The sequence below is a fragment of the Chanodichthys erythropterus genome, chromosome 11 (genome assembly GCF_024489055.1).
Source record: "Chanodichthys erythropterus isolate Z2021 chromosome 11, ASM2448905v1, whole genome shotgun sequence".
NCBI classification, from domain to species: Eukaryota; Metazoa; Chordata; class Actinopteri; order Cypriniformes; family Xenocyprididae; genus Chanodichthys; species Chanodichthys erythropterus.
Genome location: NC_090231.1, coordinates 6363051 through 6435139, shown reverse-complemented (window position 1 = coordinate 6435139; position 72089 = coordinate 6363051). Strand labels below are relative to the sequence as shown.

At 36.6% G+C, this 72089-nt stretch overlaps 1 protein-coding gene and 2 non-coding genes across 4 annotated transcripts; 2 read left to right on the top strand and 1 right to left on the bottom strand.

Annotated features, from left to right (window-relative positions):
* Positions 1–16933: 16933 nt before the first annotated feature.
* kif7 (kinesin family member 7) lies at positions 16934–53412 on the top strand. Of its 2 annotated transcripts, none has more exons than XM_067400401.1 (19): positions 16934–16982; positions 21573–21963; positions 23251–23451; positions 25078–25465; positions 27209–27749; positions 27916–28071; positions 32154–32351; positions 34438–34586; positions 35384–35508; positions 35642–35803; positions 39227–39429; positions 40991–41188; positions 43511–43636; positions 44955–45131; positions 45220–45435; positions 46529–46735; positions 47188–47386; positions 47630–47791; positions 52759–53412. In XM_067400401.1, exons 2-19 carry the CDS (start codon positions 21636–21638, stop codon positions 53136–53138), a joined length of 4116 nt encoding a protein of 1371 aa, XP_067256502.1. In that variant the 5' UTR covers positions 16934–16982; positions 21573–21635; the 3' UTR covers positions 53139–53412. The 2 variants fall into 2 exon arrangements, with proteins under 2 accessions (XP_067256502.1, XP_067256503.1); XM_067400402.1 differs by lacking the exon at positions 16934–16982 and adding an exon at positions 17005–17114.
* Positions 53413–53542: 130 nt separating this feature from the next.
* trnar-acg (transfer RNA arginine (anticodon ACG)) lies at positions 53543–53615 on the bottom strand. The gene has a single exon. It is a non-coding gene; the product is annotated as a tRNA-Arg (tRNA).
* Positions 53616–54061: 446 nt separating this feature from the next.
* On the top strand, positions 54062–54134 carry trnar-ucg (transfer RNA arginine (anticodon UCG)). The gene has a single exon. It is a non-coding gene; the product is annotated as a tRNA-Arg (tRNA).
* The last annotated feature ends 17955 nt before the right edge of the window (positions 54135–72089 follow it).

Genomic DNA, 72089 nt, shown 5'->3' with positions numbered 1-72089 from the left:
TACAGTAGCTACCAACCTTCAGGCTTGGCCATGTTGCGCCAAATGCGAGTAAAAATCTGTGTTGGCGAGTATATGAAACGGTGTCAATCGCCAGTTGGCCAGTAACATTTTTATGAATTCTAGCAATGCAAAATTATACCCTCATTCACCATTCCCCTCATTAGTCCACTAATATAGTCCACTTGAAGGAGTGAATGGAAGCGAGTGAGTGAATTCGGACACTTGCCGGAGTGTGCCGGAAGGGCTGCCACTTTTGTATAGTTTGTGCTTGCAGTTTAATAATCATTTAAAACTTAGCAAACTGGCAGCTCCAGTAGAAATTAAAAGATTTATCTTGAACTCTGTCATGGAAACTAGCATGTATAAAACAATTTAATAATCAATTAAAAAAGAATTTATACCTGTATGGTGTCAAAGTCCCTTTAAGACAAGTCATTTCACTCGGCGGCCATCTTTGAAACACCTCTCGGGCATCCTGGGCATCATGCAGCTCTTTGAATGGGGAAACATCAAATTCTCCAAAGCTGTTTGCCAAGCTTTCGATTAAATTTCCTATTTGTAATCACAAATCAAATCTAACAACAACTGTCTCATAATTTTTTTCTTCAAACGCTCGAATAATGACAAAAAAACTGTATTTTTTTGGCTGGATCAAGCTAATGCGCATGCACAGACGTAAATGCGCGTCTCCTGTGCCTCATTTCTGAGGCGTGCGTCTGGCTGTTTCTATAGAAACTGGTGATTCTAACGGCCGCTGCAGTGACGCGATGACTGCAGTTGGCGATTGGCTATTATTTAGAAGGCGGGACCTATTCCGCCATATTGCGTGTTTCACTTTCTCCCATTCAAAACAGTACGAGTGACACGTCTTGTGTTATTCTATAGTCTTTGATGGTATTACACTCTACCCACATTGGACCAGCAGTTTGGAAAATGGATGGATGGATGGATGGTTCAGCTGTGGCTCCATCTTCTGGTCAGACGTGGGAATTCATTCTGTCCAAGACTCTCACTGTGCATTATGGGTATTCTCTCACTCGTTATTGCAGTGCGGTGTGGGATTGAATGAGTGCACTTGATAACATCCACAATGGTTTCGGACACCACTACAAATGGCTGTTCCCTCAAATAGTTCCCTGTTTAGGGGTATAGGGGTGATTTTGGCTGTTTTCACAGCCATAGTTAGAAAACCGCATGTGTAACAGTATATTGGATCCGTGCATTAGCTCATAAAGTGACAGCAGCCTAACAAAAAGCAAAGGGTGTGTTTCATTCAGCTCCCTAGTTTAGTAGTCAGGGCACTGATCAGAGAGTCGACCATTTTAAGGGCTGTCTCAATCGCAAAAACCTTCCAGGGCTGCGTTCCACTCCACTTTAAGACATGTAGTCGCAAACTTCCCTAAACACTTCCCCTAGGGGGAATCCCCACCGCCATTTTGAAGTGCGTTTCACTTCATAAAGTGGACGAGGGAAGTTTATATGGACATATATCATCCCCTCGATTTTGACAGAGGGAGCGAGTCTACTCTGATGTACACCTCAAGCAGCTCTATATCCCACAATTCAACTTGATTGTGACATCACAGCAGATCGCGCTTAACTGAAGTGTATGATATATTAATTATTTTGAGAATTAATCGCAAATACTTGTAGCTACCTTAAGTTCACAGTCAAAGTTTATACTATTTATATTTTTTTCGTTTGTGTTATTTTATTTTTCTCCAAAAGCTAATATACCTATAGGATTGCATATATGCATATAGTGTATTCCAAGTGATTAAGGGCTTGGTGCGTTCCATTTAAACCTTGTGCACGAGTTCCTCCAGTAGTGGGCACTCATGCAACAGAAGCAATGACGCACATCCGAGTACATGAGACTGAGGGAAGTTAGCAAGTGAAGGGAATTTGAAGTGGAATGCAGCCAAGGTTACTGAGATGTTTGCTCCCTAAAAAGTCCCACAATCCACCGTGAAATCCAGGGTGCATCGATGCTCCCTATGTTTCCTTAACAGAAGTTCTGAAACTCGATACGTAAATCACATGAGCCAAGTCACTACACATAATGACACACACGGTGAGTTCCAATCGGGATATATCTCCCTCCGAAGGGAACTTCGGAGTGAAAACAATCATTGCCGCCATATTGAGGGTCATTCCAAACCGAAGTGCTCAAAACTGGCCACTTCAAAGGGCCCTTCAGAATGAAGGATTTCGAAGGGTTCAACTGATGGTTCACTTCGGGCCCCCATGATCCTTTGCACAGGGAAGTTGTTTGACGTCACAGGATGGGTACAGGAGGCTCGGAGTTCGATTTTACCTATAAATGTATGTATAGTATTATACGAGTTAGATTTGGTATGTTATTATGGTCAAAATTATATTGTACTTCAACAAAAATACTTAACAGCTACCTTTGTCAGTCCATTCAAATGTTTCAAATACATAGACAAAATATACATTATATTTAACGTAAATAAATAAATAAACTAACGTTAACCTTTTTTGGGGGGTTAACCAAATGTGCAACAAATGCACTTCCTTTATTGTCTCGTTAAGATGACGCAGAAATGCATTCCAAAAGAAGAGGATTTTTTGACCCCTACACCTTTCATCCCTTCGAAGCTCTTACTCCAGTAAACCCTTTGAAGGGATTAGGGCATAGGGATGAGCCCTTCCGAATGGAACGCAGTGTCAGTAGATGTTTTTTTGGTAACACTTTATTTTACAGTGCCGTAGTTACACGTTACTACATGTACTTACTATAGTAATAACAATAAATTATGCATAATTACAAGTAACTAACCCTAATCCAAACCCTAACCCTAAATGTAACTCTATAGTAAGTACATGTAGTTAATTAATAGTAATCAGTACTTATCTGAGTAATTACAATGTAACTACGGCACTGTAAAATAAAGTATAACCGTTTTTTTTAATTTATTTTTTATATTTAATAATATTTCGCCATAACAAATACATTGCTAGACAGCTAATAAACATAATCAAGCTATTTATTTACTGCTGAAATGTTGCACAAATGTAAATGTAACAAGTACAGTATTTATCATAATGTACTTTAAATAACATTTAAAAATATTGACAGAAAGATATCAGTTCGTCACTGATTGAGACACACCCAAAGAACAATCACTCATTTGTGAATTTAATAAGGATTAATCTAAGTTTCATGGCTGGTAAAAAATATTTATATCTGGTAAATTTTCTTAAGTAACTGGCAGGTGTGGCAAAAAGTTGCTTGCTTTTACAAATACTGCATTATTCCATTTATATTTATTTATATACAGTTTTAAAAGGAGGGTTGAAAGAACCTTCACTGTGCGCAGATTAAGTTATGGAATATGAGTGAAAACCTTTGGGGGCATAAAGGTAATTAGTGAATCGCAGCGGTAGAAGTGGTCTTGCTTATTTCAGAGCAAGAATACTTGAGTGAACTTACCTCTTGAAATACTTCATAGAATTAATGGTATTAAAATTAACAAGCAACAATACAAACCTGATTGCTTAATTAGTACTTTGCTGGTAAGTGTTTTTTGCACACAGTCGGACTATGTTAAATGTCTTCAATGTAATTTTAGATAAGGGTTTTCATCTTTATAAGTGCTTCAAGGGTCAGGGTCTGTGAAAAGGGTTTTCTATACAAATATGAATGAATATATTTTATATTTTTCTATACATAAGTGGTAATGGTATTATAAATACTGATACAGAAGTTAATAATGTTTGTTAATGTTTCAATCTTATTAAAGGATTAGTTCACTTTCAAATGAAAATTTGCCCAAGCTTTACTCACCCTCAATCCATCATAGGTGTATATGACTTTCTTCTTTCTGATGAACACAATCAGAGTTATATTAATAAATAACCGGATGCATAAAGTAAAATATCAAGCTTCCGCCAGACCGCCTTCCATATTCAAATTACAGAAAAAAATGGAACTGGCGTTACGTCAGTTAAGCTTTTTCCGTAAGTTGAATAAGGAAGGCGTAGGATGTAGCTTTTTGAACTGCGAGAGTTTAACACTTTCTTTGTAAGTTGAATACGGAAGGCGGTCTGGCGGAAGCTAGATATTTTACTTCATAACTTGTTAAATATGGATATTTTTTTACACAAACACATCACTTCCTTTCAGAAGGCCTATATTAACCCCCCAGAGCCATGCGGAGTAAGTTTATAATGGATGGATCTGGATGGAGACACTTTCTTTAGTTTCTTTACTCGTTGATCCTGTACTCACTGACATGATAAAGCTCGGAATCGTCAGGATATTTATTAATATATCTCTGATTGTGTTCATCAGAAAGAACAGAGTCATAGGATGGCTTGAGGGTGAGTAAAGCTTGGGCTAATTTTCATTTGATAGTGAGCTAATCCGTTAATAAAAGTTATTATAAAATATTACAGGGGGGAAAAAGTAATAATTCAAAAGAAAGCATAATTCACTTGCACACCAAGTTCTCTTATTATAAAGTATATTATTATTGACTATATATATATATATATATATATACAGTCAAATCAAAATGTATTCAGACACCTTGAATATTTAATTCATTATTACAGTTTATTCACTATAGTAAAAAAAAAAAAATTGTAATAAAATATGACAAGATCTCAGAGTTAAACTGTCAGAAAAAAATAATCATATGTCAGAAAACACTTAAGCAAAACATGGTCAGGTCAAAGTGTCTGAATAATTTTTGGTTCTAATTTTTTATCAGTTTTACTGGTAGTCCACTTTATGAAGAATTTTTGGGTATAATATGTCACAGTTTATTTTATGTTGCTATCCTCACTTACATAAATGAATTATAGTGTCCTGCACCCACTAGAAAAAATATGTAAAAAAATGTCTGAATGATTTTTGGTTTGATGTATAGGCTATACATACATAAATTATATATATATATATATATATATATATATATATATATATATATATATATATATATATATATATATATATATATATGTGTGTGTGTGTGTGTGTGTGTGTGTGTGTGTGTGTGTGTGTGTGTGTGTGTGTATTGCATGTCATATATAAATATTTGTTATTTAATTCCGGTGACGTTATGGGCGTTCGATTTTACCCTCGTTCCAATCGCGGTGACGTCATCGGCGTTCGTGAAATTGCCGGGCCACCTGTCGGTGGAATGGACCTCGCCTTTAAGAAGCTTCTGCAGGATGAAAACTGGAGCTGTTCACAGCACATGGTGCTGAACGACGCCAAACACGCCGAGACATTATCGAGAGCGAAGACACGGAACGGCACAGAAACACTGTTTATGCTGGAGAACATGCGAACAGTTTGAAGAGCCGCTGCTGGGAAGCGGATTTGATGAAGCCAGACATCATTTTCACAGTGTGTAGCTTTCACATGTTCTCAGTTTTAATAACCATGTTGATAAAATGTCATCTGTGTGTATTGGCGTGGGAGTGAGTGCCACAGACATCACTGGACGAAGCAACAGGTAGCTTCATTCGTTAATAACATCATTTTTTTGAGGCTTGATTTGTTTTTGTTGTTTTTTCATGTTGTCAGGAGAAACTGGAATATTGCACGGCAGGTAGGGAGTAAATCGAGAGCTATAGCTCTTCCTCCTATTCTTTATTTGCCTCTTTCATTTTAGGAACTTTTCAATGTAACTATTTAGACCTGTTGATTACAAATAAGTGTTTATGATTTCAACGCTTATCGTCCTGTCAACGCCTGTTACGCACGTACTGAGTGATTCTGTCCTTTCGTGTATTTAAATATTGCCTGTTATAAAACATACATTGAATTTTGAAATCCTTTATTATTATTATTTTATAAACTTGTGCTAGTGTTTTTATTTTGATCATTTGCATAAGATTCTTTTTTTTTTCTCAAGTGTTTTTAATTTTTCCCCTTTCTGTGAAGGAGTGTTGTACAGTTTTGTGTACAGTCTTTGTGCATGAGCAGCTTCATTTTAAGCTGGATTTTGCTTCTTTTTTCCCCCCTGAGCTCTAGGTTTAAAATGCTAGTTTGGCTTGTGAAGGCCCATTTTAGTGATTTTTAATTTGTAGGATATTTAATCTCTGAGAACTGACCTCAAGTTCATAGTCCAATATTAGATCAAACCTAATTACAATGCATAAATATGCAATGTTAATATGTAATGTTTTCTAATTTATAAGATGGCACATTTTAAAATGTCTATGTCATGCAAATCACCTGTTCAGATTACATTGAACTGTTGCATTTAAACAACACAAAATATGTTTGGATGTTATCATAGCTTGCAAATTCGTCAAATAGCCTATACCTGATGGCCAAAATTGCCTACTTATGTTTTTTTTTTTTGTTAAATCTATTTTTATCTATGCACATCGATCATCTGACATCACTACGTGCATGTATAACCTCATGCATTTCTGTTATCGTCACATCAGATGTTGTGCAGTATACATTTAGCATGCCATTCAGCCAGCATGACAGCAACTGGACAGATAAGTGATTAGAAAATAGGTGGGTTCGCATACTGGCACGAATGTACACACAACTTTGAAGGGGACCTGCTTTTGAAGGAGCAGACCTTTTGAAGCCCCACATGGCCTTAGAAAAAAAAAAAGATCAAAACTTGACAGAATGTGCACAAACAGGGCCCGTTCAGGAAAACATTTGATGTGCCATTACAATCAGGCCTGGAGGAGAACCTAAGCTTGCCCTATAGTCCCTACAGGCATCGGGGAGCAAGGACAGTATTTGATCTAACGTTTCATAGACCCAGGTGCTGGTAGCACTTCTTTTGTAAAAAATGTCATGCTCACAAAGGCATGTAATGAATGCTATAAGTCCTTGGTCCCTTGTGCTAGAAACTGTTATTGGATTAAAATGGCAACATTTTTGCTTCAAGGAAAAAATGAAGACAATACAGGATATAAATCTTTATCTGTGACTGTAACCAGTCCAAATAAATCATCATTAAAAGGCTCTGTGTGGAACCTTAAAGCATTCTGTTAGATGCTTCATACAGAACCTTTTAGGGGCTCAGATTTAGTTAATTAATGCTTTTTATTGTCATTAATAGAATAGAATAACCTGTTAAACTTAAAAGTATTATGCAATTATTTAAGACATTTCACATTAAGTTGACCCTGGACCACAAAACCAGTCATAAGGGTCTATTTTTTTTAAATTGAGATTTATACAAATTTCAAAATATTGATAAAATCACCTTTAAAGTTGTCCAAATGTCCTTAGCAATGCATATCTACTCACAAAATAAATTTTTGATATATTTACAGTAGGAAATTTACAAAATATCTTCATGGAACATGATTTTTACTTAATATCCTAATGAATTTTGGCATAAAAGAAAAATCGATAATTTTGACCCATACAATGTATTCTTGGCTATTGCTACACATATACCTCTGCAACTTATGTCTGGTTTTGTGGAACAGGGTCACATATAGAAACTTTTTGACATAAAGGGATTTTTAAAATTTAATCAACAACCCTAGGGTTCTATGCAGAACCCTATTGAACCCTTTGTTTTTCTAAGAGTGTAGACTAAATTTTGGTGATGTTTGTAATCAAATGACCAAAGATGGACCGGTCAATTTCCTGCCATGTCTGACTTGCGCCTTCCTGAGTTTTATCTCAGTGTAAAAGGCAAATGAAAAACTATGCTACATAAACAGGGTTAGAATGCTAAATAAGGTTAACTCAGAAAATTGTCATATAATGTGATCATGCTGGTGTCACAGGGTTTATTTCAGGGTCAGATCTGGCGTGTTACACAGCAAGAGGCCTTAATGAGGACCCATGTCATAAGAACTCGCTGCTCCACTCCAGTCTTGTAGCAAACGTGACACCCGGATGAGGAGAAGCGTTTCCACCTTTCCTCAGTCAGATGAAGGTATACAATATGACTCATGCAATACGACTCAAAATCAGTGCGTTTGTAGAATTCACCTGAGAAAAAAAAGAGGAAACTATGAGATATAAAGCCAAAACATATACAGTACATTGCAGTGTTGTAATTCATGCAATTGAAATAATTGCTGTGAAACAGATGCTGTGGAAGAACACAGCATCTGTCCTTTTTGCTTTTTTATAGACATCTTTTGCTGCATGATATATTTGGGATGATTGCATGCAATTCTTATCTGTTTTTTGAAAACATAACCAAACTGTTTTAGGTATAGATACTGTTAAAATAAGCATTGCATGACAAATATTAAAGTTTAGAAGTTAAACAGCAATCTTATCCCCAATATTTCCCCTTTATGAACATTTGCAGGATCTGTTCAGGCTGTAGTAACTGGGAAGGCAAATAACTATATATGATTTATCAAAACCAAAAAAAATGATTTCCAACTTCTGTCACTCTACTGTTATAAAATGATCATTTTTAAAGTAGATAGTTAAATTAATCTGTCAGTCAGTACAGAATATTGCATGCTAGGTAAGCACATTACAGGCCTGTTCACACCAAGGATGATATATATTAACATCCACACCAACAAATGATAATGCTCTGTTGTTCTAAGCACGCTTCAGGTTTGTCGTCTGCCACTTTAAATTGTTAGTTCTGTCATCATTTACTCACTTTCATGTCATTTCAAACCTTTAAGACTTTCATTCATCTCTGGAACAGAAATGAAGACATTTTTATGAAATCTGAGAGATTTTTGTCCCTCCATTGACAGCCTATGCAACTACCATTTTGACGCTTCAAAACGTTCATAAAAAAGATTGTAAAACTAATCTATATGAATAGAGTGGTTTAATCCAAATTTTTTGAAGAGACTTGATCACTTTATATGAGGAACAGATTTAATGTAGGTTTTTATTCACATATAAACATTGATCAGCGAACATACTGTAAAGAGAAGCTCAACCCAACCTGCGTAACATGACAATGAACCTCATTGGTTCTTGAGAAGCTCAAACATGCTGCGTAACACAAGAATGAACCTCATTGGTTCTTGTGTAACACACGAGAAAAAACCTCATTGGTTCTCGCGAAGCTCAAACGTGCTGCGTAACACGAGAATGAACCTAATTGGTTCTTGCTGAAGCTCAAACATGCTGCGTAACATGGGAATGAACCTCATTGGTTCTCGCGTAACATGGGAATGAACCTCATTGGTTCTTGCGTAACACACCAGAATGAACCTCATTGGTTCTTGCTGAAGCTCAAATGTGCTGCGTAACACGAGAATGAACCTAGTTGGTTCTTGCTGAAGCTCAAACGTGCTGCGTAACATGAGAATGAACCTCATTGGTTCTTGCTGAAGCTCAAACGTGCTGCGTAACACGAGAATGAACCACATTGGTTCTTGCTGAAGCTCAAACGTGCTGCGTAACACGAGAATGAACCACATTGGTTCTTGCTGAAGCTCAAACGTGCTGCGTAACACGAGAATGAACCTTATTGGTTCTTGCTGAAGCTCAAACGTGCTGCGTAACACGAGAATGAACCTCATTGGTTCTTGCGTAACACACCAGAATGAACCTCATTGCTTCTTGCTGAAGCTCAAACGTGCTGCGTAACATGGGAATGAACCTCATTGGTTCTCGCGTAACACAAGAATGAACCTCATTGGTTCTTGCTGAAGCTCAAACGTGCTGCGTAACACGAGAATGAACCTCATTGGTTCTAGCGGAAGCTCAAACGTGCTGCGTAACACGAGAATGAACCTCATTGGTTCTTGCTGAAGCTCAAACGTGCTGCGTAACACAAGAATGAACCTCATTGGTTCTTGCTGAAGCTCAAACATGCTGCGTAACACGAGAATGAACCTCATTGGTTCTAGCGGAAGCTCAAACGTGCTGCGTAACACAAGAATGAACCTCATTGGTTCTTGCGTAACACAAGAATGAACCTCATTGGTTCTTGCTGAAGCTAAAACGTGCTGCGTAACACGAGAATGAACCTCATTGGTTCTTGCTGAAGCTCAAACGTGCTGCGTAACACAAGAATGAACCTCATTGGTTCTTGCTGAAGCTCAAACGTGCTGCGTAACACAAAAATGAACCTCATTGGTTCTTGCTGAAGCTCAAATGTGCTGCGTAACACAAAAATGAACCTCATTGGTTCTTGCTGAAGCTCAAATGTGCTGCGTAACACGAGAATGAACCTAGTTGGTTCTTGCTGAAGCTCAAACGTGCTGCGTAACATGAGAATGAACCTCATTGGTTCTTGCTGAAGCTCAAACGTGCTGCGTAACACGAGAATGAACCACATTGGTTCTTGCTGAAGCTCAAACGTGCTGCGTAACACGAGAATGAACCACATTGGTTCTTGCTGAAGCTCAAACGTGCTGCGTAACACGAGAATGAACCTTATTGGTTCTTGCTGAAGCTCAAACGTGCTGCGTAACACGAGAATGAACCTCATTGGTTCTTGCGTAACACACCAGAATGAACCTCATTGCTTCTTGCTGAAGCTCAAACGTGCTGCGTAACATGGGAATGAACCTCATTGGTTCTCGCGTAACACAAGAATGAACCTCATTGGTTCTTGCTGAAGCTCAAACGTGCTGCGTAACACGAGAATGAACCTCATTGGTTCTTGCTGAAGCTCAAACGTGCTGCGTAACACAAGAATGAACCTCATTGGTTCTTGCTGAAGCTCAAACATGCTGCGTAACACGAGAATGAACCTCATTGGTTCTAGCGGAAGCTCAAACGTGCTGCGTAACACAAGAATGAACCTCATTGGTTCTTGCGTAACACAAGAATGAACCTCATTGGTTCTTGCTGAAGCTAAAACGTGCTGCGTAACACGAGAATGAACCTCATTGGTTCTTGCTGAAGCTCAAACGTGCTGCGTAACACAAGAATGAACCTCATTGGTTCTTGCTGAAGCTCAAACGTGCTGCGTAACACAAAAATGAACCTCATTGGTTCTTGCTGAAGCTCAAATGTGCTGCGTAACACAAAAATGAACCTCATTGGTTCTTGCTGAAGCTCAAACGTGCTGCGTAACACAAGAATGAACCTCAATGGTTCTTGCTGAAGCTCAAATGTGCTGCATAACACAAAAATGAACCTCATTGGTTCTTGCTGAAGCTCAAACGTGCTGCGTAACACGAGAATGAACCTCATTGGTTCTTGCTGAAGCTCAAACGTGCTGCGTAACACAAGAATGAACCTCATTGGTTCTTGCTGAAGCTCAAACGTGCTGCGTAACACAAGAATGAACCTCATTGGTTCTTGCTGAAGCTCAAATGTGCTGCGTAACACAAAAATGAACCTCATTGGTTCTTGCTGAAGCTCAAACGTGCTGCGTAACACAAGAATGAACCTCTTTGGTTCTTGCTGAAGCTCAAACGTGCTGCGTAACACGAGAATGAACCTCATTGGTTCTAGAGGAAGCTCAAACGTGTTGTGTAACACAAGAATGAACCTTATTGGTTCTAGCGGAAGCTCAAATGTGCTGCGTAACACAAGAATGAACTTCATTGGTTCTTGCTGAAGCTCAAACATGCTGCGTAACACGAGAATGAACCTCATTCGTTCTTGCTGAAGCTCAAACGTGCTGCGTAACACAAGAATGAACCTCATTGGTTCTTGCTGAAGCTCAAACATGCTGCGTAACACAAGAATGAACCTCATTGGTTCTTGCTGAAGCTCAAACATGCTGCGTAACACAAGAATGAACCTCATTGGTTCTTGCTGAAGCTCAAACGTGCTGCGTAACACAAGAATGAACCTCATTGGTTCTTGCTGAAGCTCAAATGTGCTGCGTAACACAAAAATGAACCTCATTGGTTCTTGCTGAAGCTCAAACGTGCTGCGTAACACAAGAATGAACCTCATTGGTTCTTGCTGAAGCTCAAACGTGCTGCGTAACACAAGAATGAACCTCATTGGTTCTTGCTTAACACACCAGAATGAACCTCTTTGGTTCTTGCTGAAGCTCAAACGTGCTGCGTAACACGAGAATGAACCTCATTGGTTCTAGAGGAAGCTCAAACGTGCTGCGTAACACGAGAATGAACCTCATTGGTTCTAGCGGAAGCTCAAATGTGCTGCGTAACACAAGAATGAACTTCATTGGTTCTTGCTGAAGCTCAAATGTGCTGCGTAACACAAGAATGAACTTCATTGGTTCTTGCTGAAGCTCAAACATGCTGCGTAACACGAGAATGAACCTCATTCGTTCTTGCTGAAGCTCAAACGTGCTGCGTAACACAAGAATGAACCTCATTGGTTCTTGCTGAAGCTCAAACATGCTGCGTAACACAAGAATGAACCTCATTGGTTCTTGCGTAACACGAGAATGAACCTCATTGGTACTTGCTGAAAGTTCTGAAAGTGATTCTAATTATATAATTTCTGTGTCGTTATCATTATAGTTGTGGTGGATTCTGCTATTCTTTTTTTATTTTAAATAATTTTTAGAACTACATTATTGTTATTGTTATAGTTGGGGTAAGCGGGCCTTAACATTTAGTCTATTTACTGGAATTATGTTGCTGGCAATATGTTCGAGAATATGAAAATGCTTTTCCTTTATTGATCGAGTCTGTGTTGTTTGCATCCATAACATTACAAGCACAGAAGGGTCAGCATTTAAATGAGTAAACTTGTTTGTGATGGGTAGCATTATGCCAACAAAGGGTATCTAGATGTTTGTTCTTATTATATCCACACTAATTGCCTATATGAGGTTTTATTGCCTGATCAACCTCTGATTAGTTTTCCTATAGAGCTCTGACAGATTCCTGTTTAAACAAACAACTGAACAACACAATACAGTCATGTTACTGGTGTATATCTGGGTGTGATTGTGTTTCTTTGTGTTAGTTAAGGAAAGGAAAAGAGACTCAAAACTGTTTTGCGAGGCATTTAAGTTCAGTGCTCAGTGAGGAGGAAATTAATAAAATTAATATGAATAAAAAAGAATATTAGACCTTCCTGTCGCACTCTGTGATTAACAAGCTTGCTTGATGAGGCATCATAATTAAATTACAGCAGACAGAGAATACAGCTTCACCTTGATTTTAAAGTAAGTCCTCTTACAATATATGCATCTGAATGTTAATTTGTTTTCCCCCATAGGATTGTTGTTGTTATTTATCTAAGCCTTATGCCTTTATTTTTCAGTCTTGGATATGATGCAGAACAAAATGTGTAGACAATACATTCAATAATTTAATTAGTAAAAACTGAGACACGCTGGAAAAAAATGATAACATCTGAAATAACTAGTCAAAATATTATTTAATATTGCTGAATCAACCTAAATACATTAATTTATACCAACAAAATAATTTTTTATGGGTTAAATCAAGTAAAAAAAAAAAGGAAACAAATACCAATTTTTACACTGCATGTTTGTCTAATAAGAAAAAGGATACTTAATATCCCTATATTCATTTAGCATCTTTTACATCACAAAAATACAATACAAATCAAATGATAACCAAAAAAAAACTGCACATCATTGGAAATTCTCTGAAAAATACGATCAGTGAATTTCCTCCCTGTTCTTACATCTGTCACTCACCGCAACATAAGTGGCTGTAGAGAGTCGTATTCTCCCCACAAAACTGACTAATTAGGTTCTTCTTTTGGAAACGGTAGTCCTGTTGTTTATTTCAACAGTGAGCACAATTTCTCAGAACAATATTTCTGTTGTTCGCATTGTTTGCCCCCTCGTTTCAGAGTGGACGTGGAAATGGTTCATGAGTGGCGAGTCAAGCAAGTTGCACAAATGATTATGACCATTTGTGTCCATTCAAACCGTACAAGGACACACTAACCGTACATTCGCTTTTACCCACAATGCTTTAGTGGAAATTGTACAAAATGTAAGACCCTCTTTGCAACTAGAGGACATGATTTCTTAAGATTTTAATAATGCATTACTATTCAACCATTATACCCGCCAAGAGGTTGATTGGATAGCCCGCAGTAAAAGAGACCTTTTTCATGAGACGAGACCTTTAATAAATGCCTGGATGCATGCGGATGTGCAGAATGGTTAAAAAGGATCTGTCTTTGGTTACAATCTTGACTATTATGACAGTCTGTATCATCCCAATGTGATGTATGCACAAATGAATGGTGTTCTTTCCAATAGAGCTTTTTTTTTAACCTCCAGGCGAGAGTCAAAGTTATGCAGCACAATTGTTTAGAGAGAGGCGGCGAATGTTTTATGGGGGCAGCCCCTGTGCATCCACATTTAAACTGGTGGCCAACATTGAAATGTAATAAAGGATCAGTGTTAGAGGTTTGAGTAATGAGGAGTCAGTTGATAACCTGTGGATATAAAGACGGATATGGACAGCAGAGACTGCGTCTGGAAAGGGCATGGGGATTCAATGGCTTGACATTATTAACTCCAGACATTTTCTTCTGAATGGGTCTTCAAGTCACTTTATATTAAATGAGGGTTTTATTGGCTTTCAGATCTTTTTCCTTTGGATCTGAATCCATGTGACTGATCAGCTGGTACTATTTATTCATTTTTTTGCAAATAATATTTGTTAGTCGTAGTATTTATCCTGACAAACCGCATTTTAATTCTTATAATGCATGTTTCTGTTGCAATGACAGGTCAGCATTTGAGGTGAAATCAATCTATCAACCTAACCCTAGACAATCTCACTGCAACATTAAACTGAGACGCAAATCACACAAATTCTGCTGTACTTCACATTCACATATTTTGGCCACCTTGGAAGACTAGTGATTTTGTTGTTGTGAAGTCACCAGTACTGACAACAAGTCACAGTCTGCCTCAGTGACCAGAATCCGCTCGCCGTGAGCTTCGTCTGACTGACAGAGATGTGAACTTCAACACTTTCCATTGATCAGTGATGCTGCATGAAGAGGCAAGAGGATAAAAATGCAAAATGTATTTTGTTACATTCAGAAGATTGTAAGAACGTGTAAAAACTGGCATCCTAATGTTTTTCTTTACATAATGTGATATCCACTATATTGTAGTCTATTCACTCTACAGTGTACAGTGTACTTTTTTCCCAAATAAATCAATAAAAGAAATATATGTCTCTTTTTTGCCCATTTAACAACTTAAGTTGCTTAATGACTTGCTAAAAAAACAAAACAATTACATGCAAATACATTAAAAGATGGATTTCTATTTTTATTGCTATTGACGTTTTATGAAAGCTGTTTATTTCCCAGCAGAAAAGGAGGACAACACTAGGGAATATGGCAAAAAGTAAAGTAAATAGTCTAATTACACAAATATGTTTTCGTTTGCTTTTCAAACCCTCTTAAATTAGCCTTTTTATTTCTGTGAATTCTGTCTAATGAACTCAAATTTCAATATTTTTTTTTCAATTTATATGTTTCTTATTGGGTGAAAAAGCAAAAACAATAGCCTAAATTCACTTTGGCATAGATTTAGAGTTAACTAAATCAAGACCAATTTTAACTGAAAGGTTGAGTCCGGGGGAAGTGTATTTCAATAAATAGCCTATAGCCTAGGCTATTAGTATTTATAGTAAATAGTAAAGTACTTGAATTAATTTGTTGTGGTAACTCTATAGCTGCTATGGTAATATAACAAGTATTGTAAAATAAACAAATTACCCAATACTGTACTAAGTTTTCTACAATTATAAGGTATATTATACTACAGTTTACTGTAGTAAAAACTAAAGCATACTACAGTATTTATTACAGTTACAGTTTACAGTATGCTGTAGCATTCATTAACAAAATGTTGTAAATACTATTTTATATACAGTATACTACAATTTACTATAGTATGGCTCAAAAACACTATAGTATTTACTATAAATTACTATAGTATTTCATTTCCTAACAGAAAGGACCGGTGCATATGGTCAAAAGTCTAATTAGACAAATATGTTTTCGCTCGCTGTTCAAACCCTCTTAAATTAGCCTTTTTATTTCTGTGAATTCTGTGTAATGAACTCAAATTTTTAAATCATTTTTTTCAATTTATATGTTTCTTATTGGGTGAAAAAGCAAAAACAATAGCCTAAATTCATATTGGCATAGATTTAGAGTTAACTAAATCAAGACCGATTTTAACTGAAAGGTTGAGTCCGGGGGAAGTGTAAGGCCCAAAATACTATCGTAAATACTACAGTAAAGTACTTGATTTGATTTGTTGTGGTAATTCTATAGTTTCTGTGATAATATAACAACTATAGTAATATAAACAAATTACCCAATACTATACTAAGTTTTCTACAGCTATAGGGTATATTATACTAAAATACACTACAGTTTACTGTAGTAAAAACTAAAGTGTACTACAGTATTTATTAGAGTTTATCAGTTCACTATAGTTAATACCACAGTATACTGTAGCATTCATTAACAAAGTGTTGTAAATACTATAATATATACAGTATACTACACTTTACTATAGTATGGTTCAAAACCACTATAGTATTTAGCCTACTATAAATTACTATAGTATTTTTTTAATGTGGGTTTTAAATGTTATACATGTGTGCAATTACGTAAATATTTGTTGACCAAAACAATATTTTTTGGCTATGTTACATTATTTTACGCTTTTAATATTAGTGAATGACATATTTATCAGTTCAATTGATTGTTTATGTTTTTTTCTTAGTCAAGACTTTTTGGTTTTAAGGTTTGTGCCTCTGACAAAACTATAAACCTATATTCTCTGCAGTGTAAACTTGGATAACATACATAATCAACTATTAATGTTTTTATTATCCATAAATGCAAACACAATGGCACTTTTCACTTGTTTATGAAACACAAAGTTTTATAGGTTTAATGATAAAGATCATTTCTATAGTTATATCAAAATATTAGCTACAACAAAACTAAAAAAACAAAGAGCAGCTTCAAGTCAGATTTTACTCAGGCATTTGGGGAGCCGACTGAATGACATCACTGCGTTTTGTCGTGAGCTGGTCTGGATCCAGGGAATGGGCTCTGGGAATAGGAATGGGATGTGCCCTGAGGAGGACTCAGATTGATGGACTCGGAAACAACAGTAAGTTAAAAAAGTTGAAAAACAACCCAAAACTTTACACAGCTGCAGCTTGAGTGCGTAAACGCGCGCGATGGGTGTTGTAGGCAAATTCACGCGCGCGTGTTTTTCTGAGCGTTGTTTTCATTGTGTGTTGTGAGTGTTAAAAAGATTTTAACTTTTAATTATTTGCTAGCGGCTAACCTTTGTAGCGGCACGGCTAATGTGACTTTAGGGAAAGAGTTAAACACATTCCTCTGCTGTTATGAACTCTGTGTGATGTGCTGGAAATCTGTTATTGTTTTGATCCTATTTAAACTTAACTAGCCCTTTTCTTATAACTAGTTTGGGTTAGGAGCACTGAAAGTTGTTTGTTTTTATGGTTTATTGTTTCGTATGTAGTTTGTGGTTATTTCATTATAGTAGTTTTATTGTCTTCGAGTTGTTTTAATGTATCAGAGTTAGTAATTGTTGTCTCATAGTTTGTGATTATTGGTTCAAAGTTGGTTTTGTCGTCTTAAAGATTGTTATTGTCTGCATACTGGCTTTTTATTTGGTTTAGGTACAACTCAAATCAGTTATGTTGTGACAGATCAGTATGCACAAAAGATGCACTTTAACAAAACCCTTAAACAAAACCATAAAAAAGTCATGTATAGTAATTAAAGAATATTTTTAAAAAAAGTTTTAGATTAAAAGGAAGAAACTGCTAGAAAATTTCATCATCTGTTTAATATTCAGTAATCTGTCTTTTTAAAGGTGCAATATGTAAGTTTTTTGCAGTAAAATATCCAAAAACCACTAGGACAGTGTTATATATTTTGTTCACTTGAGTACTTTCAATATCCCAAATGTTTGCAACTATTTGTAAATTGTGAGAAAATTGCAATTTTAACCAAGGCTCCGGGACGTGTGAGGAGTCGCCTGTCAATGGCGTCATACCCGCGTTACCCTCGGTTTCCGGTTTTATTTTGTAGAAACCATGGAAACACCAAAGACGCTTTAATATATTACACGTTTTAATAGACAAGGGAACAACTGTTGTGATATATTTATCAGAAAACTAGTTATTGTTATATAGCTCAACATGTTTAGTCTAATTTTCTTGATTTTTTTGCGAGTCTCATGCTTTACCATGCCTCAGAGAAAAACACTATTTTGCCAAGTAGTTAACATAGCATAATCAGATGCAGCTTTATTTTTAGTAACAGTAATAAAGCATTTTCTCCATCATACAATATTTTTTTTAAATAATTGCATGCCATTTATCAACACAATCATCCAGCATTTAATCTGATATTGTAAAATGGATCTATCTCACTGCAGTGTGTAACAGAGTCTCACAGCAGCCGCCGAGCGAACGCACAGATTAACGTTATAACATTTTCAACACTGTCAAATGTATCTAATATGATAAACAGAGCTGCGTTACATCATACTCATGTCCGGAAAAACAGAAGTGGCGCCGGCGACTGTGGCATAATAAAAGTCCCGCTGCTCGTGAGGCGTGTTACGCAATCGCTCCAGCTCATCGTTCAGCTCCACAACACTCGCTCCTGCTCTGCTTCATACTACAGTAACGTTAATAATTGCATCCATGAACATGAGTTCTTACCGAGTCCTATCCCAATTATTCCCACTGGCTGTGATGTGAAGACCACATGCCCCAAGATTCTGCGCTCAAACTTGGCGTCATCAAGCTACGCCTTTGTTTTGAATAGGCCTCTAGCGACCTCTAGCGGACAGAAAATATTACATATTGCACCTTTAATCTCTAGTGTAAACTCTAGTGCTGTGTAGAATAGAATTAGATTAGATATAGAAATTGTAGTAGAATAGAAATGTTGCTTATGATTCTTAATATATTGTTGTTTCCTTTTTACTTTTCCTTTAAAGTGACCTTAAAAGGCACACTATAAAATAAAAATGATTATTCAGTCACCCTGTGTCAAATCAACCAAATTTTGGAAACCTCCCTGCCTAAAATTTTTTATTTTTATTATTATTATTATTTTATTTTTTTATTTATTTTTTTGAAGAACGACAAACATTAATATTGATGAATGACAAAATATTAAATGCCATGGATGAATATTTACTGAGTAATCCACTAGTTTGTGACTAGTGTTAAGAAAACATCTAAAATCCACCTTTAAGCATTTATTTTTGGCACTTTATCTTTTTGTGTGTATAGATTTCAAAGGCTGTTTTCTCAAAATGAGTTTTTCTCCTACACTGAGCCATATATCTCCACTTCAGAAGCACTTATACACCAAACTATAGTTTTATTCCTATCTATATTCTGAAGGTTTTTACAGAGGGATTTATTATAATTATAATTTATTATAATTTTCCAGATAATATACATTTTATTTCACAGAAAAACTATGAGAATTTATTCTTTTCTGACTGTTCACAGTATTTTCTGAATTATGGAGTGATGAAAAGAGACACCATAAACCTCCTCTGTAAAAACCTTTGACTAAAAATAAACAAGAATTCTGACTTCATCCAATGATTCAGATTTAGATTTTTGTACTAGAAATCTATGCAAATTAGTGCATTTTTAAGTAAATAATGTCTCATTTGCATATTTAAACATAACATTTTAGAAAACTTGTAATACAAAAAATGTTTGCAATTCTTATTGTAATCAATCTACTGAGGAAGTATGGTGATAACTATTAGTTTTTTTTACCCTATTCACATGAGGTGTCCTGCCTTAAATGCCCTATGGTTCCCTCTCAGAGATGTGGGGATCTTATTTTCTCAAAAATTGTTTTCTTTCAAAGAGGAATGTCTAAAGTGTCATAATGTTGAAACTACAAATGTATCACATTTCCTTCTATCAAAACAATTGCTTAAATTCGAACATACCTGTCCGAGTGCCAAAAATTTTATTTTTCCAATGTTTGCTTGCCTATAACTATAAAGATTTCTCAATATCCTTTTTGATTCTGGTTCTTAACAAACATTTCTTTGGTATCTTCATTTTTAAGGCTCTGTATATGGTTAATTGCCAGTGATATGGGGATCTCAATGTGGCTCCATGTGCAAAATTGTTGAACTTTACCCATTTCCAGTGGTCAAAAAAACAAATATGGGTAACTTTTCAAACAGCTGATACTTATTGAATTGAAATAGTGATGTCTGAAGAACAAATAATGTTACTAGAAATGTATCTTCTTTCCTTCTGTCATAACAACTGCATTGAACATACCAATTTGAACGATATTTCAGACTGACGGGGTAGAGAAGAAATTGAATATAATTCAATTCAGTTCACGTTTTTTTGTACAGTGCTTTTCACGATACATATTGTTTCAAAGCAGCTTTACAGGAAATGCATGTCAACATTACAATTTAGAGTGATCTGTTATCAGAGGTGACTGTGTCCAAATTATGTAGTTTCAGAAATGTGCATATACAAATCAAGCAGTTAGCTAACAATGTATTAATTTAATGTAGAAACAATGAGCTCATTAAAGTAATTAATACATGTTAAAAGTTGTTATTTTTGTTTTGTTTCTGCGCACAAAAAATATTCTCGTCGCTTCATAACATTAAGGTTGAACCAATGTAGTCACATGCACTATTTTAACAATGTCATTACTACTTCTCTGGACCTTGAATGTGGTAATTCCAGTGCTTTCTATGGGAGATAAAAAACCTCTCAGATTTCATCAAAAATATATTAATTTGTCTTCTGAAGATGAATGAAGGTTTGGAACGACATGAGGGTGAGCAATTAATGACAGAAATTTCATTTTTTGGGGAAACTAACCCATTAAGAGGCTTGAAACTCTTGGTAGCTCAAGAAAACTTTAAGAATCATAACCTATAAGAATATTGAGATATCTTTACTATTACTTGAGTTACAGGCATGCAAAAGTTGAAAAATGTGTTTACAATGTCAATTACAGTGTATAATTTGAATATTTTTGATACTCAGACAGGTATGTTCTATACAAATATTTTGACGGAGGTAAACAAAATATATTTCTAGTTTCAACATTATTTGTTCATGAGATATTGCTCTTTAAAAGAAAAATATATCAGCTGTGTGCAAAGTGACTCACAATTGGTTTTCGACCACTGAAAATGTGTGCAATTTACTAAAGGAGCCACATTAAGATCTCTGGGATTGAATCATACAGATATAAAAATTAAGAAACCAAAACAAAGGTTTAAGAACTAGAATCTAAAAACGTATTACAGGCATGCCAGCTTTGAAAAAATCTCAATTTTTGAACTGTCTCCATTGTCATATAATGCTACAAAGATTGCTAAAGACAGCAGAATTTATATAAAACAATGATCCAGCCATCTTTCTAAAGTAATTTTCTCCCTCCTTTAATTTTTAGGTGAAAATTGTCATTTTGACCCCTGAGTAGTGGATTACTCAGTAAATATTTATCCTTGGTATCTAATATTTTTACTTTCATCACTATTTATGTTAGTCTTTCCTCAGACAAAAAAAAAAAATTAACAAAATTAAAAATTTGAGCAGGGGACCTCCGGTTAAGTTGACACAGAATGACCTTGACCTAGAGGTTCTCTGTCAAAGATGTTTTGCCCTGTGCTCTGTTAATCCATATTTTTTATTGAATTCAGTGCCTTTAGGAAGCGGTATCACAGCCCCACGAAAGTAATGAGGGTCTGCTAACCAGCTCAGCAATGTCTCCCAAAGGAGTTGGCCAAAGTAAGGTCGAGGAAACCTCTGTACAGGTGGCTGTCCGGGTGCGTCCGCTGCTTCCCAAAGAGATTTTGCACAACCATGAGAGTTGCATCACTGCAGACCCAGAGGAGAGGAAGGTCACCCTGGGCAATGACCGCCACTTCCACTGTGACTTTGTGTTTGAGGATAGCTCTACACAGGAGGATGTGTATACAGACTGCGTTCAACCTCTCATCGAGGCTTTCTTTCATGGATTCAATGCCACGGTTTTTGCCTATGGGCAGACAGGCTCGGGCAAAACCTACACCATTGGAGAAGCCAACATTTGTAAGTCTTTTATATGGAAGTCAAGTCACATTTATTTATGTAGTGCTTTATACAATAAAGATTGATTCAAAGCAGCTTCACATTATGGGGACCTATAATGCCCCTTTTTACAAGATGTAATATAAGTCTCTGGTGTCTCCAGAATGCGTCTGTGAAATTTCAGCTCAAAATACCCCACAGATCATTTATTATATGGAAGGAAAAACATGCTGTTTTCATGCATGTATCTTTAAATGCAAATGATCTCTATCGCGTTCACGCTCACATGCCATTGCAGTTCTTCATCATGAAAGTTTATTATCTGTATGCCTTTTAAAGCCATATCAGTATAAACTTTTGATATATGGTTTTCTGAGCGCTCAAATCTGAAGAACACGCACAGACGCCGCTTGAGTATTAAACTAAGTTCTCTTTCATGTCTTATTGCGCTTAAACTGTCAAATACACACAAGGTTATGTCAAAAACACACAAAGATCACATAAACACAGTCTGTGAATGTAATTGGCAGGGAAAGAAATCACATATGTATATTAGATCTGTGTATTAAAAAGGAAAACAGCGTAATATACAGTACCTACTGCTGTACGCTGTTAATATGAATCAAACAACAACAGAAAAACAGAAAATAACTCACTGCTCTTGACTGAATAAGTTTAGTAGCTTTAATAAGAATACATTTCTTACTTGAATGCTGCCATTAAACGATCTGGCCGACTGTGTACAGCTTACTCAGGGGAGGAGCTAAGCTAATAAGGCAGAGTCTGTCATCAGTCGTGGGCGGGGCCTAAGCAATTGTGAAAGACAATGTTTATGATTTGTGGGGATTAAAAAAAAAGGAGTGGGGGGATTTTTATCATTATAGGGTGGTTGTGTACACTCAACCAACACACATTTATGTTCAAACACCATGTAAAAGTGAATTTTGCATAATAGGTCCCTTTTATTAAACAGTTAAATAGAAGTGCCATGTTTTTATTTTATTGGAGGTTTATTGAGTATTTTGACAGCTGAAGTGTTGAATAAACAGATCAAAAGCATGCCTAAGTTCAGTTCCTTACAGCATATTATTAAATGGGCCTCATCTAGACTAGACAAGATTCACAAGGCTAGGAAAGGCTTTGTCTGTGTCTTGTTAAAATGCTTCCACGAGTTTGCACGTTTGTGCTGCCAGCAACACCTCCCCCGGTTCAGTTGCCACCGCTCCACTCGCAAGCTGAGATCTTGCGTTTTAGCATTCTGCCTCATAGAGTTATTCATTAACCTGCTGTTGGTTTTTTTGGCCGCAGCTGCTTTTAGGGATGACGAACAGGGCATCATTCCCAGAGCTGTGGCCGAGATCTTCAAACTGCTGGATGAGAATGACCTTGTTGACTTCTCTGTCCGAGTGTCGTACATGGAGGTTTACAAAGAGGTCTTCAGAGATCTTTTGGAAGTTGAGACGGCCAGTAAAGACATACATATTCGAGAGGATGAAAAGGGCAACGTAGGTAAGTTTGTAAGGAAAACTGATGCAAGATTCTCTTCCAGTGTAGAAAAAGTGTGCAAAACTACACTACCGTTCAAAAGTTTGTGTTTGGTAAAAAAAAAATCTTTTATGCTCACCTATGCTGCATTTATTTGACCAAAAATACAGTAAAAGAAGTAATACTTTGATGCAAAGCTGAATTTTCAGCATCAATACTTCAGTCTTCAGTGTCACATGATCATTCTAATATGATGATTTGATGCTCAAAAAACATTTCTTCTTCTTATCAATGTTGAAAATCATTTTATTATTATGTTTAATATTTTGTGGATATCTTTTATTTTTTCATTTCATTTTGATTCTTTGAAAAGTAGAAAGTACAAAAGAACATTTAAAATAGAAATCTTTTGTAACATAATAAATGTCTTTACTCTCACTTTTGGTCAGTGTAATGCATCAAATGTCCCGAATAAAATTAATAATAAAAAAAAACATCTTACTGAGCCCAAACTTTTGAATGCTAGTGTACATATTCACAAAATCAACTACTTTGTGGGTTCCTTGAAAATCTAGTTGACAGACTAAATTATTATTATTATTTAATTTTTTTTTCATAAAAAGATCAGTTGGTACTGAAACTTTAAAAATGTGACGTTTTGAGCGCTGTTGAGCCGATTCGTAAAAACACCTCTGATTGGCCATTGTTCACATGCTCATCAGATATTCCTGTGATTGGCTACAATGATCAACGCTTCAAAACATTGTTAATAGTCATCAATGACACTCTTCACCGAGCCCTTACACAGATACACACTGCGTATGAAAGCAGGCGTCTATTGCGGACCAATCAGAGGTGTTTAAGAAATCCACTCAAAGCATCACGTTTTTAAAATTTCAGTACAGATTAGTAATTATTGTTAAATTTTTTTATTTATTTTTTTGTTTTAGATTAATTATAGCATGTCACACTGCACACAAATCATGTCAGCTGCCTATAAGTCCTGAGATCTGTTTATTATTTTTACTTTTCATTTGCTTCTCCTCTGTTAAAATGCTTCATTTTCTGTTTTATGTACTCAGGGCCAGGTTTACTAAACAGTGCAAATTAGCATGAGAGCGCAATTCTAAAAAGCACAGATGGGAGTGGAAAGTGCTGTGCATGATTTACTGAAGACGCACAAATTAAATAACACTGACACAGCCAGATCATTTCCATAATGACCAACACAATCTACCAAGAGCAGCGCGAATTAGCATCTGGTTTAAGACAGGCTTTTTTTGGGGGCGGAAAAAATGGCGCAAATACCAGTAAATTGACTAGCACAAACCTTAGTAAATCACCTTGCATGATTCATTTAAATACTCTCCTCACATAAATTTTGCATCTGAAAGGGAAACTCCTACAAATGCATATGCAATAAGGTCAGCCGCAGAAATAACCCTGTCCATGCCTTTTCAGTGCTAATTTTTCATTGTGTGTCTAAGGTAAATCCTGACCGTAGTTTTTTAACACCAAAGAGGGTTTGCGCTGGTGCAAGCTGTTGGTAAATCTGGCCCTTGGTGTTTTGTTTTGTGACTGCCCATTTCAGAAAGTCTTTCAGCAACATGTGACTTTTCAGTAAAAGACATCTTTTGTGTTTACCCACAGTGCTTTGTGGTGTGAAGGAATGTGAAGTGGAGGGACTTGATGAGGTGTTGAGTCTCTTAGAGTCAGGAAAGACGGCCCGTCACACAGGGGCCACCCAGATGAACCCCCACTCCAGTCGCTCTCACACCATCTTCACGGTGCTCATGGAACAGAGGCGCGGAGGTTCTCGAGGGGCGCCCGGGACTGTGCAGATCCTCTCTTCCAAATTCCATTTTGTGGACCTGGCTGGATCAGAGCGAATCCTCAAAACTGGCAACACTGGTGAACGTCTCAAGGAGAGCATTCAGATCAACAGTGGACTTCTTGCTCTCGGAAATGTCATAGGAGCGCTTGGGGACCCCAAAAGAAAAGGCACCCATATCCCATACAGGGATTCCAAAATCACCAGGTACAAATCATTTCAAATATTTTTATTTTTTTTTTAATACTAATTATAGTATTTTTTTAAGTTTAAACTTTATGGCTAGTAGTGTTTGCTAAAGCAAGAATCACTGTTACTATTGCTTACTCTTAAAGTTTCTCAGAAAGGATGTGGAAAAATCTTAAAAATGTAAAAGTTTAGTTTGTGACATATTATTGTTCAAAAGTCAGTAAGATTGTTTTTGAAAAAAAAAAAGTCACTTATGTTCACCAAGGCTGCATTTATAACTGTTTTCTATTTTTGTATATTTTAAAATGTAATTTAATTGAAAAGTAAAGACATTAAAATGTTATAAAAGATTTATATTTCAAATAAATGCTGTACTTTTGAACCTTCTATTCATCAAAGAATCCTGAAAATAAATGAGCACGAAAATATTAAAGAGCAAAACTGTGTAAATAAGCATATTAGAATGATTTCTGAAGGATCATGTGACATTGAAGTCTAGCATGTCAGCCCAACTAACTTCCAAACAACAGTGTTTTTGAAAAACTACTTACCCCACCTTTAACCCCTGACAAATGCGGGTGGATTTCAGCAGTGGCTTACTAGCCACTTTAGCAGGTTGAATTTTATATATGTTACCGGCAATGTGTGAAAAGCAGGTATTGTATAGAAGAATGCCTAGGGAATATATAGAATGCGTGAAGTTTGTAGGCAAAGAATGAAATGTCAGGTTTTTGTGATTATGTTGCATACTTTTCCTTTGCATTCTATACATTACCTAGGTATTATACAGAATGACAAGCTGGCTGACCTTTTGATATTGTATAGAATGCCTAGGAAATATGTGAAATATAAACCACCATTTCATACAAGTTCAGGCATTCTAAACATTCCCTAGGCATTCTATACAATGTCGGATTTCACACATTGCTGATAACATATATAATATATACATTTTTCAGAAATAATCTAAAAAATAATCTGAAATAATAAACTAAGTGCATTATAGTGTTGTCAAAAATATAGATTTTTCAAAATATCATTCTTTTCTCCTCTTCTTATCGCTAGGAAAGCAGTGAAGACTCAAATCGCTTCTCTTGTTGCCCTTCGACTGAAAATTACAACCAAAATGCAACAATGTGGCATCACATTTTGTATTCTGAGTTGTGTTTCAGTAAAAATAGCAACAGGGTAGTGTCCGTAGCTCACTGAGTTCAACCATTTGATGCCATCAATGTGGAACGCACTGTGCAAACAAAATGGCGCCTCCCATTGTCCAAAAAATGTATAAAACGATGTGTATTTTTTAAATAACGCAAATCTTTCATGGGTTTTCTACTAAATATTTCAGTAAGAGACATCATTTACAATACATACATACATACAAGTCTTAATTCCCGGGGTTCCCTTTTAAAAATATCTATATGGCAGTTTTTCCCCATGGTATCGATTGTCAAAATTGTGGCCAGTGAAAATGCTAAGTGGCTAGTAACTTTGTAAAACCAGTAGCCACAGTGGCTGAAAAGTTGACAGATCACAAAGTTAGTGTGTTTGTTAGTTTGTTGTGAGAGAATCCTATTTTGCTACTAACTGCACTGAGATCACATGTTGCTGCTCACCTTCTCTATCTCTGATTGAAATGCTCTCAGTGGTATTTTTGTAGGGTGGAGTTTTGGAAAGAGGGCATGTGTAACATCGCCTTTATATAGTTTAAAGGCTTTCAAGGTTGAGGATGTTTCAATCTGCGTTGCATCTTGTTGTCAGGATCTTAAAGGACTCTCTTGGAGGCAACGCCAAAACCCTCATGATTGCCTGCATAAGCCCTTCCTCCTCAGACTTTGATGAGAGCCTAAACACACTCAACTACGCCAAGCGGGCTCGTAACATCCAGAACCGGGCCACGGTCAACTGCCGGGGGGAACCTGACCGTGTCGAGGGCCTTGAACTCCAGATCAAAGCACTAAGACGAGCTCTTGAAAACCGCCAGCGCTCTGAAACCCGCATCATTGCACGTTCCGACCCCGAGAAGAGACTTCGGCCCTTTGAACTGGATGTGAGAAAGCTGCAAGCAGAGAGCGCCCACTACAGGACGTGCACGGACTCGGCCTACAGGCTTTTGACAGAACTGCAGGGGGAAGGGACTCTGAATGCAGGTCAGCTCCTGCGGGTGAAAGAGTGGCTTTGTGCCGTCGAGGAGGAACGCAGCGGCCTGACCTCGGCGTCGGGACTGGACAGCGGCATCGAGAGCAGCTCTATTGAGGACAGCGCTGTGATAAAAAGGGGGCGGGCGGCACTGAACATCCAGGTTGGCTGCAGGCACATCCATTTTCAAATATGAATATTTTATACTTAACAATTCATCATAAAAAGGCAATTATGTATCTTGGCAGGTCATTATTTCTCAAGCATTAATTTCAGATATGCTCGAATGTCATGATGTAAACTATGTGATTATCTGCGTAATCCTGCAGACGATGCCACAGGATCCTGACCATGTCAAAGAGGATTGGAGCAGAGATCGCGAGGACTACATTTCCCAGCTGCAAGCCCAGATACAGCAACTAGAACAAGAAAACACTGACTTTCTAGCTGCCCTGGAAGATGCCATGGAGCAGTACAAACAACAGGTGAGGGAATGGAAATTCTCTGCGGGTTTAGTTGTGTTTTTGAATGAAGATTTAATTGTGCAATGAGTTGGAAATAAATAAATTCTTAAAAGTCTTGGAAAAGTCTTTGTTTCTAATCTAATTATGCTCTTCTCTAAAATATTGTTTACCCTTTTCACATAAAGTGGTGTTTCCAAAGTTATTACCATTATAAATCGAGCAAAGTTTTTTATATTTTAATTTAAGAAAACAATACTATGCACTACTGTTCTAAAGTTTGGGTTCGGTGAGATTCTTCTGCTCGCCAAGGCTGTGAAGTATTATTACAATTTAAAAAATATATTCTATTGTAATTTATTCCTGTGATAAAAGCTGAATTTTCAACATCATTACTCCAGTTTTCAGTGTCACATGATCCTTCAGAAATAATTCTAATATGATGATTTGCTCATGGGCGTAGGTTTAGGGGGGGACGCTAGGTACTAGTCCCTACCAATATTTTGAGATGACAAATTTGTCCCCACCAATATTTAGCAAGCTCCTTTAAACTGCTATTTGGATCTTTGCACTGGTTTTTGGATCGATTCTAACGGCCAGGACGACGACAGTACAAGAAACGCCGTAATTTGATTGGCGGCGGGGTATCTGACAGGCTACACGCGCGGGCCGGGACTACTTTTGTGCTTGCACTAGCAGCGAGCGGTTGGCATGTCTGCGTGCGCGCGCATGTTGACGACGCCGACGGTAAGTTACCAGGGCTGTCTCTCTGCAACATAGCTACAAAGGCCAAAGTAAAAACATTTTAATATTCCGTGTTTTTTTGCCCCTTTTTGAACTTTGTAGATGCCAGCCATGAAGAAGAAAGGGGACATAAGAAGCAACCTATTGACTAAAGATGAAAATAAAGCATCCAACTGAAGCCCAAAAATGAAAGCAGAAGATCATAGAAAATAGGCTAGTGCTAAATTACAAAAAGGGGAAACATTTTCAGTCTTTGCTGAGACATTATTATTATTATTATTATTATTATTATATATTGCCCAAGCGTATTTACCCCATCGCCAGCTCTGCTAATTGTCAGCTACCGGGACTTTTCCATGCCTAGCCAATAAGTCTAGAGTTGTTCATTTTATTTTTTTTTACTATACATGAATTATCATGAACGATTATGCACCGATCGAAATAACTGAAAATATATTGTTAGACCAGCTAAAATAGCCTATATTGTTAGACCCAAAATATCTTATCGATTAATTAAGTAATAAAGACATGTAATAAAATAAATTTATAAAAAAAAAAAAAAAGGGAAAGAAAGACGTCTATTGCTTCAGCCTTATTCAAAGGCCGCGGAAATATGGCTTCATACGCACTTCAATCCATTCCACACCCGACGTTCTTGGTTTTCTTCCCATTTATTAAATATAGGCAATTGGTTGATGAAAAATTGATTGAAATTAAGATACAATTTCTACAAAACGAAATTCACTTTAAAGAAAGACTTACTATAAAACAAAACTTAATGAAGTGGTCAAACTCAAGTCTGACCCGCTGCATGTCTCCCAACATTGCGCATCCGTCATGCTATTCAATTATCATAATCATCGAGATGAAATTAAATAATAATAATAATAATAATAGGCTATAGCCCACTATAAATATTAAACTAAATTTGCTCAATTTTATCCCTCTGGCCGACGAACGCGCCGGCGCTTTCTGATGGATTTTTTCCTCATGACAGCTGAAACAACTGAAAACAGGCCTTCCCTCATTTTTGGCGATAGCCTATAGACTAGTGCAAGACTACAAATGGTCTACTTTTATTTGTGTACGCTCACAATAACAACAAACCATTGTACTTTTGTAAAATAAAATAAATAAATGAAAGAACTGCGTGCGCTTTCAGCTGTCTCTCTGCGAGAATTTTTCTGGAACGTCTCAGAAATTTTACTTAAACTCAGAGAATAATTGTACCTAAAAGAAAAAAAAAAAAAAAAGCACAAAACAAAATGCACACAAGGTTTGTCCTTGCTCTTGATGTACAATCACTGATGAACACATTTGGTTTTAATGAGTAAATTAGCATATAGTTATTCCTGCCTGCCGGTATTTAGTCTGCGATATCAAATAACTAAACATTATAGCATAGGCCTACTAGCCTAATATTATTCAATAATAACATCAAATGTTATTAACCTTTATTTTTCTAATCAAACCAGTTTCAGAACGTTTATAATACAGAAGGAACGCTGGAACAGAAACGTTAAAATACCAATTCTGCTCGGAGTGGAGTGATTTCATTTTCGTTTTTAAGCCCTGGTATAAACTTTAGTAAAATGTTGATAAATTGTGCAGTCTTATACTGGTATCCCAGATTTCAGTATTTGGTGGTTTAAATGCCTGCTTGAGGTCTCTGTGAAAGTTTTAAAGCAGTTTTAAAGCAGCCTTATGTGCCGCTTTCAGACAGGTCACATCCGTAATGGAAAACTGTCACATCCGTAACGTTGTTTTTTCCTCATTTATGCAAACACGAAAAATGAAATAAAAGTATAATTTTTTGCTCTGTGGAGAGCCCCACCAAAGCTGAGACCAAATCTACGCCCATGGATTTGCTGCTCAGTTATTATCAGTGTTGGAAACAGTTGTGCTGCTTCATAGTTTTGTGGAATTTTTTTTTTTTCGAATATGAAGTTAAAAAATGCATTTTTTTAAAAAGTAAATCTTTTGCAACCACCATTCTGTGTCAACTCAACCAGAGGTCCCCTGCTAAAAATGTTGATTTTGAAAATAATTCTGGTGAAGGAAATGCATAAATGAAGAAGAAAGCCAAAATATTAAATGTCATGGATGTAAATTTACTAAGTAATCCACTATTTTGTAGAGGGGGGTCAAAATGACAATTTTCACCTGATATTTGGAGCCATTTTACAGGGGTGTAAAAATGACTTTAGAAAGATGGCAGCATCATTATTTTATTTTTACACAGAGATCGGTAGGTCCATTAGTAAAATCTGTTGACTTTAGCAATCTTTGTTGCATTATACGCCAATGGTGACGGTTCAAAAATGGGAAAAAGCACTTGTATTTTGTGCCTCAAGTTTGCATGCCTGTAACTCAAGAAGTATATCTTAAATCCTTTCAGATTTTGGTTCTTAACAAACTTTTATTTTGTGATCTTCATTTTGAAGGCTCTATATGGTTAAATCCCATAGATATGAGGATCTCAGTGCAGCTCCATGTTCAAAATGTTGAATTTTACTAATTTTCAATGGTTGAAAACCAAATGTGGGTAACTTTTCAAACAAGCTGAAGCTGATACTTTGTGTTTAAAGAAGAATATCTGAAGAATAAACAATACTGAAACTAGAAATGTATCTTGTTTCCCTCTGTGAAAACAATTGCATACAACATACCAGAAGATGTTGATCCAGGAACATGCTCTACTCTGTGAATTCACGTCCACCGAGGGGGTTTCTGATACAACGGCTAAGGGAGTGATGGTAAATTTGATGCCTTTCACTCTTCTGACTGCCGTAATGATTCTCTATTTTTTCCTTTTTTTGGAAAGTTGTGAAAATGCCATAGTGAATTGTTTTTCTTTTGCTATTGGATCAAATGGAAATGCAAAATTCATATATTTGCTGTAGTCTTCCATTCACACTTTACCTAAATACAACTTCTGCTTCTGAGAACCTCGGACATGTGAAGGGGGTCAACTTGAGTATCTCTGTCTGTCTGTCTGTCTTTAAAAAAAAAAAGCTCAAATAAAAAAAATATTAGATAAAAACCTAAACGAAAGTTAGAAGTGTTGCTTTGGCAACTGAAATAAAATAAGTTGCTGTTGAAGTGATAAAATTACTAAAACTAAAATAAAAATAAATTAAACCAAAACAGAAAAAAAAACTAATTTAAAAATAGCAAAAGCACAACAAACTGACTAAAACTTAAACCAAACTTACATATAAAAAATATAAAAATCTATCTGTCTGTCTTCTATGAATGGTGTACAACCCTGGTGCAGCACAAATGGTCCTTAAAACAGTATTGGGGACATCTTTTGTATTTTCACGAGGTTGTAACTGCATGCTGTTTTCTCTCGTTCCTAGAGCGATAAGCTACAAGAGCAGCAGGATCTAATAGCAGAGCTTCACAGTCTGTTAGCCCAGCCGGGTGGACTGGGACTGCTCCACCTGAAACAGAGACCTCACACTGCTCCTATCAACTCAGTGCCGCAGACATCAGACAGCTCCGGCCGTCTCACTCCTCCCTGCGACAGTGATGTGGGCAGGAGCCTCGCCAGACAGGTAATTGATATGTTTTGATTTGTCTCATAGCATCCTCGACCTCAAACACACATCAACTTTAATTCAACATACAAGCCACAGCTGCCGCCACCTGGGCTGAGCCGTTAGTACACAAACATCTTCAAACACTTGCCGCACACCCTGTCTAATTCTGTGTTTTGACTTCACCCACATACTCTGATCCAAACAAATTCTCCTAATTGCCAAGGTAACACTGCAATGTCTTAACAGTCAATTATACACCCTAAACCCACTTTTGATGTTCATTTTTCAAGCCTTTTGTATGACAAGCTGGCATTTGATGTATTGTCTGGAGACAGGGTTATTTATTAAAGCAATAAGCCATGAGCGGCTGTGTGTTAAACCTTGTTTATTCTTTCACGGGACCCTCTGCAGACTATTATCACGGCTCACTGCACACAAGAGATGTTTGTATTTGACACCACCAGCCATTCTCTGAAACGACAGATGGCAGTCTAGAAAATATCAGCTGTAACAGCAGTAACTTGCTGAATCTTACACTTACCTAGCTAGGTATATCATTCGTGTTCACTGAAAATTAGTCAATTACAAAAGGAGGATGACACAACAGAAACACTTAAGTTTACTGTTACTTTGTCTTTTGTTCATGTTTTTGAAGAAATTAATACTTTCATTTAGCAAGGACGCATTAAATTTATCATTTATCATTACAAAAATTTTATTTCAAATAAATGTCATTGTAAAATAAACAAAATATTAGGGCTGCACAGCGTTTCATCGCGATTAATCGTTTGCAAAATAAAAGTCTGTGTTACGTAATATATGTGTGTGTTCTGTGTATAATAATTATGTATATATAAGTACATGCACATACATGTATATATTTAAGAAAAAAATATTTATATTTATATGTAATATATGTAATATAAATATGTATTATTTATACATGTATATATTTCTTAAATTTATACATGTATGTGCATGTATTTATATATACATAATTATTATACACAGAACACACACATATATTTGGTATTACTTTTATTTTGCAAATGATTAATCACAATTAATCGTTGTGCAGCCCTACAAAATAGAATGACTTTTGTTATCACATAATAATATGATAATAACTGTGCAGCAAATCAGATATTAGAATGATTTCTGAAGGATCATGTGACACTGAAGACTGGAGTAATGATGCTGAAAATTCAGCTTTGATCACAGGAATAAATGTTAAATATATTAACTAGGAAAACAGTTTTTACATAGTAATTATATTTTACAATACTACTGTTTTTACTGTATTTTTTAGTAAAAAATATTACAGAATCTAACCAACCCCAAACTTTTGAATGGTAGCATACATGTAAACACACAATAAGGAAATGACATTAAATTTTACTCGGTATAAAGTAAACTTTTTTTTATTATAGAGCGGCTGCAAAACGACTCAGTTAAGAACTATTTTTTTTTATAATAAGTAAGAGGTGTTATGCATGATGTGATGCAACAGAGTGGCTAAAATGTCTTTGGGTCCTATCAAACACTGGCGCAATGAGCTGCCAGGCAAGATGCAAGTGTTTTTTGCTAGTTTCAGCCCAACACAGTTATCATTTTCACATCCAGCGCCACGTTGTTTAAATAACAAATGCATTTACGCCCATCTGTTCACCCATGAGTGTGCTGGTCTGAAAACGAGGTGTGTTCAGGCGCATTGTTGGCGTGTTGCTATTTTGAGGCAACTGAAAATGACTGTGCCATTGACCAACTGAAACCTGCTCTAAAGTCAATGGCACAATATTTGTTTTGTTATTTAAAGAGCGTGTTAGTAATATGTGTCCCACCCCCTGGATCTCGTGTTCTGCAGTTAGGACCATCTCCTAACAACCCCAAAATTATTATTAAAAATAATTTGCTTTGAATCAAAGGTTTTATTTTTATTATTATTATTAGAGCTTTTGGTTAGAGTAAAGTCTAAAAATTTACTAAATTTTTTTTAAATGAACATGGAGAAAATTACTAAGGAATATCTTGTGCTTTCTCAGGATTGGTATGTGCATGTTTGTTTCTTTCTTTCTTTTACCTTCATGCAAACTGTTTTTAGGTTGAAATTGGTGTGTCAGTGGACAGCAGCTCATTTTCAGACCAGAGTCAGTGGGACAGTGGACATGGAAACGCTTACTATGAAACTTCTGGAAAAGGAGTGAACCGCGATGAAGATGGAAATGTTCAAACTGCCAGAGATAAACGCAAGTATGAAAGATGGTATTAATCATAATGCTGATGAAAAGGTTAAAGGCTATATGTAAGAATTTTAGTGTATTGATCTCTCTTTTTTGACAATGTCTGTGAAAGCCTGTAGACTGATTTTTATGTGAAGGGCTCGACAAACATCCATATCGCTATGATCAGATGCTTTCCTAATGGCTGTTTTCACACCTCTGTCAAGCATGCAGCACATATTTACTAGGGCTGTCAAATGATTAATCGCGATTAATCGCATACAAAATAAAAGTTTGATTTTGCCTAATATAAGTGGGTGTACTGTGTGTAATTATTATGTATATATAAATACAAACACATTCATGTATATATTTAAGAGAAATATTTATTTATGTACAAAATATTTTTATTTATATATAATATAAATGATATAAAAATATAAATAAATACATATACTTGTAAATATTTCTCAAATATATACATGAATGTGTTTGTATTTATATATACATAATAATTACACACAGTACACCCACATATATTAGGCAAACTCAAACTTTTATTTTGTATGTGATTAATCGCGATTAATCGTTTGACAGCCCTAATATTTACATATCCATCTAAACTTCTAAGCAAAGAATGAAAAAGAACTTCACCGTGAGTATATCTGGTCCTTGAGTACGAGTAATAAGTTGCTGGCTGCAGTTCACTTAACGGCCACCAGTGTCGCTAATAACCAGGTTTTCTGAATTCTACATATAGTTCATTTAATTGAGAAGAAATGGCTATATAGTTAGAAATTAATTTAGCATTGCCATAATTTTTGTCAGATCCATCAATGTAACCTGGACAAAGAAAGATGCTCAATTGCTCCAAGGATCTTCTACCAGGGCTCCCCTGCCTCAGGCGCTTGGACTTGGCCATCCTCCGGGCGTACAATGCACCAGACGCACATGTGAGATATACATCCTTGAAAACATTTGACAAGCCTTGAGGGTCTCAGTATTTCACAGAAGGGCACCGGCCCACACTAGTTTCTTTGCAGCTTTCAGTCAGGTCACTTTGATTTGCTCTGATTGATTCTCCAGCTAACAGCAGCATTGGCGAGAGCTCGGTGTGGGAGAGCGTGAGAGGTTTTGGAGGTGAGTTCTGCTCAGAGAGAGGTCTTCTCCAGGCACAGCAGAAGATCAGAGAGCTCTCCATCACCATCCGCATGAAGGAGGAACTCATTAAAGAGCTGGTCAAAACAGGTGAGGTCACTGGGAAAACCTTCTGTACAAGGACTAAAATGAAAGTCAATATTTAAAGACTCCCTGTGGTGAAAATCAAGTTTTTAATGTTTTTTATATGTCTGCTTGGTGATTTTAATATGCTTTAAGACAAACCGTGTGCAAATTCATCTGTCAACACCATTGCTAAGTATTTTCTCCTTAAAACTGCAGTGAACCAAAGACAGTCTCAAAAACACGGTTTGAAATCATTTGAAATGATTGACTACAGGGGGACTTGAATGTACAAAACATGTAAAAATAATAATCTTTTGTTTGTCCCAGAGCTTATTGTCCGCAATAATCTAAAAGCCAAAGGAAAAATCCTATCAGGTCTTCCAGGTTGTATTCGTCATTGAATACATTATCCCTGTAACACCTTATGTGCCCAAACAAAGTGTAATAACTTATGAATAAAATCATTAATAATGGATAATAAGCAAATGATTGACCAACCAATTCTGTCATCTATTAGTCTGTGCAATCAGAAACCTTCATCAGTTGTGCCACTTTACAGCAATGAAAAACACATTTCTGTGAAATAAAATAGCAGAGGTCACAAAGCTTAGCTGCAGTGGAAACATTCACGATTCAAGTTGTCCAAAGCGTGGGAGGATATTATATATCAAATGCTTTAAAGAAGCTCATAGAGTTTCATGTGCCCAGTGTTTTGTGACAGATGCTTGTGTTGTTTAATGTGCTTGAGAGCTGCTTAAACGGTATTTCATGGTTATAGTCTTATCTGCAAGTGTTAGAAATTCACTTTTATTTTGCATTTTCCAACTTAATGTATCCAGGCATGTATGCGAACCGTGAGGTCACGACTTCGACAGATGGAACATTTTAATGGGACTTGTTATGATTTGATTTAGAAATCCAAAAAGAAACTTATGTAATTTTCTATCAAATTAATTGGTTGCATTAGTAAGTGGCACAACAGTAACATATCAGTTTAAATGTGAATTTTTCTTTGCATGTTAGGCAGCCTATATTCTACCGTTCAAAGGTTTGTGTTTGTTTGGAAATGTTTTTGAAAGAAGTCTCTTATGTTCACCAAGGCTGTAAAAAAACGGTAACATTGTGAAATATTACAATTTCTAATAACTGTTATTTTTTTGTTGTAAAATATTTAAAAATATACAAACCCGATTCCAAAAAAGTTTGGACACTGTACAAATTGTGAATAAAAACAGAATGCAATGATGTGGAAGTTTCAAATTTCAATATTTTATTCAGAATACAACATAGATGACATATCAAATGTTTAAACGGAGAAAATTTATCATTTTAAGAATAAGTTGATTTTAAATTTCATGGCATCAACACATCTCAAAAAAGTTGGGACAAGACCATGTTTACCACTGTGTGGCATCCCCTCTTCTTTTTATAACAGTCTGCAAACGTCTGGGGACTGAGGAGACAAGTTGCTCAAGTTTAGGAATAGGAATGTTGTCCCATTCTTGTCTAATACAGGCTTCTAGTTGCTCAACTGTCTTAGGTCTTCTTTGTTGCATCTTCCTCTTTATGATGCTCCAAATGTTTTCTATGGGTGAAAGATCTGGACTGCAGGCTGGTCATTTCAGTACCCAGATCCTTCTTCTACGCAGCCATGATGTTGTAATTGATGCAGTATGTGGTCTGGCATTGTCATGTTGGAAAATGCAAGGTCTTCCCTGAAAGACACGACGTCTGGATGGGAGCATATGTTGTTCTAGAACTTTGATATACCTTTCAGCATTGATGGTGCCTTTCCAGATGTGTAAGCTGCCCATGCCACACGCACTCATGCAACCCCATACCATCAGAGATGCAGGCTTCTGAACTGAGCGCTGATAACAACTTGGGTTGTCCTTGTCCTCTTTAGTCCGGATGACATGGCGTCCCAGTTTTCCAAAAAGAACTTCAAATTTTGATTCGCCTGACCACAGAACAGTTTTCCACTTTGCCACAGTCCATTTTAAATGAGCCTTGGCCCAGAGAAAACGCCTGCGCTTCTGGATCATGTTTAGATATGGCTTCTTTTTTGACCTATAGAGATTCAGCCGGCAACGGCGAATGGCACGGTGGATTGTGTTCACAGACACTGTTTTCTGGAAGTATTCCTGAGCCCATGTTGTGATTTCCATTACAGTAGCATTCCTGTATGTGATGCAGTGCCGTCTAAGGGCCCGAAGATCACGGGCATCCAGTATGGTTTTCCGGCCTTGACCCTTACACACAGAGATTGTTCCAGATTCTCTGAATCTTTGGATGATATTATGCACTGTAGATGATGATAACTTCAAACTCTTTGCAATTTTTCTCTGAGAAACTCCTTTCTGATATTGCTCCACTTTTTTTTTGCCATAGCATGGGGGAATTGGTGATCCTCTGCCCATCTTGACTTCTGAGAGACACTGCCACTCTGAGAGGCTCTTTTTATAACCAATCATGTTGCCAATTGACCTAATAAGTTGCAAATTGGTCCTCCAGCTGTTCCTTATATGCACATTAAACTTTTTCAGCCTCTTATTTCTACCTGTCCCAACTTTTTTGGAATGTGTAGCTCTCATGAAATCCAAAATGAGCCAATATTTGGCATGACATTTCAAAATGTCTCACTTTCAACATTTGATATGTTATCTATATTCTATTGTGAATAAAATATAAGTTTATGAGATTTGTAAATTATTGCATTCATTTTTATTCACAATTTGTACAGTGTCCCAACTTTTTTGGAATCGGGTTTGTAATTTATTCCTGTGATGCAAAGCTTAATTTTCAGCTTCGTTACTCCAGTCTTCAGTTTCACATGTTCCTTCAGAAATCATTCTAATATGCTAATTTGCTGCTCAAGAAACATTATTATCATCAATGTTGTAAACAGCTGCTTAATCTTTTTGTGCAAATTGTGATCTGTATTTTTCAGTATTCTTTGATGAATAATAAGGTTAAAAAAACAGCATTTATTTCACAGTAGAAGTATTTGTAACATTATGAATATCTTTACTGTCATTTTTGTTCAATTTAATTCATCCTTGCCTTCTAAACGAAAACTTACAGAGCCCAAACATTTCTCATTGTCCATTATGAGTTTATCATTATCAGTGTTCTGTTATAATTATCAGGTCACACTTTAGATTAGGGTCCAATTCTCTCTGGTAACTATTAACTATGACTTTTGCCTCATAAACTCCTTATTACTGCTTTTTAATAGTTATTAAGGTAGTTTTTAAGTTTAGGTATTGGGTAGTATTAAGGGATGTAGAATATGGTCATGCAGAATAAGGCATTAATATGTGCTTAATAAGTAATAAACAGCCAATATCCTAGTTATATGCATGCTAATAAACAACTAGTTAATAGTGAGAAACTAATCGGTGAACTAAAGTATTACCAGTTATCATGTCCTCTCTTTGTCTGTAGGTAAGGATGCCCAGGCCATGAACAGGCAGTACAGCCGTAAGATCTCTGAGCTGGAAGCCGAGGCGGAGCAGGCCCGTGCGGAGCTCACAGAGGCACAAAAGCAGCTGCAGGACCTGGAGGTTCAGGGCGGCCGTGACGCTGCTGACCGCTCTAAAGCTCAGGAGTGCAGGAGGAAAATTGCAGCTGCACAGAGCAAAGTTCAGGTCTGTGTCTGGCAGCTTTGCCTTGCCGAAGGGCATCATTATGGAAATCCCTTTTGAGTGGCATTTCTCTATAAAGGTTTTAGGGTTGTCACAATATCAAAATTTTAGTATTTCGATTCTACAGCATAAACTGAAACAGTACATAGTACAATGAAATGATTCATGGATTCTTCTTTTGACGTTATCACGGTGTGATGTGATACTCCAATCAACATTCTGCTCTATGCTACGGTTCGGCACGCATGTGATTTGTGGATTAATTGCTAAATTTCACCATGAATGCGGTACTCGCGTGCTGTTATCTGTGCACACAGCACATCCGAAAACACCTGAAGGTCATGCACACAGAGCATGTTTCAGATAGCTCGCAAACAGCGAATTGATTCTTCTTTTGTTCTTCTTTTCAAGAGTAAAACCTGAGCTTTCAACACTTAGGCCCTGTTTCCACCTGGTATTAAAATGCATTTTTGTCGATTGGATCACAAGTGGATGACACTAAATACTGGTGTAAATGGGGTGTAAAACATTTTGAGCTTGTCCACTTTCGGCCACTTCCAGAGGTAGTTGAAAACGCATTCGACTGGATTGCTTTCTTAATGGGAATGCTCATGTGGTCGAATGTGTTCAAACAGCCACAAAAGACCATCTACTCTCCATCTACTGACCTAACGCAAAAACATTATGGGAAGAGCTCTAGCCAGATTGTCGGCTGAAGACCCAAGTTTGGTTTGAAGATGAAAAATGTACCAAGCACAATGTTCTCTCACCATTCCTGATTTCTAACACACAGTCTCAGCATTCAGACGGTCTTGCGGTTGTTAGAGCAGGAGCGAAAGCTTATGCTCTCCGTATGTTTTTCCGTCATCTCCAGTCATTCATGAGTAAATTGTGTGAGCTTATTTTGTCCATTATATCGGAAGGTCTGAAAAAACCCATACATTTACTCTCCCAAAGACCCTCCCCTCGAAAAAATCAGGACAGAAGTGGTTGAAAATGGACAAAAGAGATGGATTAGAACACCAGGGGTAAACAGGAATGTGTCTCCCTCGTCAACTTGTGATCCGATCAAGCAAAACACATCTTAATACCAGGTGTAAACAGGGCCTGAGGGGAGGGGCGGCATATATTTTCGCCTCATATTTTCTGCCGTTTTCCTCTTTCGGCCAAAAACCCAAAAAGCTGAAATTTTGGTGCATCCCTAAATGAGAAGACACAAATTACAAACAATAGAAAAAAGATACAAATATTTTATATATAAATGGTATATATTAAGTATTACAATCAGAACATTCTAAAATTGAAACCAAATGTAAAATAAAATGACTCATAGTGCAAATATTTGTTAAAATTGCAACATTCTAATTTAGTTATCATGTTTGACGAACCTTTTGAATAATATAACAGGAGCATTAAGAAATGTTCCTATATCAGTAAATATTTGCAAGCTACAGCAATTCATTGTTGTTATTCTGTAGATTCTGGTAATACAAATTCAGTGCAAAACTATATTCTTTCTGGAAATAAATGTAAAGATAGTTCTGCACATGTGCTGTGCCTTCAGGTGTTGAAGCAGAAGCAGCGGGACACTGCGCAGCTGGCCTCCCTGTCTGCACAGAGCGAGCGGCGTGTGCAGGAACTCGAGAGGAACGTGCAGAACATGAAGCAGCAGCAGGATCTTCTGCAGCGCCGCCTGCGAGAGGAGAGCCAGCAGAAGAGACGGCTGGAGAGTGAGATGCAGAAAGGAAAGCACAGAGTCAAGGTGAGCCGACCCACTGTGCGAATGACCTCAGTGTTGTCTTTGGCACAGGTGGGGAACAGAGCCTGGGAGAAATCAAGAGTGTAGATGGAATTTAAAGTGAAGTGTGTAATTTATGCTACTATAGCAGTGGAAATTATTATTTCTAGACAGAGGATGTGGTTTTTCTTTATAAAATATAAAATGCACAAACTACAAAGGTTTAGGGTTCAGTAAGATTTTTCTTTTTAAGAGAGAGAAATTAAGTGACCGTGACATCAGAAGTGACAGTAAAAACATTGATGATGTTGTGAAGATTTTTGGTAACACTTTACAATAAGGTCTCATTTGTTAACATTAGTTGATGCATTAACTACCATGAACTAACAATTAGTAATATATTTTCACATTATATATTAAAGGTGATAAAGAGGATCTTTTCGTCGACTGAGAAACCAAAGACTGTTAGTGAGTTTTTGAAATGAGCGCATGCGAGGGAATTTCGAGGGAACGCCTCCCAAAACTCGTGCACGAGTATTGGAACACGAGTGTTTACCACCGGCATTCGCTGTGTCGTGTTAGTGGATTCATTAATTCGGACTCACCGCAGGTAACTCATAATCTGCAGTTGTTACTCTGTCTCCTGACAAAAACATTGCATGCGGCGCCTGTGGAGTGTGGAAAGTTACTGGAGCGCGCAGCCGCACTCGTCTCTCACAAGAAACGTCACGGCAGTGATTGACAAGCCAGAGGGCCAATCGTTTACACGATGATCTCGTAAACGATTGGCTGATATTTTTAAGACCCTACCTCGTGCACAGATGATGTATATTGATATTATTCCTTTCAGTGCACCTAATAAAAAGTCTTTTATCAGTTAGTAAAGACAGTTTGAAGTAATATTGCAAAAATGTATAAAAAAAAACATCCTCTTTAGCACCTTTTAACCTCTGTAAGTGTTAGTTAATAAAGATGACCATGTTTATATCAGTTCGCAGATACAACTTTTGGTCTTAAAAATGTATTCGTAAATGTTCAGGTTATCATTAACAAAGATGTAGAAATATTGTTAACTGTTAGTTCATGTTAACTAGTCTAGTTAACTAATGCTAACAAATTAAACTTTAACGTAAAGTGTTACTTAAAAAAATGATGTTCTATTCATTAAAGAATCTTGAAAAACAAACATCTCAGTTCCCACAAAAATATGAAGCAGCACAACTGTTTTCAACATTGATAATATAATCAGAAATGTTTTTTGAGCTGCAAATTAGAATGATTTCTGAAGGATCATGTGACACTGAAGACTGGAGTAATGGTGCTGAAAATTCAGCTTTGATCACAGGAATAAATTACATATTAAAAAATATTAAAGTGCCACTATTATGCTTTTCTGACTATTACCTTTCATGCAGTGTGTAATGTAACTGTCTGTGAATGTAAATGATCTACAAAGTTGTGAAATCAAGAGTATGTGATTTCAGGACATAATAATACGTAATATTATGGAAGTAATTTGTCGTTTTTACTTGTTTACTATATTTATTTGCTTGGTCGTTGTCATCGTGTTTTTTTGTTTCTTTTGCGGTTGTAGGCTGTAAGGACCTTTTGAAATAACTAAAATCATTTGGCGAAGTGATATGGAACTATAATGCGGTCAGGATCTGCCTGGAACTACTTTAGCCGTGCATTTCCCTGAAGATAATATTGCATCTTAGAATGTTCATCAACCAATCAGATTCAAGCATTCAACAGCCCTGTAGTATAAGAGAAAACTAAAGTATTTTTTGACCTTGCATGCATTTAAACCTGTTGTTGTAGACTCCCAAAACAATATTAGGAACCTTCAAAATGGCATAATTGGGGCACTTTAAAACAGTCATTTTAAATTGAAATAATATTTCACAATATCACTGTTTTTATTGTAATTGTTTGTCAAATGGATGCAGCCTGAATGAGACTTCATTCAAAGACATTCATCTTACCAGCCCCAAACTTTCAAACGGTACTGTATAAAATCTAAACATAAAATGTGATTGCATTTTCTTCATGAAATATAAAAAATTATGCTATTTTTCTGTCTTGTTCACTTCAGATCTTGCCTTTCTTTGTGTGGTGCCACTGCTATTGCAGCAATTACACATTTAATGGTCTTTTTTTCTTTTTTCTTTTTTTTGGAGTGTTCATCGCAGGTTTTTTCAGTTCAGTTCTGTAAAGGCCAGCATTAGTCATTTTTGTTTCTGTATTCTGAACAATAATAATCTACAGAGAAACCTCAGCCTCCCAGCTATTCTTGTTGTTCAATAGAGAATGATTTGCCAAACAGCCTCTTTCTCTTTCTCAAAGGAGCTGGAGATAAAGAACGAACAGCAGCAGAAAATTCTGAGGATTAAGACGGAGGAAATCGCTGCCTTCCAGCGACAGAGGAGAAGTGGAAGTAACGGCTCGGTCGTATCACTAGAGGAACAGCAGGTGGGTTCAGACAGAAAAATGAAATCGTGCTCTTTTCATCAAACCCATTCCACAGCTATTACCCAGCAATAAAATATTATTTTTAGATCTGTTTACTCAGACATGTGTTTAATGGTTTGACTGACGTTTGAATATTGTTTCCTTGTGGCTGAGGGTATATTTCAGTAGCTTGTTTCAACTTGTTCAGAGTTGAGTTTGTTGCCCAAATTCCTCTCAGCCTGTTATTGGTACAGTTTTTATGTTATTTCCCTTGGAGCAATGCATTTGCTATTTCCAAGGTCATGGTTGTGGGTTTGATTTTTAGGGAATTAACATATAGTTAATATGTAAACTTTGAATGCAGTTCAACTTTGGATAAAAGCGTCTAATGCAAAACTTATTTTATTATTTGTCTTCGTTTCCAGAGCATGTATTTAATATATAAGGGTCATTGACGAATAAGGTTTGCAAATAAACATAATGGAGATATAATTAATTTTGACGTTTTATTAAGTGTTAACAATGATATTGAGGTTTTTATAATCAATTAACACTGCTTTTGTAATTTTTTTACAAGATGGACAAAATTTGTCACCAAAAAAGTCATTCAGTTTAACCAAAATTTCGGTTTTACCGAATTGCACTTTTGGTTATACCAAATGACGATATTTTCAAACAGTGCTAACAGGCTGATACCTAGCTAGCTAACAAAAGGACAATCAAACATTTTATATTTAGTACAAGTTTTTAAAATATTACAACATTTTCCATGTTTTATAGCGGTTGTACCGAATGACCTGATGTTTCGGGATATGCGTATAATCAAGTGAAAACGTGAATTTTTCGAATATTTTAGAGAGAGTTAGTTACTTTGCTTCATGACCATGTGGTCCTTTGCAGGTGTCTGAATGATGTCACATCCTGTCACATTGGTTACTCCGAATGACATCAATGAAATTAATTTTTCCTCATAACAAAGCAACAAATTCTAGATACAATTTTAATACCATTTTGCACTATGTTGATATATGATGTTATAAAATCAGGCAATAACATAAATATATACATTTATTCCATTTAAAGATATTTTAATCACAAATGAAATGGCTGTATTGGCCTTTAGACGGTTAAACCGAATGACCTTTTGACACTTTATTTATATGTAGCAAAATATAATTAAAACCTTTTGGATTCAATCAAAGAGATCTAGTTGTACTACTTCACATACTTTGGATGTCATATCTTTGTTTTTTATTATTATTATTAAGGCCTTTGGACAAAAAAAAAATGACCCGTCACGTCATAAATAATTACATTCAAAATATCTGTGGTTGAGCAGAAGATAGAGGAGCAAAAACGCTGGCTTGATGAGGAAATGGAGAAGGTTCTGGATCAACGGCGTGGTCTTGATGACCTGGAAGGAGAGCTGACCAAGAGAGAGGAGATCTTAGCCAAAAAAGAGGCCTTGCTCTTGGAACGCAGTGGCCTGGAATCCAAAAAGCTTCGCTCTAGTCAGGTCTGTATACTTCTGTGGCTTTGCTTCATCCTGTCATCAACCTCCATTATGAGTCTTTAAAAGTTGGTGTGGTCTACTTTCTCTGCAGGCTCTCAGTAAAGACCTGATGACCTTATCGAACCGAATCGAGTCTCTGGAACGGGAGCTCACTGAGAGGAATGGACTGCTGCGTAGTAGCAGCGCTCAGGACTCTCAGCAGATCAGACAGGAGATCTCCAACCTCCGGCAGGAGAAGGAGCTGCTCCTCAAACAAAGGGTGGAGCTAGATGACAAACTGAGACAGGGCAACCTGCTCTCTCCTGAGGTGGAAATCACTTTGATTTTCAGAATTTTAGAAGTCATAAATTTCAGAGTCAGTATTGCTTGAATGCATTAGAATTTTGACATTTTTAAATTCCCATCCATATTTGTTTGCAATGCATCATTTATAATTTATAATTCAACTTCTTGAATTAGATTATCCATACAAACTTATGCTTTAGAATTTTAGAATTTGTAAACATTTTGAAATCTTAAAAGTTTTAAGAATTCTAAAATTTCAACTTCTGTGTCTTAGCCAAATTTGTGTTTTAGAATTTTAGAATTCCTAAACTTAGAATTCTTAAGGTTTCAGAATTCTAAAATTCAACTTCTGAAATTTGAATGTATTAGACAAATTAATGCTTTGGAATTTTAGAATTTTAAGAATTCTAAAATTTCAGCTTCTGAAAGTATGTCTTAGCCAAATTTTAGGATTTTAGAATTAAAATTTTAACTTATGAAATTTGAATATCCATCCAAATTTATGCTTTAGAATTTTACAATTCTTAAATGTCTTAAGAATTCTAAAGTTTTAACTTCTGTAATTAGAATGTCATAGCCAAATTGTGCTTTAGAATTTTTAAACTTAGAATTCTTAAATGTTTTAAGATTTCTAAAATGTCAACTTCTGTAATTAGAATATCCATCAAAATGTATGCTTTAGAATTTTAGAATTCTTAAATGTTTTTTTAGAATTCTAAAAATTTAACTTTCTCTTATTAGAATGTCATAGCCAAATTATGCTTTAGAATATTAGAATTAAAATTTTAACTTAAAGAATTAGAATATCATCCAAATTTAGAATTTAGAAATTTAGAATTCTTAAATGTTTTAAGAATTCTAAAATTTAAACTTCTGTAATTAGAATATCATAGCTGAATTACGCTTTAGAATTTTAGAATTCTTTAACTTCGAATTCTTAAAAGTTTTCAGAATTCTAAAATTTCAACTTATGAAATTAGAATGTCCAAGCCAAATTTATGCTTTAGAATTTTAGAATTCTTAACTTTTGGCTTGGAAACTTCCAAACTAACCTTGTTTTGCATGATGTGCCTAAAACATTTATTAAAGCTGCCCTGTCCTCTGTTAAACATCAGGAAGAACGAACACTGTTCCAGTTGGACGAGGCCATTGAGGCTCTGGATGCTGCTATCGAGTACAAAAACGAGGCGATCACCCAGAGGCAGAGGCAGCTGCGGGCGTCAGGGAGCATGCTAACCCAGTGGGAGATGAACCTGATGGCCAAACTCACATACCTGTCCGCCTCTGAAACTAGAGCTCTGCTTTGTAAATACTTCGATAAGGTCAGATGGCATCTGAGTTTCCTCTCATTAATCTCATTCGTGAAGTTATAGGCTGATACTTCAGTGTACTTGTTTGTGGTGGTGAGTTTTATTCGAAGAGGTGTGATCTATTATTGTTTCAGTTGGCAGACCATCGTAATGCAGCACCAGATCTCTGTTAAACAATAACAACACTTGCACGTCCATGTTTATCACAGCCACACGTTAGCTTCTAGCCTGTGTGGTCACGTTTTCTCACATTATTTTTATATTCACGCTTCCTTTTAATACAACTTATACGTTTAGCCGTTTTAACACATTAGGTAAAGGCGAAGACTTGTGTAATTGTGTGATTTTGCAACAGCATGTATTGTGAATGCGCTTTACAAGGAAGTTGAAATTGAAATATTTGTTTTTTGCTTGACCTGCCACTAAGTATATGACTGATAGCATGCATTGTGTGTGTTGAAAAGGTTGTGTCTCTTCGTGAGGAAGAGCGGAGGCTGCAGCTGGCTCTAGCTGAGCTGGAGCTGAGAGTCGAGGAGCAGCAGAACTTGGTTGGGTGGTTGGAAGCAGCTCTGGAAAGACAGCAGCTCGAGGCGGATCGCAGACTCACCCAGCAGCAGAAAGAACATGAGAGAAACATCCAGCTGCTGCTGCAGCAGTGCCGAGGTTCGAGTCTTCTTCCACATAAACACAGACTCAAGCACATTCACTAGATTTATCCTTGGTTTATGCTTCATTATCCTTGGTTATAGAACATCTAATTTACTGCAAAACAACTCTGGAGAATGTATTTCTGGTTTGTTTATAGCAGCTATAGAAATGCTGGAGTTAGAAATTAGGCACTACTATCCACAAATTTACATTATGAGTGCCTAAAATGAATGTATTGGCAATTTATTGTGTTTCCAGAGCAAATGGATGAGGGTCTGGCTGGTAGACAGCGGCAGTATGAGGGCTTGATCCACAACCTCAGCAAAGAGCTGAACTTCTGCAAAATAGCAAATCAGGAGCTGAACATCAAACTGAGGGAAATGTGTGGCCCTGTAAATCACGCTGGAGAACAAAGCAAAGGTGAGAACTGCTCAGTAACAATGTTCATTTTCAATGTTTTTTTTTTTTTTTAAGGTGCCATCGAACGTTTTTTTACAAGATGTAATATAAGTCTAAGGTGTCCCCTGAATGTGTCTGTGAAGTTTCAGCTTAAAATACCCCATAGATTTTTTTTAATTAATTTTTTAACTGCCTATTTTGGGGCATAATTAGAAATGCGCCGATTCAGGCTGCGGCCCCTTTAAATTCTCCTGCTCCCCACTCCCGGAGCTCGCGCTTGCCTTAAACAGCGCATAAACAAAGTTAACACAGCTAATATAACCCTCAAAATGGATCTTTACAAAGTGTTCGTCATGCATACTGCATGTATGCGTCGGATTATGTGAGTATAGTATTTATTTGGGTGTTTATATTTGATTCTGAATGAGTTTATATAGTGCTCCGTGGCTAAAGCTAACATTACACACTGTTGGAGAGATTTATAAAGAATGAAGTTGTGTTTATGAATTATACAGACTGCAAGTGTTTAACACTCTGAGGTCTGACGGTATCGCCGGCGATACCACCGTGGTTTTTTTCTTATCAGTGTGAAAGAGACTCAAAATACTCCGTCAATGTTGCACATACAATTAAGAGTTATACACCATTTTAATCTGTGGAATATCTTCTTTCATTTGTGTACACTCAGAGTAAAAACAGAATTTTGTGCTTTTTGTAAAATAAAGAAAACTAACATGATGCGTGATTTCTCCTCTCCCTCTGAACGAACTCCAATCTGATAGTTCTCAGAAAATGAACTGTAACTTAGTGAATACTAATGACAAAAAAATTACACTTATGTCTAAAAAAACGTTAAGATGTCAGGTTTTAAATCATGTAAGTCACATCGAAAACAAACCTTCTTTGTTTATGTAATCTGTATGAAAAGAGAGCCATGTCAGAAATCCGTGATTCAGCTCATTATCTGCTAATGCGGCCACGCCCACGGAGCCAGCGCTATTCAGACGCTAATTCAGTCAATACATGCATTTATTATCTCAATCGTGTATTTATTGTCTTGAAAAGTGTTTATCTGGATGTAAAAGTCATGGTTAGCGATCTCTAGAAGACATGCAGTTACTTCCTGTTTACTTGTCTTCTACAGATGAAGTTTAGATGAGTTTTTGTTTCTTTAGCGCCCTCCTGCTGCTGTATGTATTGGAAACTCCATTCATGGAATAGCCTCTTCTTCTTTTAGATGAATTTGTGGACTAAAATGCACAGAGCGCCCTCCGACTTCAAGGATGAATTGAAAACACCAGCGCTCATAGTAATGACAGTGAATATTAAATAAAAATAACTCCTCTGTATAGAAAATTGACATAAGCATATGAGAATCCAATATTTCTCCAAATGTGCATGCTTTTAAACTAAAAGCCTATATTCAGACTCTTTGCATCACAGAAATACATTATATTTTAAAGTATAATATAAAACCATTACTTTATATTGTAATAATATTTTTCTGTATGTTTCATATATCATAATGAGCTTGAGACATCACAGAAGGTTTTTTTTCACAGCCTACCTGACTGAAATGCCTCATTAATATGCAAGTCATTTCAGCTCATTACTATCCAATTCTTTTGTCTTCTCAGGTGAGAATGGCCCATTTTCAGTGGTGATTCACGCCTCCTTGCATACTGTGTTTCTTGGCAAAAAGTGTCTTACAAAAACTAAATCAATATATTGTTAAATATGAAGGAGTAGGCAGCATCATTTTTACATAATTTTGAAGCAAAAACTCTAGTCTACAACCTCCAATACCCTAAAGTCTTATGAACACAGATTTATTATACTTTTTTTGGCCTTATTTCAGTGACTTAAGTTTTTTGTTTTTTCAACAACCACGCATAAATGTTATTCCTTCAAAAACACAAACATGTACATACATGTTCCTCACATATTATTGTAGCCTAGTTTGTGCTGAATACAGTGTAATGACACTTTTTCCATTAATATGTTTATGAACAACTGAAAAAAGCACAAATGTCAGGGCATGTCAAAAGTTCTCCAGGCCCCAAATCAGCCTCAGACTCCAGAGGGTTAAAAATGAAAATAACGATGGCTCTTGTCTCCGTAAGTACAGTAAGAAACGATGGTAACTTTAACCACATTTAACAGTACATTAGCAACATGCTAACGAAACATTTATAAAGACAATTCACAAATATCACTAAAAATATCATGATATCATGGATCATGTCAGTTATTATTGCTCCATCTGCCATTTTTCTCTGTTGTTCTTGCTTGCTTACCTAGTCTGATGATTCAGCTGTGCACAGATCCAGACATTAATACTGGCTGCCCTTGTCTAATGCCTTGAACATAAGCTGGCATATGCAAATATTGGGGGCATACATATTAATGATCCCGACTGTTACGTAACAGTCGGTGTTATGTTGAGATTCACCTGTTCTCCGGAGGTCTTTTAAACAAATGAGATTTATATAAGAAGGAGGAAACAATGGAGTTTGAGACTCACTGTATGTCATTTCCATGTACTGAACTCTTTTTATTCATCTATGCCAAGATAAATTCAATTTTTAATTCTAGGGCACCTTTAAATGTTCATTATTTGTCAACATTTTTATTTTATCATGTTTTATGTATGCACCGTCAACCATTATGACTGCAGTTACGCCCACTGAGTGGCAAAAGACTGGGTGGCACCATTGGTTTTCAGTGTGAATGTCATGAAAAACACACAAAACACATCCAAAACGGGAAAGAGCTTTGTGATTTACTGTACAAACAGCTTTGACACAAAATCTGAGGTATATTTTTACAGACTGCTGAAAGCTACAGAAAAAAAGAAGCAAATGGATCACTGCAATTCACAGAAACAGCTGGACTCCAGCAGAGAAACATGGATTTGCAGTTATCATTTTGTGTCAAAATGTTGGATTTTGGGGTCAAATCATAACGTATATATTGTCTTGTTATATATTGTGTTCAACTCCTCAATTAAATATTTACTATCTTATATTCTGCATAATTGGATGTTTTTAAATAAACACTGACAAAAACTATACAATTTTTAGTTTGACGATATAACATTGACATAAGTGTTCACTCCGATTTAGACTTACCTATATTGTATTTATATAAACTAACAGGTGTTGTGATGAAGAGATAATCAGTGTTATTCACTTCACCTGTCAGTGCTTATGATGTTATGCCTGATCAGTGTATATTGGATCGGACAGTAATGTCGCACCACACAAGTGTTACAGTTTTTATTACATGGTCACTATTGCTTTATCTGTTATTACTGATTGTTTGATATGTACCGGGTATTTATGCATTTTTAAGTGATCTCTCCACCAAAACTCCTGTTATGAATCTCTAACTGTATTTACATCGTGTTTGCACTGTTAGTAATGATAGAAGCATTTGCAGAAACCAAGTTCCAAAGACATGATCACTGCCATCAATCGGCTACAGTGCTCATCGCTGCAAGCTTTCATGCAATGGAAGTAGACCTAATCACAGTGCTATAATCAATACTTTTCATGATTAGTTAATCTTGACAGCTGTAATTGTAAAAACATGGTAAAGTTTTCGCAGTGGGGGTTCAATCCCTAACTGCCTGGCTGGCAGCACCAGTTCCACATGTAAGACTTGTTTCATATGCAGACATGTCAGCCAATCACAGAAGTGGGCGTTTACACTGAAGTCTCACAGCAGACACGCCTATTCAAACGGAGTGTTCAGACCAGAGTAGGAAAAATGCCTTTTATTTCTAAATTAAAGGGTTAGTTCACCCAAAAATGAAAATAATGTCATTTATTACTCACCCTCATCTCGTTCCACACCCTTAAGACCTTCGTTAATCTTCTGAACACAAATTAAGATATTTTTGATGAAATCTGATGGCTCAGTGAGACCTGCATAGCCAGCAATGACATTTCGAATCATGATTCGGATCACGTGCCAAACTGCTGAAATCACGTGACTTCGGAACTCTGAAATGCTGATTCGATACGCTGATTCATTTGTGCTCCGAAGCTTCCTGAAGCAGTGTTTTGAAATCGGCCATCACTATATAAGTTGTTAATTTGTTTTTTTGGTGCACCAAAAATATTCTCGTCACTTTATAATATTAATATTGAACCACTGTACTCACATGAACTTATTTAAATATGTTTTTAGTACATTAATGGATCTTGAGAGAGGAAATATCATTGCTGACTATGCAGGCCTCACTTGGATTTCAACAAAAATATCTTAATTTGTGTTCCGAAGATGAATAAAGGGTGTGGAACGACATGAGGGTGAGTAATTAATGACAGAATTTTCTTTTTTGGGTGAACTAACCCTTTAAGACAATTTTGTAAATGTAAAAATCATACTAACATTATAAGTTCACCTCAGGAAACACTATGAAATAATAAAAAAAAATGCAGTTCATGACCCCTTTCAAGGAAACATTCATCTATAATCAATTTTTTTAATGCTTGTACTGTTTTATCTTGGTGTTCTGACCTATTATTTCCTTTTTTCAATGAAATGCAAAAACTCTCAGGCTTAATGTTTTATTTTTTTGTTTTTTTGCATTTTATACTATCAAAGCTAAAATAAAAACGATTAAAAGTTGTCCATATGATTTGTATGATTATATTCAAGTCTTCTGAAGTCCATCTGTTTCAGTCTTCTGTTTCTCTATGTAATTTTAAGCTGTTATCCACACAGTTCAAAGATCTCATTTGTGCTTGTTTAGTTATAAAATGGTGCCTTAGACAAAAATCATGACGGGTTTGCAGGTTTCTGACACTCTTGTCAAAAACACTATTGGCCATGTTGTGATAAATTGCAATGCATTTGAAAATGCTGACTGCAGATCTGTGTTTCATGGCGTAAAGAAAGTAACATGGGGCTGGAACCACAATCTAATCTCCATCTGTTTATTATTATTGACTTCTGAATGTTTTTACACCTTTACTCAGGTCCAAATTGTGATAGTCGGCTTTCAGGTGGGGTCCAGGGCAGAGTTACTGAAGATCCCAAGTCTTTCCTCGAGGCAGAGCGGGTCCAGAAGTCAAGAGAAGAGATGCGAGAGCTGGTGAATGCCCCTCTTCCGCCGACATGGAGGCGCTCTTCACTCCCCACGGAGGACCAGTACAGCATGGAGGAGCTCAGGCAGAGAGCAGCTTGTGAACTGCCAAATAACCGAGTAATTCAGCCTGGTATGAACGCCACACACTGGAGTGGGACAGCCTCCCTGTCCCTCACAAGACCACGGAGAGAGTTACGGAGATCGAGCCTCAACACAGGACCACTTTATTCCAATTCAGCAATAATCGATGTTCGGAAAAACCCAGTGTAGTAAAGAGCTTTGTACAGTTAATATCTTCAGTATTGTTCCAGTAATCCACGGTTTTCAGAATACTGCATCTCAGACTTTTTGTTGCAAAACAATTCTGATTGATTGTTTACTTGTACTTTGTCAGTTATCACTCATCTTTGAAATGTACTTTTGATGCATTCAGTCACATTTCAAGCACTTTTCATGGAACTGTTGCAGGTTTCTGACACTCCTGGATACATTTTTAGTGCATGTAGAAAGCTTTTTCTTTCATGAATAATTCAAAATAAACTGTTTCCTTGACAGGAAAAAAAAAACATTTAATCACATTTCATTTGATACGAAAATAAATAAAAGAACATAGCTATGAAGCAAGTCTCTAAAACACATCGCGCTTAAATGTGATTTTGGAAAAAAAAAAATTTCGAGCCAGCCAGGAGTCGAACCTAGAATCTTCTGATCCGTAGTCAGACGCGTTATCCATTGCGCCACTGGCCCGTATGAGGAAAAGGGGGTGATAAAATCCGTACATATATGTACGTATATGTATTTAAATTTCAAATTTGTTTATTAAATCAGTTAGAGAGGAAAAAACGTAACGCCGTCAGCAGAGATGTGTAAACCGCTCATTATGATCGTCTTTATACGCAGCGACTATGCGCTATAGCTAAAAGCGTCTTCGCTCATTTTTACTGTATCTGTTTTTAAACATTATTAGCCAAGTTGGTTTGTTATTGTAGTTGTCTCGGCAAACCTGAATAATTTGACTCCATTTGCCGACTAAAACGTCTTATTACGAAAGGAAGTGATCTTTTGTCTGTTTGCGCCCTCTTCTGGTCCATCGCTGGAAGTGATTCTTGATGCTAATAAGAACAAAACATGCGCCCTCTGTCGGCGTAGAAATCACTATTGCTGTGACACGTGACCAATAAGGTTCTCTCGTAGGCCTCGTGGCCTAATGGATAAGGCGTCTGACTTCGGATCAGAAGATTGCAGGTTCGAGTCCTGCCGGGGTCGTTGTTTTTCAAGAATATCACAATGTTTGTAATTTTATACACGTGGTAATGTTATATTATTATATTATTTGTACACGTGGGTCAGACAGACATCACTGAGCTTTATTATAGACTAGGTTTAAATGATTCAGAGATTTCCTTAGCAGTTTCTTTTTATTTCTTATTTCTGAAGATAGTGGGTAGACTACTTATATTATTCAACTAGAGCACTTGAGTCTTAACAAGTGAAGCGATGAATGCAAATATGTTTTGCTGTTGATTTATTAACAGGTGAATCACAAGATGGAGGTGCATAAATAACCACAAGGTGGCGGTATAACACCACACTTCAGGCTTTTCTCATAAATTTTACTCGCTTTAACAATTTTTCCACGTGGAAGTTGATCTTAAAATAGTGCTCGAAAACAACAGAGAATTATTTCGATTTAGAAATCTATGGATAATATATTTAGTGCTTTTCTTATATTATATTATGTGATATTTTTGGGGAACCAAATCAGTTTTATCAGAAGGGAAACATGACGAGTCATCACGGACAAAAAAATTTCCTATTTGATAAATTGAAAAATGCATTACCTATGAGGTTATTAAGCCTTGTGTGTTTTTGTGATTGTTGATAACTATCCAGTTTCACATGCTTTGGCTTTTAAATGGTCAACGATCATCTTCAGAATGTCCTCAGAAGTTGGATTTTCTTGGCTATATTTTGTCATAAATGTGCACATGTAAATCTGAGTAATATTATGAGCACGCACGAGTAAATAGGCATAAATGAATGACAATAAAACACAGATTACAAATGTGTGATATCGACCTTTAATGGCAAAAAACGAACCCAAAGAAAATAATTGGATCGTATTTGCACGTTATGTTTCCTCTGTAGATTAATTAGAGGTTTGTACACAATTTAAATAGCCTACTTTTATTAACATTATTTTTAAATGATTAGTGATTGCTGTGCATATTCTAAATAAACATCATTTAACATTAGGCTACAATGTAATAACATTAAAATCCAGCAAAAGGCTGCAGCCTATACGCAAATTTAAGATTAGATTGTGTTAAACAAATAATTTTTAAACAAAATCTAATTTCAAAAGCCTTGTGGAAATTATTAGATACAAATTTTGCATGTATTATATTTATTTTATCAGGGTGTCAGGTGATCGCTGCAAGTAAAATGGAAAGCATTGGTAACCGATTAGTGACAATTAGACTATGCAGCATAAATAGGCTATCTTCAGGTCAAATGCCATTTCACAAACATTGAAAATAAATTTATGCACAGAACTCGCACAACTTCTTTGAAAGACTTTCCTATTTGTGTTTATTTAGACCGAAACTTAATTGTATGAAGCGCCTGAATACGCGCTTGAAGATGAGAAAACTCGCCGCTAAGGGTCGCTGTTGTCAAAACTGTAATCTGCACACGTTCATGTCCTTCAAAAACTTTAGGCTAAAGGATTATAAAAGGCCTTGCAACACTTTACATTAATGTCCACTTATCACGTGTTAATATAAGAAACCAGCTACAGCAATAATGGTATTAATATTAATATATTATTAAAATATATTATAAATAGCCCGCTTACTTAAAGGGACAGTTCACCCAAAAATGAGAATTCTGTCATCATTTACTTACCCTCAAGTTGTTCCAAACCTAAAGAGAATAACTACAATTCCCCATCTCTGATTAGCCTATCATAGATAGATTCGATTTTAAATTGCAGTATCCATGTTGTTGCGTTATAGGCTACTTAAAGGGACAGTTCACCCAAAAATGAAAATTTAGTTGTTCCAAACCTGCATGAGTTTCTTCCTTCTGCTGAACACAAAAGAAGATATTCTGAAGAATGTGGGTAACCAAAGAGCTGATGGACCCCATTGACTTCCATAGTATTACCAACATTCTTCAAAATACCTTTGTTTGTCATTGCTGGGTTAAAAACAACACAAGTTGGGTTGAAAATGGACAAACCCAGCAACTGGGTTGTTTTGACCCAGTGGTTGGGTTAAATGTTTGCCCAATGTGCTGGGCAGTTTTATAACTATTGTTTAAAAATGACTATATGACTGGATTAAAATGAACCCAAAATAGATTGGAAATTGAAATTCAGACACATAATTACTAGAGGCAACAATAATAATCAAAAGGTGAACATTTGTTAAGCAATTTAATAAATGTTAATTTCCAACATACTTTGGGTTCATTTTAAGCAAGCCATACAGTAATTTTTAAACAATAGTTGAATTAAATAAAACTGCCCAGCAGGTTGGGCAAACATTTAAAGGGTTAGTTGACCAAAAATGAAAATAATGTCATTAATTACTCACCCTCATGCCGTTCTACACCCGTAAGACCTTCGTTCATCTTCAGAACACAAATTAAGATATTTTTGATGAAATCCGATGGCTCAGTGAGGCCTGCATTGCCAGCAATGACATTTCCTCTCTCAAGATCCATACCATTAATGATCCATGTGGGTTCAGTGGTTTTATTGTAATATTATAAAGCAACGAGAATATTTTTTGTGCACCAAAAAAACAAAACGACTTTTCAACAAGATCAATTTCAAAGCACTGCTTCTGAGCTTTATGAATCTTTTGTTTCGAATCAGTGATTCGGATCTCCTATCAAACTGCTGAAATCACGTGACTTTGGCGCTCCGATTCACTGATTCGATTCGTAAAGCTCTGAAGCAGTGTTTTGAAATCGGCCATCACTAGATATTGTTGAAAAGTTATTTAGTTTTTTTTGGTGCACAAAAAATATTCTCGTCGCTTTATAACATTAATATTCAACCACTGAACTCACATGAACTGATTCAAATACGTTTTTAGTGGATCATAAGAGTTTGAATGGCTTTGCTCTTCTCACTGAGCCATCGGATTTCATCAAAAATATCTTAATTTGTGTTCTGAAGATGAATGAATAGGGGTGTAGAACGACATGAGGGTGAGTAATTAATGACATTATTTTCATTTTTGGCTGAACTAACTCTTTAACCCAACTGCTGGGTTAAAACAACCCAATCACGGTGTTTGTACATTTTCAACCCAGATTGGGTTGTTTTTAACTCAGCATTTTTAGAGTCTGTGTGTTCAGCAGAAGAAAGAAACTCATACAGGTTTGGAACAACTTGAGGGTGAGTTGCTAAATTATGACAAAAAAAAATAATAATAAATCATTTTTGGGTGAACTATCGCTTTAAGCAGCCTATAACGCATCATGGATACTGCGATTTAAAATTCAACCAAGGCAGATATCTATCTATGACAGGCTAAACAGAGATGGGGAATTCTAGTTATTCTCTTTAGACATTATGACACGCCAGTCAAGAAGCTTGAGACAGAAATGCTCTTCTGATGTTACATAAGGCTCGTTTAAACTCCCGTTTACTTCAGATCATCAGAGTAAAGCGGCACGAGACACCGACCTCGGTCAACAGAGTCACAGGACATTCATTTAACCCCAGTGACCTTTGTGAATGCAGCGAGTGGACTCTTCACTTAAACACACTTCATAACGGGTGGCGGGGTCAAGAAAATACCATCAGTTAGTGTCTATATCCGCTGTCAGATTGGACATTCTCACGTCAGCTCCACGCGTTTTTCACTCAGCTTTAGGTCTAATTATAAACAGACACTCTGCTAATTATGGATGCGCGCGCGCGTTTTCGTATTATAAAGCTATTCTAATGAATTATAAAGTGAGGATTGCTTTTAAACTCCTTTTGTAAAAAAGAAACGATATAAGCTAAGCGTCCTATATAAGAACCTCCTATTATAATGATAATAATAGTAGCTTATAATTATAATAGTAATTATACAATAAGCATTGGTGCTCAGAATGTCATACTGTACAGAAGATCAATTAATTAATTAAAAACAAAGGAGGAATGGAAAATGAGTATTTCAAATATCTGTCAAACACGCAGAAATGGCATACAGAGCAAACAGATATCAAGAAACTGTTATTATGACCAGTTTCACACTGAATCTTCCGCACGCGCGCTCCCTAAATGCCATAAATGTGGTCATAAAAATCATTAAACAGTAGTGAAGTCCACTCAATGGTCAGTAACAAAATCAATGTTAAAACTGTTATCAAAAAAAGTGATTTATTTGTACATCAAATGTTGTAAGAATGTGTTTCGAATATTTTGCTGTTTGTAACAGCATGTTTTGACAAATGTGAGAATACCATGTTATTCAATTGGGAAAATGTGTATTAAGAAAGTTAAATGCCACACGTGTATTTTTGTTAAATTATTGAGCTTACAATGCAGCGGTATGATGAGTCCAGGATTGCTTACTTCTGTTATGAAGTGCTTTTGAAAATACATTTCACCTGTGCAGATTATTTAACAATTTAATTTAATTCCATGATTCAAAGTTTAAATCGTTTTTTTTAAATCAAGTTATTTTGCTATATTTAGTAACTCCAATTTTACTTCATTGGTTATTATTATTGCTGCCTGACATATTTTTAATACATTATTTTATGATTTCTTCGTTATATAGTTGTATCTACCATTCCACATGTGAACATATAAACTAGTTTTTAGACAAACTGATAAAGACAGCAAACACACTAGACGCGGGCACGCGCATTTAACCAGGAGTGTTTTTGCAAGTTTGCTTCGTAAAAAAATGAAACCTTTTCTAACCCAAAACCGCGTGCAAGAATTCACATTAGAAAATCCACAAATTCTTATAAGATGTAAATATCAAGAAGCTCTAATATATATGCCATTTTCCTTTTGAGTACAATATCTGGGGGAAAATTTATTCTGATTTAATAAAGGATTTCATAATGACAAAAGATTTTGATATAGCATATTGTTTTGGGTTCATATGAAAACATGGTACACAAGTGTCCCTCATTGGCCAAATCCACCCTAACAAGATAATTCTCTACAAATTAAAAATGGTTATCAGATTTATTTTTTAAAGCACCATTGTATTTACACTCTTATATTTTCTTCTTTGACCCAGAATCAGCTTTATTGGACACACACACACACACACACACACACGGTTCCAGCAGCTTACATGGGAACACATTAGACACATGATAACAGAGTAAGAGTGCAGTCAGAGACAGATGAATCTTTAGTGAGTTACGATGCAGATATGCGCAAATTTGAAATGATAAGCATAGCCTACTTTTACAAACTTTTTCATAAACCTCTTACTCAAAGGCAACTAAAAGGCAAATATCGCAGGGGAATGCTGAAACTATAGGACTTAATTCATTTTTAGGTTACTATAGGAACTCTGGTACCTATAGGCGACACTCAGACGCGCGCGCACACTCAGCAAACCAGGGAAAGCGCGCCCGCGCGCAAGAGGCAGCAAGAGAGAGAGAGAGAGAGAGAAAGGGAGCACGCGCGTGTGATTGTGATTGGTCGCTCGGCTGCCTGCTGCTGGTGTGACGTCACTGCAGGAGAGAACTGCCAGAGGAGGATGCATTTAGTCAGAAACTAGACTCTCTCAAGTCGGAGAGAGAGAACATCACATCCACAGAGCGCAGAAGAGGACGGAATGAGAGCATCGCGTGCAGGTTGCAATAAAGTAAACCTTGCATCTCCTCTCGCGTCCACGCACGAGCACTCTAAGCATGCTTTTCGAGGGTGGAATTCCCCATCTTGGAGATTAAACTGCCTGTTCCATTCCCTGGATGGCCGAGACGCAACATTCGATGGCCGAACACTGAAGGACTGCGAGTTTTGAATGGAAAACGCGTCACTGAAGAAGAGTTCTGACTAGACGCGTCCGCGCCGCTCACAGATTTCAGCGTCATGTTCTTGAGCGCGAGACGCACACGGGAACCTCTATTTGTCCCCGACACACGGACTCTCGTAGCGTACTTTCTGACAGAGAGGAATATGTACGACAGTTGTTAAAAGTAAGATGTTTTAATTATCTAAATGGTTTCTGCTTACTCTTTGTGCGTTTGTCATTTTAAACATGAATCGACTCAGCTTGAATCACTGTTTTGGTCACAATAAATTATTACTATAACAGGCAATAGTCTATAAATTGACTTTAAGTGATAAAATAAATGCATCTTTGTTTAAAAAAACGCAAGGATATATGTATAATCATAACATTTTGCATGAATTGCTTCTAAGTGACCCATGTGACAGACAAGGCCATGTTCAGTGGTAAGTGCATGTGGCCCTCTGAACACTGTACTTTGTGCACTCTCTCTCTCTCTCTCTCTCTCTCTCTCTTTCAGCAGGTGCATCTAGAATATCTGGAACATATTAGCCCTTTAAATCTTGAAATGAGTAGCATGTGGTAAAGCGTTATGTTTATTGCACTACTATATTTATTCAGGCCATTCACGAACATTTTGCTTCTGATGCACTCTTATATAAACGTCCTTCATGATACAGCACAGCATGAATGCTCGCTAAAAAAAGCAATGAAATTCAACAAGCAATAGATTTGACTACATCTTCATAGTTTGTGATGAAAAACATATGCATATACTTTTTAAATAAAATATAGCCTGTAATATACACAATTTGGGTCTTAGATTGAAATCAAATTATAATGCACGACATAAATGATGTAGACTTGTGGTATGATTGTTTGAGGCCTAAACGAAACGTTAGACTTTATAATCGTCATTTTGAAGGGACACACTCCTGTTTGATGAATGGAAACCCTGACAATAAGTCTATCAGGCCTACTATTGTGGATTATGTGTCTTGACCACGTGCCGAGGAGAATCTCTTGACTTGTTAACAGTGTTTACAGGTCTATAAAAGGAGTCAATTAAATGCAATTTAAGAGTAATTTATTTTATTGCGCATTAACCCTGTTTTCATTTGTCAGGTCAACTTTATGAGATGTGCCCCGTTTAAAAAGTGTTGACAGGAGGTAGTTGCTGTCTTTGGTTATCTAGCTGTATGAGTGTTTATCTTCCTTCATAAAGCTAGATAACCGAAAGTAGAAACGTCCTCCTTAACTGCATGTGGACCACTTCAGTGGGAAGCAATGGGAAAGTGCACGAGGTAAGCAATGAGTCTACAGGCCATTTAAATCATGTGTTGCTGGTCAAAAGTAATGTTTCAGAATTTATTATTTTCACTGCAGCTCTGGACGGTTGTGGACACATTCGCTATTTTAATTTCAGACCATTTCCTAAACGTAGTGCTTTTGTTTAAAAAAATCAAAAGGATGTGTTTGCACATTTACAGTGTTAATTATTAATGCTCATTTCACTCCATAATTGTTTCTTTACGTTATTATTTGACTTGGTTTTGTTGGCAAATGTGTGGTGTAGTCTGACGATTAATTATAAGAAGAAATATAAGAGTAGTCAAAAAAATATTTGAACAAGAAAATTGCAATGCTATTTCCAAAGGGAAAATGAACAGCAGATTTTCACTGTTTAATTACTTAGGCTGTACATAACAATCGAGTTATTAATTTGTAGGACTGCAACTGAAAACTTTTCTCAGATAACAACTTTACGCGGAATAACTTCCTAGCTAATTCCCAAACTGCTTCCTGCTTCAAACCACCTGATATCATTACCTCAACCAGGCAAAACTCATTGCTGCTATTACGCCTGCTTTTGTTCAGCACCTGTCACGCGCAAATCAGGCCTGCGTTTAATGCGCGTGTATCGGATCGCATTTAGCCGGATCTGGATCTTGGTATGATCTAAAAAAGGGGGGAGGGACTCCATGTGGATTTTACATTTAGTCTATAACTAGCTAATCGAGGATAAAATGAGCGCTCAAATAGGCTTGGTTGTAAATCTCTTCTCTCACTATGACAAATAAGGATTTCTGACTATGACATGATCTTTTTAAACAAATCTTGTCAACAAAATGGCTGCCTGCGTGTTCACAATGACTGATTTAGAGACGAAAGGGTTTTAAATATATAAAATCTTTTTATTTATTTTTTTAACTTTTAAATTTAGCAAAGCATTTCAGACGAAATACATTTTTTTTTGTACTTTAAGCCCCACAAAATTTCCAAATTATCATTGTTTTTTAAATGAATACTTGTTAATTATAAAAGAAGCGTAGGCCTATTCAAGCCATTTTTGTATGAATTGCATTTTATTGCGGTTTTGAACAATTTCGATCTGGGCAAAAAAAAGAAAAAAAAAGAACGTGACGTCACTGAACCTCTCTCTTAATCAATGACATCATGCTGAAGCAGCTTCATTATGATTGGCCATATTAATCTGGGTGTACACGTCAAAGATGCAGACATGAAGCGGCAAATAATGCAGAATGAAGGCTTTTTTTTTTTTCTTTTTTTTTATCCCTGTGGCCTTTTTATGACATAAGACGTAAATGAGAGTCATCACTCCTACGCCACTGTAAAAAATCACTTAAAAAAATTAGCTAAGATTAGTTGAAAATGTTTAGAGTTAAAAATCATCAGAAGTGTAAGCGCTTTTGGAGCTCCGCGTGTGTGGACACACACACACACACACACACACACACACACACACACACACACACACACACAAGTTTGTGTGTTACCATGCTCATCTATTCAAAAACACTTTATAATAAAATAAAAAAGTGATAAATGAAATCAAACATTAAAAGTAAATAGCATAAATAATTAAAAATACAATGGCGTGTGTACTTAAAATGTAGGCCAATTTAACCTGAATTATAAGTCCTTGTTTTACTTGTATGGATTATACTAAATGTATATATATTAAATACGCAAAATGCATGCTTTTATTTCCAGAAACAGGCAGAAAGGTGTCTAAGGCTATAAAAATCAGTGTCAATTAAACTGAATGAAGTGAAAAGGAAATAATCTTGATAAATACATCTGAAAGATAAAAAACAAAACATAAGGTGTAAAAGAAATTATAGAGAGCAAAAAAGGAATTTTACATTATCCATATATATATATATATATATATATATATATATATATATATATATATATATATATATATATATATATATATATATAATGCCAAGTGTGATTTAAGGTGCAAATTAGGCCTTAGGTCAAATTTGAATTCAAGGTTGCATTTATGTGTTTGTCAATTATGTATAATAATTAATAAATAATAATTTATTTGTTTGTTGTAAAACTAAAATATTGTAATTATTGTCTAATCTTGGTGTCCTTTATTACTTCAGCTTACTGTAGCCTCTCAAACTGCAGTGTCTTTGTGAGAGACCAGAGGACTGGAGCTAAGGGGAAAAACGCCATCTGGTAAGTGCAATCAAAGCGTATTACAATGCAACATTGTAATTAGAACAATTAGTTGTAGAGTTAATCTGATTCAAACACACAGTAAATCATGAAGTATATGCTAATGAATGCATGCACTTGAAAGGAGCCAAATGCAAATAGTAATCCTCAATCAAGTCCAAGACACTACATGCATCACATGAATCTTTCATCAGAAAATCTATATATTTATCTCTCTCTCTCTCTCACTATATATATATATATATATATATATATATATATATATATATATATATATATATATATATATATATATATATATGCATATTCATCGTCCTCTCAAATGTACACTCATCCAAGCCCCAACAATACTCAGGCATTCTTTGACAAATTGCATATATAAATGTCAATTATAGATATTTAGCTAATATCAGTTTCACATTTGTGCTATAGCCACCAACTATTTCTTTACAGTAAAGTGCATGTTATAATAATCCAAAAGGCTCTCTTAATTATTCTATATATTAATGTTGTATAATGCACATCGCATGAGGCAGACATTCAATTCACACACGTATTGTAACAATCATAACATAGGGAAAAAAAAAAACACACAAAGTGCATAATTATCTCAAGAAAAATCCTTTAAAGCGTTAGGCATGACCCAACAAAAATAAATCCAAATCGCAATGTTTTAACATGGCTGAGAATACGTGGTTAGCACGACTGCAGGACATTAGGCCAAAGGCTTCAATGCGATAAATGATCGCCGAGAGGAAATTATACGTCCGTCTCCATCTCGATAATGATAAGAATGTATGGGCCACTATCCCATTGCATATTACTTTATGTAAAATTAATGTGAGCAAAGAAATTCTGTCATCGTTCATTAACAATGATCTTTTCCAGCTAAACTGGTTACCTAGCACAATTGAATAAGGGTTATTCAATGAAATTATGGGTGGACAGTAATTGATGTGGGCTGATTCAGTATACCTTCACATAGGCTGTGATAGCCGGACATGCGTGCCTTTGCACCAACTATTAACATTACTGACATCGGGGTTGTCTGTCTTAGCATGACAGCAACAAGAAATTATATTGTCTAAAGAAATGATATATAGCAGTTGCCATGACATCTGCTTTGGCAGTGCTAAAAGGGCCTTTCTGTCCTTTATTTTCTTGTTTCCCCTTAGCAACTGCCAGCCATTTACACTGCCTTTTTGGAGCAAGAGGGAGAGAGGAAAAAAAATGGCGCAATTGTCCAAATGAAAGAAAAGAAAAATAATAGTCAACCCTCATCCTTCTTCTACCAGCTCCCCTCCCTTCTTCTTCAACGGAAGCATTTAGTGCCATCTGTGCCCCCGGAGAAAAGAGGGAAAAAAAGCTAGGAGTGAGAGTCTACATCCCAAGTGCCAATGGGGACAAAGAGGCTGCCAGTTGCCACGGACCACCAGATGCTGGAAGACTGCAAGTCTGAATGAGGGGTGTGCTTTCAGGAAGCCATCTTGATGGAGAAACTGGCTGCTGCTCCCTAAAATGGCTGTGTTGGCATGAGGTAAGCTGCATCGTTTGCCTGTATCAGACTAGCTGCCGACCGATTTTAGCTTGGGGATTTGAAATGTGAAGCAAACGAATGCATACGCGAATTTGTCTCGGAAAAAAAAAAGCGTTTTGTGGTTGTTCTGAGCGTAAGATTAGGCCCAAATCATTTTCCTTAAAAAGAACTATCACACTCCTTCATCTTTCCGGACTAATTAGACAATCGCCCCGTTATCTATACGCACACACACACACTTTGTAGCGAGCTTTTCGTGCTGCTGATTACGTACGTAGCTGTTAATTCATGCTTGCGTTGTGTTTGCAAAGGACAAATTTGTGTAACTACGTCCTGAGCCATGCCAGGTGGCACAAAAATGACCAGGTGACCCGATTTTTCAGATGAAACTAAAAAAGTAAGAGCTGCTCGAACTCACTCGAGAGTGACATCCTCTTGACCAATGCAACAGAGTCAGCCTGGACTGAAGAGCACTCTTGTTTCTGCTGCTCAATGATACACCAAATTGCTGGCACAAAGGTGCCAAGTGCCCCTCGCCGGATTACAAAAGCACGTCCGCTGCCCTGCCTGACTTTAATGTCAGAGCTCTCACACTGTGCCGTGTTTATAATGATGTTCGTGCCCTCTGAAAATAGCCACAGTTTGTATCATTAGCTGGTCAGAAAGTGAGAGGAGCGAAACATCACATTGCTCGACGTTACGTGGCAAATGGAAATGTACGCAGGCCGCTTGGTTACAGAGAGCTGCGTGTTATGTCATTGAAATGGATGGAAGACGCTGAAATGTTCCTCACAAAGGCGGCCGGTTGCGTCATAATGGATTTGCTGGTGATACGCAGAGCTGTGCTGGCAGAAAATTATGAAAACAGGCATTCTGAAACATGACAAATTTGCTTTGCTTCTGTGCTTTAAACAAAACAACACAAACGAACAGAGCGTAAATATTCAGAAATACATTGAAATGCGAAGACGAGACAAATGATGCGTCATCTATTGAATATTTAAAGCCACTGAATCCTCCTCGTAATAACAGAAAACCGTTTTTGCATACTTACTGAGCATGGAAACCCTGTGTGCCTAAAAGACCTCGTTGTCCGTAAATGAGAATTAAAAAAAAAAAAAAAAAAAGACTGACATTTTCATCCTAAAAGAATAGCCCGTGAAAAAAAAGATGTGTAAAAAAGATCACTGATCTACGGAAGGTGCCCGTGGAGCTTGCAAATAAAGGAAACAATGATGCAAGCGCCTCTGTTAATGAAAAAGCCCAGACAAGCTCTGCATATTAACATAATTGCATAGGAACAAGCAGAGAGGACTGAGCCCCCAATTAAAGGCACAGCGGCGCTTTAGCAACGGCACGTGGCCAGCGTTCTATATTCTGAATGTTTACATTTAAATTTGAATTCAAATGTTTGAATTTCAAAGCAGAGAAAAAGACTTTGATGTCACTGTTCTATCTGCGTTTTTTTTTTTTTCTTGCAGAGAATTAGTCTTTGCATGCATTCTAGAAATTTCCAAGGATGAATACACACTCAAATGTGCAGTGCAAAAATGTGTCTGGAAGCAAACGTGTTATTTTTGCAATCTTTAAGGAGCATTTGCTCTCTTTCTGTTTTGCATGTGACAAACAAGAACAACCCCTGTCCATATATATATATATATACACATATTTTTTTTAAAGAATTAACAGGAGGTTTTAAGATTTCTCATGGGCTTGTAATAGGCAGCTAGAGATTTAAGATTCACACACAGCCCATTTGTGTCAGATGTTGTTGTTAATACATCTCCATCTACATGCAGGGAAAAAAAAAAAAAAGATTTTTCAAGGTAATACAAAACTAAGAGTCTGACCAAATACTCGTCTTTAGACAAAACAGTAGCATGGAAATGAGAGTCTGCGCCTTTAATATGAAATTTTTAATTAGGCTGTGTATCTTGCAGCGAGGGGGAGGGGTTTCCTCCCTCTGCATCTATCAGGGTTTTATGTAAAAGACCTTCAGTGCTTAAAAATCTCAGAACTCATTTTATACAGAGAGTCTAATGCACAACATCATTGCATTCTCCTAAATGGCACATAACGGTATCAGAACTGGAGATGGTTTAACAGCAAATTTGCATTCACGAATATATAGAAGCAAGAATAAATGTTCAGCTTTGCATGTGTTGGTGTTGTGTGTGTGAATATAAGCGGTCGAGCAGGGGGAGTGGATGCTTGTCAGAGCATAATGTGACTGCTGCAGAGCAGTGGCTGAAAAGTGTTAATTATGCCGCTTGGCACGGTGCCAAACCCGTACCAGATTTTTCCAGTTTTCAATATGCAAATCATGCGCTGAACTGTGTATTGTTTTTGTGCTTTACCAGTTCTTTGTGTTTTCAGTCAAACAGAATGCGTTCGCGAGTATTTGAGTCCATATATATGTGTAAAAACATTTTTATTTTTTTTTGCATCAAGCAAACAAAAATTGCACTGTGAAACAATTCCAGTCCAAATGCATGTAAGCATATATGCACAAAAAATGAATTATTTCTAGTAATTCAAATGAAAAACAAATCCTTTACTGTCTGTAGCTCTCTGTGGTAGCGGTCCAACTTAATGTGCTTTATAGAGATGGCATATGTGGATTTTTAGGCATGACTGTGATTATATTTTTTCATGGACTGAAAAGGGCAAATCCTTGAAATGTCTCCCAAGGTGTCTGGCACTATAATCACTTCAACACAAGGTCATTTGCATCTGTGTATATGAAGAAAAATGTGTGTGTGTGTGTGTGCAAGAAATATTTTTTCTTACACATATTCAGGCATCAATAGCAATCCCACAAATGATGATTTGTGATAAATCAAGAGCAAATCTTCAGCTGTGGGCTCTGTGTTGGTAAACAGTTTGATAGTGCCCACATTATTATTCCAGACCCCTCTCCTCTTCTACAATGGCAGCATTGTACGGCGAGCACTTGACGTGGGTCTGCGGTCCCCCCTGTTTCCCACCATTGTCTGTATGGATGGAGTGCCAGAGACAGTGGAGGGTAATAAGCTGAGAAAGATGCTCAGGCCCAGACAGAGCCAGATGCCTAAATTAGCACCCAAACCCTAAGAGACTATCCTCAGGGAGGGCTTTATGTTTCTCATTCGTGCGGTGTGTTAGCACCATTGTATGCACGATGAAATGGCATGATCATGTGTGCTCACACAGTCGATGTGACGTATTTTCGATGTGACTATCGAGTTGTTATGCAAAGGGTTTGTAGATTAAATCATTTAAGGTCGATGCTAATCATATTCTAAATTCACTTTAATCTATTTATTTGATATAATGCATGAAAATAAATGTTCTTTATTGGCATTGATGGTTTCATTAAGAACCTTTAACATCCATGGAACCTTTTCATTCCACAAAAGGTTCTTTAGAGTATAAAAATGTCTTTTAGGAGCTGTTCACTGAATGGTTTTTCCATGGCATCGCTTTGAAAAAGAGTGAATGCAGCACATTTGGTATATATTAATGCACTTTGCATGTAAAATCACAAACGATTCGAGTTGAATGTGAAGGACAGTTTGTTCCTCTCCCCCTTCTGCTAGGGCACAGCAGTTGGGCAAGCAATTAATTAAAGCTCCATTACGATATATTACCCAGTAAAATGGAGGCAGTGATACAGAAAACCACTGAGAAAGTTTACACTGGGAGAGCGACAGTATTGCACAGCAAAGCAAAAGGGGAATCACAAAGAAAGGAGGAATTATTTATGCTAAATGTAACAGAAAAAAAGTATTGCAGGAGAGTTGGAGGACTTGTAAGCGATGCATACAAAGCCTGGAGTCACCAACTGAGGTGTTTCTGTTCTCGAACACCAACACACCGGAAAAAAATTGGGTGAGATTAACAATTGACGTTAATAAATACACTGATGATGAACAATGAAATATGGAGGAAACATGTGTTTGGTGGAGAATAGATGTAGTGGGGGAGGGCTTTTACTGTCTGGCTCAGTCTGTGGCCCCATGTGGCAGTTGCTGCAGCTGGCATGTTAATATCAAAGGCCTATGGGAGGTGGCTATCTGGGAATATTTGTCTGGGATACTAACAGTTTTCTTCCCATCGTATGTCATCTTTATGTCCAGTGTTATAGGGCTTCACATATTTATGTCTAAAAGCCATCTCGGTGAGATTTCATTTCTTGCTCTTCATGCTCTGATAAAAAGTTGTGCCAGATTAGATTTGGAAATGTATATAATATGACTGCAGGGGTGGCTTGTGGTGCTTTCTAACACACTTGCCTTATACAGGAGTCATATTTTTGGCATGTGTTTTATCGAGGACAGGTTGAGAATGGATAGTGTTAATGTTGGTTTACTCAAAAATGAAAAATATCATTTACTCACCCTCAAGCCATCCTAGGTGACTATTTTCTTTCAGTCAGTTGTATTAAAAAATATCCTGGTTCTTTCAAGCTTTATAATGATAGTGAATGGTGCTCGAGATTTTGAAGCACTAAAAAGTGCATCCATCCATCATAGAAGTAATCCACACGGCTCCAGGGGGTTAATAAAGGCCTTCTGAAGTGAAGCGATGTGTTTTTGTAAGAAAAATATTCATAATATCCATAAAAATAACCGGCAACGGCAGAAGAGTGACCTTTGACCTGACGCATGATGTAGGACGTAGGAGAAGCGTACGTTTAGACGCCTCTTGCGGTTTAAACAAATAGGTTTGGGCAATAAACTCAAGCTCCTCTTATCTTATATCAAAACCCTCCAACATTTCTCTTTAAAATTCCCATTTTAGACTTCAAATTCGTGACCACACTCTAAAAACTGCTGGGTTAAATATGGACAAAACCAAGGATTGGGTTGTTTTCACCCAGCCATTTTTTTCAACCAATTTTGGATAGATTTTTTTAGCCAGCAATATAGTAATATAGTAAAAATCGTGTTTTTGCTCACCCTCAAATAGGGGCAAATTTGTGGGGTATTTTAAGCTGAAACTTGACCAGAGCAGAGACTTATATTACATCTTGTGAAAGAGGGCATAATAGGTGCCCTTTAACCCAACCTGCTGGGTTTGTCCATATTTTACTCAGCTTGGGTTTTTTTAACCCAGCATTTAACCCAGTTCTGTATTCATGTTATACATCAGGTCAGAGGTCACTCTTCCATCGGAAATAGACGTGTATATTTTTAGATGTTATAGTTTTCTCTAAAAAACAACAACATTGCTTCACTTCAGAAGGCCTTTATTAACCCCTTCGAGCCATATGGATTACTCTTATGATGGATGGATGCACTTTTTTGGGCTTCAAAATCTCGAGCCCCATTCACTCTCATTATAAAGCTTGGAAGAGCCAGGATATTTTTAAATATAACTCTGACTGTGTTTGTCTGAATGAAGAAAGTCACCTAGGATGGCTTGAGGGTGAGTAATTCATGAGATAATTTTAATTTTTGAGTGAACCATCCCTTTAACAAGGGTAGACGAGCATTGCGAATGGCTTTCATCAGTGGTCATAACTGAGAAATGATGAGTGGAGAGAAATGACTTCTTGGGTTTGTGTCAAAGGCCATTGTGTGTTTTACGGGAAAATTCCCCTTTTTTCCCCTTGTGGATACCTCAGCTGTCGATCTCGTCTTAATCTGGGGATAAACACGATTATCCCGCGAAGGGTTGTTCTCAGCTTTGTATCAGCTACGGGGGAGCTTTGAAATCATTTCCCCCACCTTTTTTCTCCCCATCCTCGGACGAGTGGTCATGAAAAGCTTGGGATTGGGATTCCCGAGCAGGACTCTGGCTGGAATAACGGGCGGCAAAAAGAACCGCAGTCAGCAGAGTGCTAGATCTAAACTGAACTATTAGACGAAGGTAATCCAGAACAACAATGGAGATGTTAGGATCACAGAACTATACAGCACCTTAATCTAGATCATGACCTTTGTACCTTAAAGGGATAGTTCACCCTAAAATGAAAACTGTCATTAATGCACCCTCATGTTGTTCCAAACCTGTATATGTGCAACACGAAAAGGATTGCCTTTGAAAATATCCGTGTGTGTGCGTGTGTGTGTATTCAGCAGAAGTCATACAGGTTAGAAACAACATAAGGGTGAGTAAATGATGACAGAATTTCATTTTTATATGAATTGTGCATTTAAGTGGGTTGAATCTAAGTATATGAAAGTACCCTCATGTGACTTCAAATCAGTTAAGATGACAAGTGCACGTCCTTATTATTCAGTTCTATGCCATTAAAATAATTTCTGTATTGTATTGAGGGCATAACCTTGGAAAAAAAAATGAGGTCACTTAGGAAACCGGTTCTTTCAGACTTAACTTTTGTTGAAAACAATGAAGAGTGCTAAAGATGAGGTTGTGTTGAAAAGGTCGGGCAATGTCATTTGTAATAATGCAATAAAATGAGAGAGAAGTTAGGTCTTCTCTGCAAATCCTTAAAGCAGACACTCACAGGAACGTCAATAACTGTATCCTGGAGGAAGCAAGAGCAAAGGGCAGGACTAGGAATTCAAAAACAGGAGAGTGAAGACCAGGGAACACTTAAACCTCCATCATGGCCTCACCATTATAAAGGACCTTGGGATATAATTATCCTCACTTATAGCTGTGCTTCGCTTTTTGCCCACTTTAATTCCTGATGAGGAGAATTACAATTGCATTTTAACATGTAAATAGAAAGGAAATGTTGTTGAAATATGTTGTTGTTTAGATTTATAATTTGATAAAGCATCATATTTGTATCTATCATGATTACACTGAAATAGATGGTTCACCAAAAAATAAAAAATAAAAAAGACTGCCATGGTTAACAAACAACATTGGACCCCTGATATTTGGGCTGAATTTCATCTATAGTTAATTCAAATACTGACTGAGCCTGATGTTTCTCCAAATAGATCATTGATATACTATCATACACTATATAAAATAATGTGTTGGCTCTAACAGTTCGCATCCATTTTTTGTTATGACAACTTAAAGTGAATTTACGTTCAACCAACAAGCCACACTGAGTTAGAGGAACTTAATAATTGTAGCACAAACACAATTTTTTTGGTTGATTACTCAAAAAAGTAAAGTTGGTCCAACTACCAGAGTTGTAGCCCTAGAACCAATTAATCGTATCGATTTCAGTTCAAATCATGGCACATGATAACATAACTTATTTAACATGTATATATAATGAACAAGTAA

What these genes read in the sequence shown, in the direction of transcription:
- kif7 (XM_067400401.1), top strand. Translation starts at nt 21,636, where the DNA reads ATGTCTCCCAAAGGAGTTGGCCAAAGTAAGGTCGAGGAAACCTCTGTA. An exon ending in ACAATGCACCAGACGCACAT is followed by an intron (nt 35,509 to 35,641) that starts GTGAGATATACA and finishes TTGATTCTCCAG; the next exon opens with CTAACAGCAGCATTGGCGAG. An exon ending in CGCTGGAGAACAAAGCAAAG is followed by an intron (nt 47,792 to 52,758) that starts GTGAGAACTGCT and finishes ACCTTTACTCAG; the next exon opens with GTCCAAATTGTGATAGTCGG.